Source organism: Ornithodoros turicata, chromosome 1 (genome assembly GCF_037126465.1).
Source record: "Ornithodoros turicata isolate Travis chromosome 1, ASM3712646v1, whole genome shotgun sequence".
NCBI classification, from domain to species: domain Eukaryota; kingdom Metazoa; phylum Arthropoda; class Arachnida; order Ixodida; family Argasidae; genus Ornithodoros; species Ornithodoros turicata.
The window spans coordinates 190,615,029-190,687,117 of record NC_088201.1 but is presented as its reverse complement, the minus strand read 5'-3'; the positions used below and the strand labels follow the sequence as shown (position 1 = coordinate 190,687,117).

The following is a 72,089-nucleotide window of genomic DNA, read 5'->3' as shown; positions in this document are numbered from 1 at the left end:
GCATTCACTATCGTCAATGAGAAAAGCAAGAGCCACACATTTTCGCTTTCTTTCGTCCATTATGTACCAAGCGCCGTGCGCATAAAATTAATGCTGCAACGTTCAACCGCAGCGCGAACGTTATCGCCATGTTCCCCAGCATCTGAGCCGACAGCACATTGGAACACTATCTGTGTAGGCATTCCAAAAGGGAGTAGCCTCAGCGCCTTATCATTTACCCCTCTCGCTCCTTCAGTCGCTGCGCCGTCAGAAAACACGCTCGTGTGGATACACGGTCACTGACGGTGCAACGCGTCGGAGGCAGGCTCATTTTCGTTTAATGTACACAACTTCAGTCGTGAAGCACGAGGTCATAAATGGCGGTATAACGTGGTGTCGCTTTTTTGGGACACTTTTCACTAGACCGCCCCTCCCATAAGACGAACTCTACGCTCTAAAAAGAAGCGCGAGTGTGATTTGCAGGAGCTGAAGGCCTTTCTAACACCACCCGCAGGATGTGTGTAAGGATTGTCGATATTCATTCTCGTCTCACATATTTTAGACGTCCTAAACAGTAACAGTTTAGGTTCAGACAGTTACGCTCAATCATGGGTGAATATTCGCTGGCGCTGGTGTACACAGCCGCCGAAAGTAGTTTAAACAGTGGCTATCAATCAATTAATCAAGCCTTTATTTTCTTATTATATAGCCTGATTTATTTTTAGTGTCACTGCGGATTATGTCTGAACCTCGTTCAATCAAGAGAACTGAGACGCTGACATCTGAATCAGCTGTTTGCCTTTTTGCGGTCTTGTGGCAGCAAGCCAGCAAAATGTTGACTGACAGGGAATTGATCATTGACCTCCATGGATATTCGCACATACGTTCGCCCGTCCACCGAAATAATAATCCTAAATCTGGCGGTGTCCCTGCTGATGTAACTGATATCCTGAGCTTCTGTGAAATTCCATGAATACTTAAAGATTCCGCGCAGTTGTTTGTCGAAATTTAACAGCAGAATCGCATTGAGTTCCGTGTTTTTTATTCCGTGTTAGTGCCGCGCAGCAACTGTGGCTATGAGCGGTGTACAGACGTGGACAGATGCAGAGAGGACAGCAGGAAGGAGTGGGGGATAGATTGAGTTTCGTTGTCATGGACAGAGATAATACCAAAGTATCCTTACGTTTCATGCCAAGAAAAAACTCACGCATGTTTTTAATTTGCATCCCATAACAATCTCTTGTTGTGAAACGCAGCACACATTACCAGTGTCTACCGGCCACCGTTTAACGCAACCAAGTGGTCTGATACTGCACCGCGACTCGAACCGGCAGTTGGCCCGCAGTGAGTTCGCAGGCTGCGCCGCGCATACCCTTCTTGTGGTGTGGTACACGTGGCACGATCAATCGCCGCTCAGCGCCACTAATAAGTTGTGGCTCACATTGCACACAAAATTTAGCAGGGTGCCACAATACTGTTATCGAGTAATATACTATCCAGAGCTGATATGAGATGTGTGCCGTTCCTTCAACAGTAAAAAAGAAAAAGAGAGAGATATTATTATTTAGGTTATTATTTAACTTCGATCATGCGTAGATGCAATATAAACAGTCGGTCGATATTAGTACCTTCCCTTACGTGCTTCTATCTCTTGTTCTTTTCTTTAATCTTTTTTACTGGTTATCACGTACCGTTTCTTGGTGCTGTATGTGAATCAGTAGCAAACATTCATTTCGAGATAGGACAATGACAATAATAACGAGAACAAGGAGAAAAAGACGCTCATCGATATCTTCTGATGTCTGTGCAAAAAGAAAAAAAAAGAGGAGAAGGTATGGAAGGACGCTTACATATGACCTTCCTAGCGGAACGTCTAGGTACACTCTAAAAAAAAACAGAACTTCACTGTATAGCAACTTCTTAGCCACCAACATCCCGAACGACACCGTTCTCCAGAATTTTTGAAAACGGGCGGCGTACACCCTTTTGTGACACTTGCTCACTCGTGTTCATTAACATGAAAAGGCGTACACCTCGCGGTTTCCACAAATCAGGAGTGCAATGGTTGGCTTTCACCGTGTTATGTGGTCAAGCTCGTTTTTAAGAATATAAAGTCTTGCGAGCATGTGAGGACATTCTTCTGCTTGCTCCTCCTCGTGGGTTCTGGCCCACTGCTGGCTGCCTAGGCAAAATAATGCTAACTGTAGACCTTTGTTGATTTCGAGAGAAAAGGCTGGCATGACAGATCTTTGTTTGGCGTAAGATAATCCTTCCGGACATGTTTCTTTTTATTACAGTTGGGAACGAACTTGTCCTTCAAGGGAGCCAGAATCTCCCGTCCTTACAGTCAATCTGAATCGAATCAAAATTGAGCTTCAGTTAACCGGTCGAAATCTGATTGAGCCGATTCGAACATGTATTTGGTGTGCACCGGAAACGAAGCGAAAGCACACCGATGCCCATCAGCTCGAAGAGAACCCAAAAAATTGGCGATGGCGAAGTCGTGTCCGAGCCAGAGTATTTTACGTGAAAACGTCACGATCTCCAATTCTTTTGCTCCATTGCGCAATTTTAGTGAAAGAAGCCTCCATCGGCTCATGCAGCTTGTAACCGAATTAACCACGCTGGTCGCTTCTACAACCGCGCGACCACATCGATCCCCTTCACCGCACTACCGGGATGATCGTCGCCGACGCACTCGCTCGCCCCGACGATACCGATCTCCATCCCCAGTGCAGTCTTCACCTTACTGTTGGTACCATGCAACGTTCGGTCCCCGGGCTCGTGACTGTCAACAACCATGTACGTGGCCGGGAAACCACAGCCCCGGCAAACGAACGCGGCCGAAGTCGCTAGGCCTGATAAGAGTCGCCTCTTTTACGTCAACGACACCATCAGCCATCTTCGTTTTCTCATCGACACTGGTACTGTAGTCAATAGAGGGTTTTAGTAGACCGTTACGCAGCGAACGGAAGGAACGCTATTCTCCACGTGAGCAAGAGCGCGTGCGCGGGAACGGAAACGTGGCTTCCGCGTTTCACGTTGGAACGATCGGCTCATCTTTTTGCGTTCCGTCCTCTACGTTGTTTTCGTTGCACAAAACTAAATGGCTGCCTGCAACACCTCGTCGACTGTGTCCGAAGTGAAGGCTACCCCAACAACACACTGTTGTCCCAGGGACATCCGACGATTGTCTCACTGGGACGACGAGGATAGCCCGAGGATGGCGAAATCCATCCCCAAGGTGTCTCTGAAATGTCAAAGTGGGACTCTGAAGCGTCCCCACAGGAACCCTAAGAACGTTCTGCGGGCGTCCCAAAGGACAGGTTTGGGAGGCTGCGAGGATGAACCCAGGGTGATCCTTCTCTGTCCCAAATGGGTCCTGAAGGACAGGTCTGGGAGGTCATAGGGCTGACTATAGGACGGTCGTCTCACTTTTACTGTTACATGTTTACCATGTGGAATCATCTGACTTCAGTATCATAAGGCTTGAATGACCACAACATAAATCTGAAGGCGCATGTGGAATCTTTATTGCATGAGCACCGCACAGTTTTATTGCATGTACACTGCATGGCTTTGGTTATGCATGAAAATGACTTATCAAAAGAAATTTTAGCAAAAACTCAAAATGCCTGTACAGAGGATGCCTGAGTATAGAGGAATACAGTAAAGATAGCACCATAGTGTCCCAGGTAAAAGATACAGTACATGCTGTCTGTAACATTTACATATTCTTGATGACAATGTGTAATAATATGTAATAACATATAATAATGAATATATATCGTGTTGCTAGCACGCTTTAACCCTTACTAATGCTTAGTGTGCGAGAAGTCTTGGGCACAGTTTGAGAAAGTTATAAAAATTATATGGAATACGAACAAAACTTGGGCATGAAAATTTGAGCAAACATCTTTTGGTGTGCGAGACTCGTTTCGATGACGTAAACTGCTGTGACTGGGGTATAACATGATGCCGTGTCATGCTCTGCCATGCTTCAAAAATACTGCAACTTTTAATGCAGCCCGTGGTAACACATAATGGAGCGTGAAGAAGCGTGCTCAGTCTCGTCCCATCAAATGCCTTTTCCCTGACCTTCTCCAACCTGCAGCTTCAAGGTTGTGTGCCGAAACATGGTGCCATTAATAAAGACACTATACATATGACTAGAATCATCCAGCAAACAGTGCTCTGCATTGTCATCCATTGCACTTAGAGTCAGTGTTCGCCTTCTCTTTCTTATCCTCCCGCTCTTGTGCGTGCCGGAGCCAAGTTTGAATTGTCTTTTCAGTGTCTGCATCTGTGCCACTAGAAGTTTGGCGAATAGCGCCTGTGTGAATGCATAAAGAGCCGATTAACTGCAAGCACATGAACAGTGGGGGTTACTTTAAAGAAATTCTCCGATATACATTAGATTGTAAATGAGTGCAACGCGTAGTGCTGAACACCTCTGCACAGAATATTACAAGATGCTAGAACATTGCAGGAGCTTGACCCCTATGCAAATTTGAAATTACACCATCAAAATGAAAACAGCTATGTAAAAGATAACTAGAAAACCATTCATATAGAACTGTTGATTGCATGTGAATACTACAAAAGTAGTGTTGACCAACAGGCAGGTCTGTGTCTTCTCATTTTTTGACGAACGCTCTGTAAGATCGATCTAATCAAACCTTACCACCAAATTCCCATGTAGCCGAGTGACATTCTGAAGACCGCAATAACGAACCCCGTTCGGCGTCTTCGAATACGTTCGAATGCCCTTCGGCCTCCGCAACGCCGCTCAAACTTTCCAGCAATTCATTGACGAAGTCCTTCGAGGTCTGCCTTATTGTTTCGCCTACCTCGACGACCCCCGATGCCTGCTTCCGTCATGTCCACTTGGATCTGGATGGACCTGTTCCTCCGTCTACAGGCCACGCTTACCTCTTCACCTGCATTGACAGGCACGCCCACTGGCTGGAAGCGGTACCTATCAAGGACATCACGGCTGAGACAACCGCTCTCGCGTTCCAGTCCTCGTGGGTGGCGCGTTTGGGAGCCCTCGCCGTTATTACAGCCGATCGCGGACGGAAATTCACGTCCCGCCTCTTCGCTGACGTCTGCAGATTCCTTGGCGCTCGCCACTATACTTCACCACGGCCTACCACCCAAGCGCGAACGGGCTAGTTGAGAGGTTCCATCGCACGCTGAAGACCGCTTAACGCGCCACTGAACACTCGACCCATTGGGTTGAGCGCTTACCATTAACGCTCCTCGGTATTCGTGCAACCTCCAAGGCAGACTGTGGCGTGGCACCGTCCACCCTCGTCTTCGGGTCCGCCTTGCGTCTCCCAGGCCAGTTCTTCGACGCCGCGACTCTAGCCCGGCCCGCGCAGGACCTTCCTCACTTCGCCACACGTCTCCAAGAACATGTGGCTGAGTTTCGCTCACCAACCCCACGCCATTCATATTCTCGACCGATTTTTGTGCATCCAGACTTTTCCACCACCACCCACGTCTTTCTTCAGCCACGACGCCATCCGCCGGACACTACAGCCTCCTAACGACGGCCCCTTCCTGGCACAAGGCAAGAGAAGACAATTACCGTCAAGTTCCCAGATCACCTCGAGGTTGTATCCATCGACCGCGTCAAGCCGGCGTTCCTCGACTGTTCCCCAGCACTGCGCCCTCAGCAAATGTCTCCTGGCCTTTCACTCCCGCAAACTGTACTACCAGCTCCGCGATGCGTACGTTGGGCTACCGGCTTTCCGCAAGTTCGCACCTGCCCCGCTTCCTACCTATCCGGGTGTCCGCGGTGGCTACCCCACATTTTTCGCAGCCGTGCCGACTTCGACAACGTCCTCCAGCCCTGCCTTCGTCAATCTCCGGTCTGGGAGGGGGGCACTTGTAGCGGCACCTGCCGACTACGACGAGCCCTGCATGACTGCCCTGCTCGTGCTGACTGTTCGTGCAGTAGTTCGCACAGTTCGCATCCGGCCCACACGAAGTAAAGACGTTGTTTCAACCCGTCTCGCTTATTGCCGAGACCTGACTTCGCGAAAATACACCTCTATATTCATTTATTCATTCCATCCATTAGTCATTTACGATTAGGGGATAAGGCTTTCGCCGCTAATGTTCCAAGGTGCTCCCGTAGCTCTCTCGATGGCTCGGTGCTGGACTTTGGATGCTTTTTGGGGTCCCCTCGAGTCGCCCTTCCTTCTGATTGCTGTTTCCTTCGATTCTGATAATATTCTAGTTTCATATATGCCGATATTCCTGCAATATTTTGATATCTCAAATTAGCAGCTTTATAAAATTGTGGTTATTGTTGTTGAAGCCAATGTCGCTTAAGGTCCTGTTAGAACCTCTTAAGCGCTTTCAAATGACACCTTGAGGTTGACTGCAGCAAGGAACGCGTACCCCTATATATCCGTCTATTTCGCACGCGCCTGACACACCCAGACCACAATGACCAATACTCTTGTCAGCTGGAATCTTACATGTCTGGATATAGCCGTTGGTTGCTATCGTTTTTTTACTGACCGAGTTATCGCGCCCTGAAATACGGCATAATTTCGAGGCATCCTAAATTTTGACCTGGCTGCCAAACCGAACTTAGAGGTTTTCACGTCAAAAACTAACAGTTCTCATCCCACATATGAGAAGCCATTGGATACCTGATTTTCATATCATGTTGAGCGTGAAGACACATTCACATTTGATGCATTGCCGTCAATCTCAGCACGAAAGCGTGCGTTCAACAGAGGCCTGGTAGACACATTGGAGTCGTCTTTTCATAGGATTTACATGCCAGATATCGTAAAGATAGCGTTTTTCACAGAGATACGCTTCCTAGACTTCGTTGCAACGCTTCTGTGAAATCATATTTTGCACTCTTTTCCTTTTCACAGTGGGCGTACTAAGCCACGCTCACGTCGACATGGCAGAATACGTCGACGAAGACCTAGACATGGTGGAATGCTGCACTGAAAAATCTGCTGCACTGCACGATGAGTTAGATTCCTGGGAATGTTGCTACGACCCAACAACCACAGAATGCTGTCTTCTCTACACCCTACTTGACTGCAACAAAGTGCTATGGTACAGTGGCTTTACTTTAACTGAAAGTGATCCTGGTGTGCTGACGCTCTCCTCAAATGATGGTTCCCCCGTCAGAGAGCCTGACACTGTATCTTTGGATGTGATCTTTAGGCTCATATGCGAACACAAGAGCATACAATATGTTTGCCTCCATTGGATAGATGCCCGTATCCTGCACCACATTCTAAGATACCTGACATCACGGCCAAATGTGCGCGGATTCGTCCTCGGCGCCACACGTGGGGACGCTAGACCTTTTTCTTCCTTCGGAGTGTATGACTACACCATGATGATCCCTGAAAGCTCGACACAGGCCACGATGATGTTAGATATGGTGCGCCAGGCAATATGGCTCGAGGTGTTTCAGATCGAAGAGGTGTCTATTGAGAACGACGCGGCAGGTGAGCTGGGCAGAGAATTGGCGAAGAAACGAACTCTTAGGAAACTTGTTCTAAATAAATCCTGTACTGATGTTTCGAAATCATATATTGCCACTCTCCACGCTGTGCAGCCAGCCAATAGGGTTCAAGTATGGAACGTGAGCTCTCTCACACTTGCCGTATGCAGCGCTACAGAGTGGGAACAGCTTTGTGATATCTTGGCCTCGAACACAACAATCACCTACTTGAACCTGTCTGATAGCGATTGGTATTCATTGGAAGATGGCGAGAAGTATGACTCTGACTATGGCAATCGACAAGAGGACCATCCTCGTGACGGAGGAGTAGTAATGGTTGCAGACACCCTGTCTCGCCGTAGCAGCATTGAGGTCCTCATTCTGAGAAATATGGGATTCGGCCAGAAAGGGGCTGCGGCACTCGGCCGGCTAATGGTCGCGAACATGGTAATACGAACACTTGACATTGGCGATAACAAACTTGGGTCGGACGCATGCATAGCATTAGCAAGGGGACTGCGACATGCAAAGGGACTCACGGAATTGATTATGGAAGGCTGTTACGTCACACCTGCTACAGCAATGTGTATCTCGGAAGCCTTGCGAGCAAACGAATCGTGCGTAAGAGTCACCTTCGGTGTTACGCCGTTTGAATCTGAAATGGATTTCGTGGGACTTGCTCTGAGCAGCGTCCCAGGGAGAATCGACTTTCCATGGGAGACTCATCATGTGGTGACAGGCCAGGCACTCTTGACGCATCCGCAGCACGTGAAGAAGATAACACTAAATTGTGACAGCGAGATTGATTTTCCAGCGGACCGATTTTGTGATTTCCTTGTACAAAACGGAACAGTGGTCGAGGAAATGCACCTCATTTTATGCAAGCCGCCTTACAGCTTAGTGCAACAGTTGGCTGTGTGCCTTCAACGCAAAAATGGTCTTCGGAGTCTGTCTATATCCAGGGGCGGAGGAACAGATGAAGCTGTTCGGAATGCGTTGGAATTACTGGCCCGGAGTTTGGAAAAGAACACGACGCTCTCTGCTTTACAGCTTAACACACCAATTGAAGACGTTGTTAACACTTTTGCAAGCGTGTTGAGTAAAAACAAGGGTTTAAGTTCGGTGTTCATGTCCCACCAATTGACAGCAAGGGCGATGCACAAGCTGACACAACGCATGATATGTAATTACGCGATTACTGAGTTCCAGTTTGATGATGGAAACTCACGTTGGAAATCGCAGGGCATCATGAATCTCACTGCGCGGAACCGAGTATTCCAAGATCGGTCCCTATGTTTCATGTTAGAAGATAAGCCTGTGAAGAAGCGCTGGATTGAAGCATTTGAACTGACACGTGACACGGGGACTCTTAGGAGGGCTGTCATGTCCAGGTTGGTGAAATCAGAAGAAGAAGCGCAATCTCTTATCGAGCGAAAACTGCGATACCTCCGCGACCATTACTTCATAATCACCGGAATCAGCAAGGGTAGGATTATCTGCAATGCATCGCCTACAGGAGCTACTCAGCTAGAGGACATCAACGCGGAATGTCTGTTTCATATTACGGGCTACCTGAGTGTGACTGATGTACGGGGATGCACTCTGTACGACTAATGCCATCCGCGTATCGGGGCCCCAGTGTTGTGATGTGACATGAGATGCTGTCACGTGCGGTACAGTAATCCGATATTTTCCCGGTGTTTTTCTTGTCTTGGTAAGTGTTGCAAAGAACCAGGCCAGCACGTTTTACTCTCGCTGTTATAAATATAGCATAACAATAATTCGTTTGTGCAAACTGTAGGACAACACACGTGTGTACATTCATTATTCGATCCCCAACACAAGACCCGCGTCCTCTGTAATATTTCACTTTCTTCCGTAGAAGTCTTGCGCTTTCTGGACCATGTGCCTCCTGGACCTGTGAGAGCAGCAAACGCTATTCGCAAACTGTCATCATCAAGAATACAAGGCTACTCTCCCTCTGTTCGTTTATTTTTTCTGCGTTTGCCTTTCTACATAGCTTTATCAGGGACTAAGAAACAAATAAACAATGTTGACTTCCAGTGGCTTTCAGTGGTGGTGTCCGAACGTGTGATTCACTGATAGTGTAACTTCACTATCTGGAAAATCGCCAGGGGGTGTTCCCTAATTCCGTGGAAACGGTGTACATAGTCTGTCCTCAGAGAGGTCGTTATCTTTGGAGTTTAACCGTTTGTTAATTGAAGCCATTGCAAAAGTGAACCTACACAAGTTCAGCTTCCTTTCTTGCATGCTCATACTGTGCAGGAACAGCAACTGTGCTCGACATTTTGGAAACATTCACGTAGTGGTTCTCGTAGAGTAGATATGTTTTACTCATTACAAGGTAACTCGTTACTGTATCTAAGTTTGGTGACTTGCGCTCCGGTAACTTCTTGAGGGGCTCGTTCATTTTTTAGGTAACTTTGTCAAAGCAACCTGGAGAAATTCCATGTGTCTTTTGTTCGATTCTCGTCTACAAATATCACGAGCTGTGTCCCCCTCCCTATCATCGGAGACGACAGCAACAATCACGCGCGTCTGACCTCCTTGTTGTTATGTGGTGAACGTTACAAATTATGTTTTCGCCGTACATTAGGAGGCTCAGGTGTCGCTCACTTTAGCGACGAGCAGTGTTTGTTGTAATGACAGCGGGCGCTGTGTATTACGGTTAAAAATGGGCGCGGTTCTACGATATGTGCGTCGAGGACAACCCATAGAACATGAACTGCCATTGTGCTATGTTCAAGAACCTTATTACGAAATGAAAACCATCAAATCTCTCCCTAAAGAAGCACATATGTAGGCTTCTTTCGTCGTATCACATATTGATATAGTTATTGCATATCAAATTTATATAGTTATTGTATATCAAAACTATTTTGAAACGTCTTGCATCGCCCATTGGGAGATCAAGATCTGAATTAACTATGGAAAGGTCAATTAAAAATACATATTGGGTAACAAGTAACCTGAAAGTAACTCGTGACTTTTTCTAAGGTAGGTTAGCAACTTAAAGTTTATTTCCATTATGTGTAACTTCGTTGGTAACTTAGTTACATTTTTGCACAGTATTGGTAACGAGTTCCCTTCGTCGAGTAACTTCCCCATTTCCGTTCCATATAACCTCTGTGAAGTAAATATTTGTGAAGTAAACGGTACATAAGCAGGACAGATGACAGTCTATATAACATCAATTTTTTCATTGCTGGTAAAGTGATGCCACGAAGAACCCATGCAGCTGATGACTATGATGTAATAATGTGTTTTATACAATGACATATTGTTTTCATTGTTAAAAATCGTTCAATTAACACTCGTGTGGGGAAAGGAGGCACCCGTGAGGGTGCATTGGCAGCATCTTGGGAAAGCGTTGGGGTACGATACGTGCTGCCGACAACGGACCATTGAAATCCCCGTGTTGCAAACCGTATGCCGGTCCATCATTGGGAGCCCACCCGATCGGGTCGGGTGGGCACCGACGTGGGGCCATCGCCCTGTGCTTGACAGGCAGCTTGCTGAATTCCATTGTTTGGTCGTGTCGCTGAGCAAAATGTAGCTTTCCAATTTTTGCGAGCTGACGAAGTTCTTACGCACCGAGGAGAACTGCCCTCTATTGACGATGAAAGAAGTTTTCCCTCGCATTCATCAACTCTTCCTGAAACACTTTGAGGAATAGTTTGAGAAACGCGCTCGAAGGGACTGCCGTATTCACTTTGAGTCAAAGTCAATACGGCTGTCCCTTCGAGCGAGTCAGTGGAGCGCCTCTACGGCTGCGGCCCTACTGGAAATTTTTGATATCGAATCGGCATGTATGATATTTGTCATACCGTAAAGTGGGGCAGATATGCATACTTGGAATACATGCATAACTGTGGTACCACTGGCTGGGTTGGTTACCGAAAATATTGTTTCCGGTTCCGCTTCCGGTAACGGAAAAACTCGGCTTTTCGTTTCCGTTTCTGGACGATTTTCGGTATCGGTTTCTGTTTCCGTTTCCTTTTAAGAATTTCGTTTCCGTTTCCGAGGTAATTTCGGTACTGGTTTCAGTTTCTCATCCGGAACTCGTACTGTCTGGTCGTACTGTCGCACTGCCTGGTTTTGCTTTTTCATGTCAGGTATTCTAGCTACATAATGGATACAAAAGGACAGCTACACCAAACACAAACACTAAAGACTTTAATGCAAAGTTCGTCACGAATCTTATACACCGCAAGTAGATGCCTGTCTAGGTTGCGGAAATACATGCCTTTAAGTTTCACAAGTCTCCGCTCGTGCGCGAAAATAACACGTCATCCAAAACTTTCGCGTCCATCTTGCTGCGCAGTGGGCTCAACACGAAAGAAAGTCCCGAAAATAAACGAACGAATGAATGAATGAATTACGACTCAAGAATAGTGTGGATATATGCAGGGTGTTTGCTCTAACATGTCCAAAATTTTATTTAAAGCGAGCGATAAAAGAGAAACGAGCGCTACTTTTCAGCTACTTGACTAAGAAACAGGCGCTACTAGTGAAGCAGTACCTGTTTCTTACTCAAGTAGCAGAAAAGTACCACTTGCTTTTCTTTTATCGCTCGCTTTAAATATAATTTCTGGACACGTAAGAGCAAACACCCTTGTATAATTTTCATATCAACGCCAAAACACTGAGGAAAACGTCCTCCGAATTTGGTTTCTGTTAACGTTACCACTCTTGAATTTCGTTTCGGTTTCTGCTAGTGGAAACAAACAATTTTGTTTCCGTTTCCATTTTCATTTCCTGCTGAATTTCGGTAATTACCGTTTCTCGTTTCCGATAGCCAACCCTGGGTACCAGCAATACATGCATACCTGTAGTACCAGTAATGGAGGCATATCTGTGATACCAGCAGTACGGTCATACCTACAAGCTATAGGATCCTTGCATTGATGATCCTTGATTCTCATGCAAGGTATCCTCAAAAGAAAACACCAATTGTGATTTTCATAGTTCGTACAATACAACCATGGAAGCTCCATAACTAAAATGTACATTGAAAAAATATCCGTCCATTTTTACAGAGAAAGCTCTGGAAAGAAACGCCCAGAGCGATCTGTTGTATATTACAGAATGTCTGTTGAGACTCTTTACAGAAACCTTGTGAAAATTACAGAAAACTTGGTAAAAATACAGTATATCGGTAGTTTTTGATAACAGAGCAATGTGTTGTATTTTACAGATGCTCAGTTCGGAGAATTTACAGAAGCATTGTGAAAATCACAAGACAGTAAAAGTACAGAATATCTGTACTTTTTTGATAACAGAGCGTTTCCGCGTGGTCAGAGTATTACGAGGTTTTTGGTTCTGGTGAAATCTCCGTATTAAATGGCCATGGAGGATGGCTTTTCCTTTTCAAATATATGGACACATGTTGCAATGTACCATAAGTCTGAGTTCCTTTCGCAGGATTACTTTTCGGCCTGTCCTTAAGGGAACTATTTTATCTTTCTTTCAAGACAGGTCTGAGAAGTAATACTGTGAAATGGTCTCACATTTATGATACGTTGCAATATGTGTACATGTATTTGAGAAAGAAAAGCAATCCTCCATGGGCATTTAATACGGAGGTTTCACCAGAACTGGAAAGCTTTATAATATTCTGGCCACGCGGAAACTCCCATCTGGCATCTGATCAGTAGGGTGTTCAAAGATTTCAAGAAACCGGTTTTGTACTTAGCCAACTCTACATGCCTGCGATGGGATTCAACGCAGGCGGGCAAAGGGAAGTGTTGAAAGATGAAAGTCACTGAAAAGGTTAGCCAGCTGTAGGACTAGAACCCACATATTCTGGATTGCCGGTCCAGGGCTCTACCTACAGGCCTTTGTATGTATTTGTCCCTTCTATGTTGTTCCAGCCTCAGAACATCGGTTCTTCCATGTTTAAAGGAAAGTGTGTCGATTGAACAGGGGACACTAATAACTGCACAGCCGTCCGTATTCCAATCAACGCTAGTGTGGAAAAAACGGAGCTCCCGAGGTGGTGAGAACGGGGTTGCGGTGGGTGTAAGGTCATAAGTCCATACTGGGGGTGCCTGAGCAATGGGTGGGAGACCGAAGACACAATACGGAAACACACTCTAGATGCCTTTGGGAAAAAAATTTGGGTGGGTGGGGAGATCCCTAGTTACACTGGTGCCAGGAAGTTTTTGGAACCGGAACTAGAGCACTACAGGCCGGGGTCGGAAACGTAGTATGTCCTCCTGGTGGGCCTATTCTAGGATGGGCGTGGCCCAGTACATTATATGGGCCTGGATTGGGCTGGAGCCTCTGCAGCGAAAGTTCACTCGAACATTGTGCGTGTTTCATTGTTCCGAGCTATTTCATATTTAATCTCCTTCACAAGCTCTGAGCTGTGAAGCCGGTGCCGTACACCAAAAGTCAACGACACACAGCCCGGTCCTGATCCAAAGATACACCGTTTTGTTGCATGCTTTGACACAAAACATGTTATATGGTATGCATTAGAGCGGGCTATGAGATTACGCGCACTATTAAATAAGGACAGAACACTTCACTCCAGAACATTGAGAAGATTATACCAGTTTGAGCTAGGGCGAAACTCAGATTGGGAAGATCACAGTTTTTGCGGGCACAGGCCAGGCACGAGCCGTGCACAAAGCACCCAGGCTAGGCCCAAAAGCCGGACTGGGCCGGGCCACACATTCGCATAGCGTGCAGGGCTCGGGTAGGTAACTCACAGAAAATGCGCGTGCACCAGGCCTGGGCCTGAAAATCCGGTGTTGTCAGTAGTCTAACAGCAACTTCGAAAACGAAGTTTGAGCTGCAATTTGTAAAGTAAGAGAAATTCCTTTGTTGGTGTGCTGATAGAGCCATATAGCTGTGATGTAAAAGACAAAGTCCAGATAGCTTTATTGTCCTCCTCGTGTGGAGACTGAGAAGACTCAAGCTCAGTTGATCACAGTCGTGGCCCGGTAAGTGCGTTATAGCACAAAGGAACTGAGTAGGCATAATGGCACTTGAGAGCGCCGACGCTAGTGTATCAAAAACGGTTAAGTTTAAACACATTTTCTAACAAATAATGCGGCTTCTACACTTGCGTAAACAAGACATAAAACAGTGAAGAGAAAATAAGGGAATGTTACACTCTGAAGTTCCGCGACTATATGGCACATAACCTGTACCATGAAATGAATAAAACTGGTTACTGGACTAGCATTCTTCCACTGATCTATTGTGGACCTCAGCACTGTCTGGTGCGGGGGAGTGAGAACGAAGATTAGAACTTGAGCTGTTGAAACAGTTAGTTGCACTAAAGGACTGACTTTCAAGGGCAGTGTATAAACAAGGGTTAAGTTTTAACATATTTTCTAGCACAATAAAATACTTTGATAAAGTGGCTTTAACACTTGCACAAGGAAGACATTATAACAAAGTGCGCGTGGCGTGTCCTCTGTGCCACGCGATGGAAATCACTTTCAGGACGGTATCAAATTTTCCTGAGGAATGGGTGACGGGCAACGTTCGCACGCAAACGTAGGAAGTGTCGAGCCGTTTCCCGCTCACGGAGGACCTCCACGGGAGTTCTCCAGCTACAGCTAGGACTTGCCGTGTTTCAGACATTCTTAGAACGCTAAGGCGGCGACGAAGGATTCGGGCGAACAGGGACCGAAGAGTATTTAACGATGTTGTAGAAACCCTATGCAAGACTGGAAGGCTGTAAAGCACAGTCGCCCTCACCAAAGCCGCGTGAACGGCTAAGAGGGAGCGTTGATCACAGCCCCAGCCGAAGCCAGAAAGATGTTGGAAGCCATCGCTGAACTTTGGTTTCTGGTATGTCTTTTTGTATGTCTTTGGTTTTCTTTTGGTATGCCTTATAGACATACAAAAAGGTATTTCTATAAGAAAGGTGCCTAATGAGGCGAGCCCAGCGCAGGTGGTAGTCCAGGAGCACACCAAGGAAGCGATGGGGACGCACAGGCTGGAGCTTCCGTGCACCATCCCAAAGAGGGAAATTACTCATTGCCTTGCGGGTGAAAGGGAGCTTGACGCACTTTTCGGGCGAAAGGTCCATTCCAAGTCGCGTGAGGTAGAGATGAACATTGTTTAAGGCTTGTTGTAAACGGCGCTGGATGGCTGGTCGTGACTTGCCTACTGTCCAAAGGGCAACGCCATCTGCATACACGGAGAATGCAATCTTGCGTGGAACTATCGATTTTAGTCCTGCAATGAGCACATTAACAAGTGCAGGACTGAGAATGCTTCCTTGGGGTACGCCTTGATGAACAGGGTGCTTGGGGTTTTGGCCGTGGGATGTGCGGACAGCAACAGTTCGGTCCGTAAGAAAATCGTGAAATTAGGATAAGGCAATTGGGGGTTTGCCTGGTTTCAGGATTGGAACAACAAAAGCCTCCTTCCAAGTAGATGGTACGGATTCCTGTCGCCAACACGTATTATAAACATGAAGGAGGGCTAGGAGTGACGGCTCGTCAAGGTTTCGCAGTGCGGCGTAAGTGATTTTATCTGGTCCTGGGGACGATCGCACATTCACAGGTTTCAACGCAGTCTGCAGCTCAATTAGAGTAAAGTCGCGGTCCATAACCGCCGGTGGACGGGACGAGGCTTGGTGGATTTCTATCTGCAGGCTCTGGACGAAACTGCGGTGTACTGCAGACGTTGAGGCAGCCGCTGGTGTCGTTAGGACGACGGATAAACCTGTCGCGAACGTGGTTTCGTCTACACCCTTAACGATAGCCAATGCGGCGAGAGGATTATTTTCTGGGGGCGCATCCTTCAGAGCTCGAATTGTCTTCCAGATCTTTGTGGTGGGGTCAAATGGTGAAAGGTGGTGACAAAACATACTGTTGAATGCAGCAAGAAACACACAAGGAAGAACGAAGTTGACACCACGGCTGCTTACTCACAACTGACAGAAAATTTATTTCGAGACGGACAAGGAAAATAAAGCATTTACGATAAACAGGTTTGAAGCACGAATAAGATCCACTGTCGCCCCCCCCCCCCCCCCCTGTTAACACACATGCTTAAAGGTAACCCTGGACTGTAAGTCCAACACACGTGTGCGCTGTTCGGTGTGTTGGACTTACAGTCCGAGGTCTAAAAAAGAAGTCGTACCGTTTGATTCATGTCACACCAAATTGGTTAAAAGGGGAATTGCGTCAACGGCTCTTTGGTCTTCTTTGAGTAAATCATGTGAACACCAAATACAAAGCAGCTTCGCCTCTCAGGTCCAGAGGTTGATGGAGGGAGGCTACCCACTTTCACTTTTGCAGAACGTTGCTGAGATCGTATTGCGGAAGGTAAAGGGCAAGGCGAGAAGGCTGCGCAGCGAGTTGAGGGGCAGCCCTATAATAATGCCATACATTCATACCTTGTCTCACAATTTCAAAAATCTGGCTAAAAGGCACGGGGTTCCAGTAGTTTTGGCTGCTCCTATGAAGCTCCAGGTTTTGTGTTCTAGAGTCAACAACCCTAAGCCCACAGGTAATTGTAAAGTGCAGCACAAAAAAGAAGCTTTTGTGAGTTGCCGACAGCAAGTAGTTTACAGCATACCGCTCTCATGTGAACAACGATATATTGGACAAACGGGGCGCTGCCTCAACACACGGCTGCGTGAGCATAGGGCAGCGGTGTCCAATTCAACTCCCTCAGGACACCTTGCCGTCCACTGTCGAACATGCGGGTGCAAGCCACTTTTTTGGACACACAGAAGTAAAAGCTATGCTCAAACAAAAGATAGCAAGGGAGGTAGCTGAAGCATCTTTAATAATACAGAACGGCGATATGTGTGTAAGCCAGCCAGCCATTTACTTGACTTTGGAAGAGATAGCATATATGCATACGATGTAATCTTTGATGTGGAATAATATGCTCGGTACTTTGTCAGCCATGCGTGACATGTGTGAAATTGTTAGATAGTGAAGGGTTATCTTTAAGCATGTGTGTTAACAGGGGGGGGGGGGGGGCAGTGGATCTTATTCGTGCTTCAGACCTGCTCATCGTAAACGCTTTATTTTCCTTGTCCGTCTCGAAATAAATTTTCTGTCAGTTGTGAGTGAGCAGCCGTGGTGTCAACTTCGTGTCTTCCCTGTGTTGCTTATTGCTGCATTCAACAGTATGTCAATTACCAACTACCCCAACTTTGTACACTTGTGGTGACAAAACTTACGCCAACGCTTCCGGTCCTTTTCCTTAAGTTCACGTGTTACCTTCGCTTTCATCCGGCGGTACGCTACAACGTCAGGAAGTTGCCCAGTTCGGCGACGTAATGCTCTGAGGTGATTATTTGCGGGAGAATGACCGACGTGACCTGTGACCCGTTTAGACATGACTACCGCGTCCTGCATGGCGGAGCGAATGACTTGTGAGAAGGCCTCTGAGGACATGCCGGTGTGCATAGGTAAGGACACATTTTCATGGCACCAGGGAGAAGTCCCCCATACAAAAAATATTCTGCCCTTCCTATAGAAAGTATACGGACTCCAAGCGACTTCGTACTCAGAAAGAATCCAGTAGACCGTCTGTTACCCCTGTCACCTTTCTAATCCCAATTGGAACACATTTTCCTATAGAAAGTCTGCGTACTATAAGCTCTGCTGTCTTCCTACAGAATACAGAATGACTAAACAGATCACGTTTTCAGGAAGGCTTAAACCTTCGAGCAGGCTTTTTCGTCTTTCTTGGTCCAGCGGATCAAGTCTTCGTCTGGAAAGTCTATGTACCATAAATTTCCCCGCTTTCGATACCGTATACACTGCAAGTGACCTGGTACGCGGAAAGGCTTCACGCATACAGCAGACTAGCTGCCACCCGTCGAAGAAATGGAGCGTACATTGCAACAAAAAGCCTGCAGAACTCAATGCACGCTTACAGCAGAAAATATGCAGTCTCTAAAGCGCCCCAGAACTCACACTGACTCGAAGCATTCAGCATACATTTTTGGTCATCCATGCCTCCAGCAAGCACCCTCCTACGGAGAGTGCATGTTATTTTGCTAAAAACAACGCAGTGGCCTTGCTATATTTTCAGCACTGCGTCCGAGAAGCTGTTGGTGCGAACTTCCACCCAAAGTATTTATTTGCACATTGTACACAGCAGCATCATGGGGTGCCATTGTTGAGTTTCTGAAGCATGGCACCGAGGCTTCTTTTCACCAGGTAGTCCGCGCACTTGAATGTAACGCAGGTGTGCTCTGCAATAGAAACAGCGAATGAAGATTAATGCCAGTGATCCACGGAAAGGAAATCACATCTTTTAAGCACGTATTCATGCCTACGTAACGGTTTAAACGACATGAATCGTGAACAGCTGTTCTACTGTTTACACGTTGTACGTCCCTGGTTAATATCCATATCGCACGTATGGTGCGGATAAAGTGATGTATAGGGGTAATAGGGAGGACGCTGGACAAAAAGGCTTGCGGTGCCTAAGGACTGATTTGTAATAATTTCAGCGACCCTGTTTTTCTCCTTTTGCTTCCCGGACTCCTTTCCATGACACATTGCAGTTTTTGTACATCTGCAGGTAAGAGGTGGGTCTCAGTGGGAGGGGTGCAACGGCCTTGGCAAAAACTAGGTGAAAGTCGTCCTGAGCACAGTCAGCGTCCAAGATATACCAAACACAGCCTCCGTCTTGAATTGGCTGTAGCGGTTAACTATTCATTAACAAAAGTCTTATGTCGCGGGACACTTCCATGCGTCGTCATAGCATCTCGTGCTCTGTGGAGAATAATCATTGACGCCATCATGGGTTTAGGATTGAGGTATTTCAGAAGTCTCTTCCCCTTACCATAAGTGCCACTGCTATACGAACACCTCGGTGCTCCTTTTGAATGCCGACTGCCACTTTGGACAGTATACGACGGTACGCTTTTGCTGGGAAGTGTGATGCACGAGCAAAGAAGCGCATACCCAAGATAGCTGTCACACGGTTCTCGTCGAAGGAGGCCTTGGGTCCTTGTTATTGTGGCTGTTGGACTGTTTACCAAAAAGGGATCGGTTTTTTAGCTCTTCATCTGTAAAGAGTACACGAGTGAGAGCACAGGAAAACTTGCTGGGAGAATCCTTGTAGGATTCCTGTAGCCTTGTAAGCGTCGCGCTGGATACGGACACGCCGCTTCCCAGGTCCACCTGTCGTCAAGAGAATTCAAAGAAAATTAAACTGCATGTTCACACAGCTGTTACAGAAAGATACTGAATAACAGGCAGACACCGCACGCGTGTTTGACGTGGATTGTGCCACATCCAGTACGTCCCTAATAATTGGGCACGCACGGTCACTCCGCTTTGTGAACGACTAAGCATTTTGTCGACATTAGCAGCTTCTAATGCCCTGCCTGCGTGCCCGAAGCAGAGTCGTCTTACCCGACTCAGTTAGAAAAAAAAAAAAAAGAAACCAGCCCGACCGTGCCCGATGAAGACTGGGCCTTACCCGACCAGGACCCCGCACGTCTGCAAAAAATGCGTACTGTAAATAAAAATGCACAAATACAACACCGCAATGATTGCAATGTTTCAAGTGACTTAAGCGCTAGCTGTCGGCTAGGACATTCCCTGACACTCTCGAATCCTGGTACAATGAAGCGCGGTGGCAACAACGCCGACCTGACAGCCATGTTACGCCTAGCCGGACATTCAACTCGTGCCGATTCCGTGACCGCAAAGAATTCTTGATTCCAGCCTGCATGGGAAGGTATAGTGCTCGAATAGTTTCGGCGTGCGCTTCACTGGTGCTCGACCTGGGGTACCAACGCCGCTATAACGAAAACACATTTCGTCGAGATATGATACGTTCAGTTCGTTCCGCTCATTCATATAGAGGGTGCCCACGCTAAACGTGAACATAATTTCTAATAAAAATCGTTGTCATAGGCAAACTGATAAGTTCCCTGTGATGCTTGTGCAAGAAACGCGTGGATCTTGCAAGGCGTCACATGTTTGCAACACAAGTCTTCAAGCAAGGACACCAGCTTCCCGCGACAGGTCGCTTAATGAGAAATGTTGTGCACATTTAGTTTCGACACCGTGCGTATGCGAAACATAGTAGGTGTCACTGCTATATTGTAGCAGGAAGGACACAGTGAAGAAAACAAAAACAGTACGTATGCTTGTGAGCGGATATGACTAGGGCGCCCAGCTACGAATCCGTCAACGCTCACCTGGTTCGGCGCGAGCACAGGACGTTCCTCCTGAGAAACCTTCATGTTTCTGACAATTCGCTTGAGTGTTTGCACGGTCTTCTGAATGTCTGGGGAGTCAGAAATATGTAAAACAGTCAGCGAAAACCAGCAGATCGCGATACACTCTTGTATACCCGTCATGTTTTCCAGATCCTCTATTTTACGTTTCAGATCATCATTCGCCTGCTGCAGTTGCTTTATTTGTTCTTCATGACCACAGCAGCCACTCGCCTGTGACAGGGCAGAATAGGTTTTAAAGCTAGGGCCAAGCGACGACGCAATGATTGGGATGACTGACGGAATTACGGATAGTCACATATTCACTGCCATGCAATCAGCTAATTTGTAATGCACCCATCACGATTTGATGTTCTAAAAAAAATACATGCTTTCAGTCAGTCACCTGTGACATGTTCTTGCATGCTCGTGCGGCGAGGCGGTTCCGTCTTCTCTCAAGCTTGGCTGGGTCTCCTGAAACATTGTGTGTATATGACGATGTTCAGAATCCTACACGTTTTTTCAAGGTTGGAAGTTTTGCATTTTACCGAAACAAATCGGAGCGCATGCGCCGGCAAACATGTTTGCCTTCGTCTTAGCGATATTGCTGAACTTGATGAAGCGCGTGCGAATCTAAATTAAATTCAAGCAGGCGATTGACAACGGTAGCTGACCGCAAAGCTATTAGATAACATGCGAAATAAGAAAACAGACATTACCCGCAGCAACCAAATGTGCCTCTGACGGCGATTCCCCGATCTTCCAAGCAATTTCGAAGGTGCGTCCGACGAGTGACTCCACGATTGATGGGTCATTCATTATTTCAGTTGCTGTCTGAATATCAGTCATCTGGCGCGTCGGGTAGACATCTCATGCTTCAGCTGTTGTCCATTTTACCAATATGTGCGTCATTTTAAAAACCAAAGCGATCAACACTGTTTCAACGTTTTGACGAAGTGGGAGCAACAAGGAGAGTACAGTTTCTTCAGCTTTCGGCGCCAGGGCTGCGCACAAAAGGAAAGGCAGGCGGATGATAAGTGTGATAGCGACGGGATAAGCACATGCCGGAAGACGTGATGAAAAAAAAATTCTGAGAAAAAGAGATATGCTAGGACTAAGGCTGCGCTGGGTTGACTGACGAAGCAGTCGCATTGACCTTGACCGCTGTTCCTCACACCCTTGTGCGCGAAGCAGTATACTTCTTTTATTATAGCGGATTGACATTGGTTTATGCTGTGCGTCGGCTACCTCTTTTGCTGTCGGAATAATCACGGACGGGTTCAGAGATATTTCGCGTGGTGTGTTAAACCCTAAAGAAAGGACACACACCCAGGATCTTGTCTGGGGGTGTTTGACACACCCTAGAGGTAGGGTTGCCACCTTTCGTAGTGAAAAATACCGGCTGAGGGAGAGGAGGTGGTATAGAGGGAAAGGGGAAATGCTCGCGGGAAAGGGAAAGTGGGTGAGGGGTGAATGAGGACACACAGAGACAGAGAGATAATACGAGGAAACATAAGTTCCTGTGTGTGGCTGGATCATTGATGTTAGAAATTGCTATAAACAGGCATGAACGGTACACTGGGTCGTATTGGAGCAACCGGATTGTTATTTACTATGAAAAACGCATCGTTGCACACAAACCCTTCTTTGCAGGAGGAGATCTCATGATGGTTGTATACGGCCTAAGTTCTATCTGGCTCGACACAACCACCAATAGCTTTGCACAACCACTGATCTTGTCCCCTCCGAACACAAGACTTGATGAATAACAATGATAATAATAATAATAATAATAATAATAATAATAATGAATAAATAAGAAAACGACTGGTGACTGCGGAGTTAGGACTTTGCTACAGATTTATGCAAGCTGTCGTGGAATGTTGAAGCGAAAACCTCGCAAAAGCCCTTGTGAAAAGGTATTGAGCAACAAATACCGCCAAAACGCTGCCGGTATCACCTTCCTACCGGCAGAGCGAGCAAATAACCGGCCTGGTGGCAACCCTACCTAGGGGTGTGAGATATGTGACATCTCAAGACACCCCAAATACACCCTTATTTTTTCAGAGTGAGCCATTTTGTCTGTCGCGTTGGTCGTCGCCGGCCACTACAACCTGTTTGTGATCTTTTTCTTTTTTTGAGACGCGAAAGACTTCAGAAACGTTGATGGATGCCCAAGAACAACCTCTGCTGCTTCCATACAGGAAGTACGCTCATGTTGCATAGGAATTGACTATATTCATGCAACAGAAAAGGGTACGGGGAGACCACACGGCGTCCGCGAAATGGCTATGCACATGGTCTGCAGACGAGTCCGAAGTCACACAAGGAAGGAAATCCATCACGTCTACGCAGGAAGTATGCACGTAGTGTGGAGGAAACCTGCGCACCTCTGCCAGAAAGACGCATACGGGGAGACCACAAGATGTGTTCGGATTGGCTATGCGCACGGTCTGAAGACAGGCTGAATGCACGGAAAGCAGTAAGTCTGCCGCTAATAGATCTAAATTTTGTAGACAGCCAATAGGAAACTTGCGTGCTTTCGCCACAGAAAGGTATGCTGGAAGACTGCAAAGTCTATGCAGAACGGCTAACGCATGAGCTCTGTGGAAAGGCTATAAGTACATACATAAGAAACTTTGCAGCTTGTTGACAGGAAGCTTGTACGTAGTCCGCTCGGAGTGTGCCTAATCTTGCTGATGAAAGGAGGGCACTTGGGACACAGGGCATGCGCGGAATGGCTGCGTACTAAGTATGCAAAAAGGAGAAGTGGATAGAAAGTAAGCAGATTATGCAGGAAGTGCACTAAATGTCTATAGGAAGGTGAAAATTGTTTTTGTAAGGGCCATACAAACATTAATCCATTCTGCCACGTAGCTGATCAAAATCGTTACAGATTCCTATGTAACTTCTACAGCAAGAGTTACATTTTTGAGAGGTACCCTTAAGAAAAACAGAAATCCTGCTATAGAGGTTGCATGGGAATCGGTAACGAGTTTTCAAGAAACTCTCTGGTGGTCAGAAGTTACAGGCAGCGTCATGATCATCCCCAATAGTTACACGATCGATCACAATGCGCTCGATGTAGCCTGTAAAAAAATTGTTACTCGTAAATAGGTATAAACAGGCAACGCTTATGACTGTTTTATGTGTACTGTGTCAGCGGAATGCTCTCAGATTTCCCCCTCGAGACGAAGTAGTCACACTCTATTTCATAAATATCTGTGCACAAACATTACCGAGGTTTAAGAGCAGATTTGAGAATTAATTTCAGCGTATTTTCGGCATACTTTGGATCTTGACAGCCAACCAGATCCTGGTATTACGCGGCGTCGTGCAATGACATGTCAATGCTCAGTTACGATAGTTAGAGGTTATCCTATAACCTTACTCTTAGAGGTAAAAACGCATATACATTTTAGAATTTAGTCTATTCGAAGTGACCGTTTTAAGAGTGTAGGAGCAAATATCTTGCGTTGATCATTTGTCGCTATCTATCTGTGTGCTCCTGCACTCCTTCACGATGTTGAGCGCAAATACAACCTAGGTAAGAACCCCCCCCTTTTTTTTTGCTTCGAAGTCCTTCAGTTTTGTAAACAAAGAGAACACCCTTGCTGTTGCTTCACCCATGTTGCTCCTCTTCCGCTTTCCTCTACATTGTATTGGTGGGTTGATGCCCAGGAAACATTTGCAGTGTGCAAAGGTGCTGTTAAGGCCCTTCTACAGAAGAATGGCAGAGTTACATTCAAACCATCTCAGTCCCAGTTAGTCTCTCTCACCCCTTGAAAAAGCAATATAATCTAAAAATATAGCTATCCCAATGTCTACCAATACATATAGAACATCTAACCGAAGAGTGTCCTTAGTTCGTACAGATAGACTGCGAATTCTTATACGTGAGGTCTTAATTTGAGGTCTGGTCCTCCCTAGGACAGTGGTACCCCGCAAATCCGAGGTACCACTGTCCTAGGGAGGGCCAGACCTCAAATTACCCGGGAGATAATAGAAGCGCATCACATACTTTCGGCGGGGGAAGGCAAGTGTGTCAGTCAACCATCTCTAACACTTTCTGATAAAGAACTTGCCTTCCTAAGTACCTAATTACGTCCTTACTATCTACTGGCAGCCGTGCGTCTATCAGCATGTTTTGAGGCTTATAACTCGGCACGTGTCGCCTACCGGTTGTGTTTTAAAGCATTGTTTTCCTGCAATACATACTAGTTGCGAGTGACGCTTGTGTTTGTGTGCTTCCTTCTGTCCCTGTCTTCCGCGTCCCAACATCTGCAGTATGCTGTCGCACCAACTAGCCCAACTTTCTGCGCTTGTCCATTTTAGAATCCTGGTCACGGCACTTGGATCTGTTTTTCCTCTTATCACCTTCCTATTCCTTTCCAAACAGAAGATGAAATAATTTTGTTACGCGGCAGAATAGTGCGTCATCATTATTACGTCTTACTCGTCAAGCACTCGTCCCGACAGCCGTGATCGTATAGTGGTTAGTACTTTTGCGTTGTGGCCGTAACAACCCAGGTTCGAATCCTGGTCACGTCACTTGGATCTGTTTTTCCTCTTATCGCGTTCACATTCCTTTCCAAACAGAACATGAAATAATTTTGTGATGCGTCAGAGTAGTCCGTCATCATTACTACATCTTACTCGTCAAGCACTCGTCCCGACAGCCGTGATCGTATAGTGGTTAGTACTTTTGCGTTGTGGCCGTAACAACCCAGGTTCGAATCCTGGTCACGTCACTTGGATCTGTTTTTCCTCTTATCGCGTTCACATTCCTTTCCAAACAGAACATGAAATAATTTTGTGATGCGTCAGAGTAGTCCGTCATCATTACTACATCTTACTCGTCAAGCACTCGTCCCGACAGCCGTGATCGTATAGTGGTTAGTACTTTGCGTTGTGGCCGTAACAACCCAGGTTCGAATCCTGGTCACGTCACTTGGATCTGTTTTTCCTCTTATAGCGTTCACATTCCTTTCCAAACAGAACATGAAATAATTTTGTGACGCGTCAGAGTAGTCCGTCATCATTACTACATCTTACTCATCAAGCACTCGTCCCGACAGCCGTGATCGTATAGTGGTTAGTACTTTGCGTTGTGGCCGTAACAACCCAGGTTCGAATCCTGGTCACGTCACTTGGATCTGTTTTTCCTCTTATCGCGTTCACATTCCTTTCCAAACAGAACATGAAATAATTTTGTGACGCGTCAGAGTAGTCCGTCATCATTACTACATCTTACTCGTCAAGCACTCGTCCCGACAGCCGTGATCGTATAGTGGTTAGTACTTTGCGTTGTGGCCGCAACAACCCCTGTTCGAATCCTGGTCACGGCACTGGGATCTGTTTTTTCCTCTTATCGCGTTCCTATTCCTTTCCAAACAGAACATGAAATAATTTTGTTACGCGTCAGGGTAGTCCGTCATCATTACTACATCCTACTCGTCAAGCACTCGTCCCGGCAGCCGTGATCGTATAGTGGTTAGTACTTTGCGTTGTGGCCGTAACAACCCAGGTTCGAATCCTGGTCACGTCACTTGGATCTGTTTTTCCTCTTATCGCGTTCACATTCCTTTCCAAACAGAACATGAAATAATTTTGTGACGCGTCAGAGTAGTCCGTCATCATTACTACATCTTACTCATCAAGCACTCGTCCCGACAGCCCTGATCGTATAGTGGTTAGTACTTTGCGTTGTGGCCGTAACAACCCAGGTTCGAATCCTGGTCACGTCACTTGGATCTGTTTTTCCTCTTATCGCGTTCACATTCCTTTCCAAACAGAACATGAAATAATTTTGTGACGCGTCAGAGTAGTCCGTCATCATTACTACATCTTACTCGTCAAGCACTCGTCCCGACAGCCGTGATCGTATAGTGGTTAGTACTTTGCGTTGTGGCCGCAACAACCCCTGTTCGAATCCTGGTCACGTCACTTGGATCTGTTTTTCCTCTTATCGCGTTCCTATTCCTTTCCAAACAGAACATGAAATAATTTTGTTACGCGTCAGGGTAGTCCGTCATCATTACTACATCTTACTCATCAAGCACTCGTCCCGACAGCCGTGATCGTATAGTGGTTAGTACTTTGCGTTGCGGCCGTAACAACCCAGGTTCGAATCCTGGTCACGCCACTTGCATCTGTTTTTACTCTTATCGCGTTCACACTCCTTTCCAAACAGAACATGAAATAATTTTGTTACGCGTCAGAGTAGTCCGTCATCATTACTACATCTTACTCGTCAAGCACTCGTCCCGACAGCCGTGATCGTATAGTGGTTAGTACTTTGCGTTGTGGCCGCAACAACCCCTGTTCGAATCCTGGTCACGGCACTGGGATCTGTTTTTTCCTCTTATCGCGTTCCTATTCCTTTCCAAACAGAACATGAAATAATTTTGTTACGCGTCAGGGTAGTCCGTCATCATTACTACATCTTACTCGTCAAGCACTCGTCCCGGCAGCCGTGATCGTATAGTGGTTAGTACTTTGCGTTGTGGCCGTAACAACCCAGGTTCGAATCCTGGTCACGTCACTTGGATCTGTTTTTCCTCTTATCGCGTTCACATTCCTTTCCAAACAGAACATGAAATAATTTTGTGACGCGTCAGAGTAGTTCGTCATCATTACTACATCTTACTCATCAAGCACTCGTCCCGACAGCCGTGATCGTATAGTGGTTAGTACTTTGCGTTGTGGCCGTAACAACCCAGGTTCGAATCCTGGTCACGTCACTTGGATCTGTTTTTCCTCTTATCGCGTTCACATTCCTTTCCAAACAGAACATGAAATAATTTTGTGACGCGTCAGAGTAGTCCGTCATCATTACTACATCTTACTCGTCAAGCACTCGTCCCGACAGCCGTGATCGTATAGTGGTTAGTACTTTGCGTTGTGGCCGCAACAACCCCTGTTCGAATCCTGGTCACGTCACTTGGATCTGTTTTTCCTCTTATCGCGTTCCTATTCCTTTCCAAACAGAACATGAAATAATTTTGTTACGCGTCAGGGTAGTCCGTCATCATTACTACATCTTACTCATCAAGCACTCGTCCCGACAGCCGTGATCGTATAGTGGTTAGTACTTTGCGTTGTGGCCGTAACAACCCAGGTTCGAATCCTGGTCACGCCACTTGCATCTGTTTTTACTCTTATCGCGTTCACACTCCTTTCCAAACAGAACATGAAATAATTTTGTTACGCGTCAGAGTAGTCCGTCATCATTACTACATCTTACTCATCAAGCACTCGTCCCGACAGCCGTGATCGTATAGTGGTTAGTACTTTGCGTTGTGGCCGTAACAACCCAGGTTCGAATCCTGGTCACGCCACTTGCATCTGTTTTTACTCTTATCGCGTTCACACTCCTTTCCAAACAGAACATGAAATAATTTTGTGACGCGTCAGAGTAGTCCGTCATCATTACTACATCTTACTCGTCAAGCACTCGTCCCGACAGCCGTGATCGTATAGTGGTTAGTTCTTTGCGTTGTGGCCGCAACAACCCCTGTTCGAATCCTGGTCACGGCACTGGGATCTGTTTTTTCCTCTTATTGCGTTCCCATTCCTTTCCAAACAGAACTTGTTCCAAACTTTCTTACTCGTCTAGCAGAAACATACATCTACAGGAACATAAAACAATGAATAAAGCTAAGCGAACCTGCAGGAGAAGCAACATACAAATGCAATTGTCCTTGCTACAGGCTGCCATTCCTTCGAATGGACGCGCTGTTCCCCCTTTACCTAAAAATATATACTGCTGCGGTGGAGGTGAAGAAGGATTAAAAGATGCTCGGAGTAGCATTTTCTCTTGACGTGTATGTGACTTCTCTCCCGCCTTTTGTGTGATAGGATGGTTACCGGTACGAACATCACATGTCAGGAGTGTCAGTTAGTGCTCGTCTGACATGTGTCTACCTGGGAGAGGGTCGCCGCGTGGGGAATCTGCGATCGAACAGGCATTCTAGTAATCATAGAGGAAGGAAACGCAGGAGCGGCCCTATGCGGCCCTACCAACTTTTTGCCATTGGGACGGGCGTGCCAGCTTCGCATTGCATTCTGGGATGCTCCTATCTACCATGCTGGTCTTCCACGATGACGCCGATACATATATATATATGTATATATTTGTATATGTACTTGCTAGCTTGCACTGCGGCCTCCACAGGTGGAGCTGTCACCGTGGAACATTGACGTCTCGCCGAGATGCACTGTTAGCGCCGACCCAAGATCGTGTCACTTCCCTACGCCAGGCTGACGAGTCCCAAGTAGGACGAAACAGCTGTACTTGGCTGGGAGTGCACGATCAAATTGTAAACATATGCTCAACGTGCAGCCACAGAGCTTCGGCTATTTACCCTTTGTGTATATATATATATATATATATATATATATATGTGTGTGTGTGTGTGTGTGTGTGTGTGTGTGACCGCTCACGTGACCCCAAGAGCATGCGCAGGCAAGCTCCCAAAGCAGACGACGGTAGTCGTGATTGTCTTGCAGTTCAGATATCTGCATTGTGATGAACGCGGGCCGCGCGTCCAGTTTTATTTGTGTGTGTTCGGAAGTTTACTCTCGGTTTACCCTTCTGCTACAAGACCGGTCACGGTGAGCAGGACAAGCACGTAGGGCCAGAAACATCATTCGTGGCAGCGACCTTTGTGTGACGATGTGGCCACGTTTTGTATGTTTGTTGCTGATGTGGTAAAGCATGCCAGTAATCAAACTTGTACAACAGTGGAGGAAATCAAATGAATCTGCAACTGTAGCACAGCGCCCGCTTGTAAAGGAACGATTCAAGATGACTCTGACAGACAGGAGTACGAAACAACCGGCCCAGTACGTACTTACGAATGAAACATGTTATTCCCGAGACAGAGCTGATTTCTGTTGAACGGCAGCCGCAACCGCGGTAAGAACAAGACGTTGTTCCCGCACTGGTGCTCACATTTAGTGAAGTAAAAAAAAGTAAATGACTTTGGAAAAGCATAAAGCAGGTGCCCTATCCGCGTCAAAAGAAACTAATCGAGGTCGATTACTTTAAATATCTTGTCATTGGTGGACAATCTAAAAACGTGTGAATATTGAAAGTGGTTGACACCTTTTATCAACCAACGACACAACGTATTATCTTGGGATGCAACCCGCCTTATCGATCTGATCGATATATGCAACCCGCCTTATCTCGCCTCCTGAGAGCCCGAAGGCCACACCTGTGAACTGCTCGCCTTGCCTTGTTGCTTCTGTTGTTTGGTGTCCGAAACGGAAAGCTCTTCTGGCGTAAAACTGAATTTCGTGGGATATGTGCGAAAAAGCACGCTCGTAATTTCCTTTTTTGATTTTATTATTTTTGATGGCGTACAGATGTGCAAGGCAGCAATGTATCAGTGACACCGTGATTGTACTTGGCGTTTATAATAGCGGTACGTGGCCGTGAGATGGCGCCGATGGCACACGCGGCTCTGACGGCAGGCAGAGCCTTCGGCAGGCGACAAAACAAAACCAAGAAAGGATCGAACGGATAGTGTGGCACGAACCGTGAACGCGACTATAAGAAATCGGTTTGTGCTTTAAATCATGAGCTTCAGCTGATTTTTGTTAATTTTTGTGTGTGTTCGTGTGCTGACATGCGATGACGTTAATTATGGAAGTCGCCTTTCAAATGCTTCCTCCTCGTGAGTTGTGGGGGCGGTAATGGTACTCAAATTATGGTTGATACTCTTTTCCACAAGCAGTGAATTTTGATCGATGAGTATTTTGTGTGCGCACTTCTATTGCAAGAACATCGATTGCACGACGCCTCGAAAAGCGCGTCACTCTCGCACATACGATCGGCGCAGAGAAACTGTGACGGTGAAGCGCGTTGTGCATCGATGCTTTCTGCATTATTAAACCATTAAACGAAGAAAGATATGATTTTTTTGTTGTCACGAGCACATACAGACTTCATACAACACCATAATAAAAGTATGCATGCGGACACATCACTAGAGCCGCGCCGCGCCGCTGAAAGTAATCGACCCTCTTTCGGGTACATTACTTTTAATCTTTGAAACTAATCTTTTACATCATGATTACGTCAAAATGACGCGGGGCCACGGTCAGGGATTAGCATGAAGTCATGAGCTAGGGAGAAATGCAGGGACAACTAAGACGGCAATATTCATTCATAGAGGCTAGACTCTACATTGGAAGAGTTTGGCCATTGGGAGGAACCTCACCAACGCTGCGTCAAACGACGTCATACACGCGTCCCTTGCCAGACGCGTCGTCTGCTCCAAACCGGATGTTCCGCCATTATGCGACTACTGTGATTCGGCGCTTCGTAGCCGATTGCTATAAACGTTCAAAAATGGTTTGTGAAGCGTTTTTCCGATCAAAAGTATCGATGGATCTCTATGGATAAAAGATGTGCTGATTAACTACGTGAGATAACATTCGAGTTCAGTAAAGCAGGAAACACTGGGCACGCGTGAAGCAGCGATTTGGAGTCGGCGAAAAGTGCCGTCACGGTTCCCAGTAAAGCAGCGCCGTAAAAGGATTTTCAACGGCGTGTGCCTCTCAAATTGTATGAATCCGTGCCAAAACAATGGATCGAGCACCGACAGAACTCACCAAGGACGGAATGCAACTTTGACCCAAAGTGGGACAGTTGTTGTGAGAGCGGCAGTGCCGTGACGATAGTTGACTGGCGCGGGTGTGATTAAGCGCGTTGCGCGTTTCTTATTTCGTTCCAGCGCCGTAAAAGAAATATAGTAGGGAGGCCTCCTACACTATAGCACCACTCTACCCCAGGAGGCAAATCCTATGGAATAATATCGCGTATGCGTTACAACGAGCCAGTGAGTTATGCACATGTTGCAAGTGCGCGTACCGCCCAAGCACTGAGCAACAATGAATGCTACTGTAAATTACACACGTAATTGTGCATACTGTAACTGCTGAAGTAAGCAACTACTGTAATATGCAATAGCTGAAAATTAGACTTTATCGCCTATAGTCTTTATTTTTATTCTATGCTGGCTTCTTTCATATTCAACGTGCTGGACATGTTCGTTTACAACCGCTGCCATCGAATCAAAATGAGGCGCACAGCATACTAACATGTTGCAAACCACCTGCCAGAAGAACACAAACGGCTGTTCTATTTTGCACATGTGTCGTGCACATCTAGGTATTTCTGATATTTTTTAAAAACATTTCCAGATCTTTCATATTCAACGTGCTGGACATGTTAGCTTGCAACTGTTAACACCGAACCAAAATGGGTGCCAGTAGGGGCTTAGGATCAAAAATAAGGCGCACGACATATCAACAAGTTGCAAACCATCTGCTAGAGGAACACAGACCACTGTTCTATTTTGCACATTTGTCATGCACATCTAAGTATTTTTGATGTTTTTTTAATTTTTTAAACGTTTCCAGATCTTTCATATTCAACGCGCTGGACATGTTAGCTTGCAATATTAAAGTAATTGCTTATTTCAGCAGTTACAGTGTGGTTCCTGTATAATTACAGTAGCCTTCATTGTTGGTCAGTGATTGGGCGATACCTCAGTTGCAATCGCTTAACTCGCTTAACCCATAAACGGTATCTTCGATAGGATTTGCCTCTGGAGGTATGGCGGTGCTAAAGTGTAGGAGGGTTCCCTACTATACTTCTCTTACGGCGCGGGAAGGAAATAGGAAACACGCAACACGTCGCTTGCTCCACTATCAACATATTTTTTAATGGCAGAAATCCTTAAATAGGAGTTGCCGAGGGGAAAGGGGGAAACCAAACAAGTCAGTTTTCATGTCCTACATCAGCCTTCTAGATACTTAAATTCTTCACGTGTCAGTGCCGCAAACGGTTCGCTAACACAGTTACCTTTGCACAATATCTTGATTAAAAAGGCTTCAAACAATTCCCTTTCAGTTTTTGTTTTAAACCTACCCTTTATCTGTGTTTTTGTAAAATCGGGTGTGCCGTAGTTGTGCCATATATACACAAAACATCTCACCATATAAAAAAAAAATGGCATGCAGGTTCGGCGTACCAGTAGTTTTCAGTTCATTTCCCAAGTTGTCATCATTGATTCCAATGACCAATGCAAAACCATTGCAGCTGTGTGATGTGAATCACAGGAACCAGTATGTAAAATGTGACTCTTCAGTGGTGTATGAAATTCCCGTATCGTGTAAAAAGGTGGTGGTGGTGGTGGTGTTGAAAGGGCTTGCCGTTGTCGGCCTCACGTATGTGGGCAACGTCACGACGTCACAACGTCACGGACGCCCTGGGGAAATGTGCGTCCTGGGCCGACTTCTAGGGGAACTGTGCCGACATATGCCGACACATAAAAAAGTGTATATAGGACAATCGGGAAGATGTATCAATCAACGTCTTCAAGGGACTATCGCATCCGTCCCGGTTGATTCCGAAACTATAGCGCCGTTTTACTCGTCGTTCGTCACCAACAATTACGCAAAAAGTCCGACACGAAGAAGTGTAGTAGTTTCTGTGCAGTTTGATGGAAAACATAGCCGTAGCAGACGACGGACGTTGAGGGTTTTCTGGTATTCCCTCTCCGCAAACGTCACGCAGCCGCACCAATCAGGGAGCGACTGTCGGGACGTCGTCTGCCTGGGAAACCGCGTAGAGCCTAGCTGTGATCATGTCGGACGTCGAAAGCGAAAGTTTTTCCTCGTCGCTGCTGGATGGATTCAGTGAGGACAGCTCGGACGACGTGGTGTCAGACGATGATCCGTATTCAACGGACCCCCTTCCGTTTCATCCTCCGATCAACTGAGATGCAGTTGTTCGCGAAGTCACGCAAAACGATGACTTTCGGTAAGTCAGATTATCACATTGTACGCATCGCACCCACTGCAATTACGCTATCAACCGATTGTTGGACTGGTACTTGAAAAACGACAGGTGTCTGTGCGGCCTCTGCAGTCCGGAGCAACCAGACGAATACTTGTGCTGCACCTCAGTGAGCCAGATTGCAGCTCTGTGTGACAGTGCTGGCGTGCAGTGCATCACCGAGCACCGTCTGCTCCACGACTTCCGTCTCCGGAGGGAACTGCTGGCGGTGAATGCACGCCAGTACTGCCGCTACGACTATCGGCTGCAGCTGTTGGATCCGAAAGACAACAGGTATGTCGTTTCCTAGGGCGCGGCGGGTACGGTAATAGTCCCTTACAGCAACCACAGCTGTATTTTAACCGATAAGTAGGAGTTTCATCTTTTAATGCAACCTTCTAATGCAACCTTTTAAAGCAACCTCTTAATGCAATCTTCTATAGATATGTTGGAATATACTAGGATATTTGCAATTGTCTTTTGGTCACCTCTGATGTATGTGAGTTGGTCATCCTTTTTTGCTGCAGTATCTCTGAAATTGACTGACCTTATCTTTACATAGGTGTCTGAGGTTCACAGCCTATTCTATATTTGCCAGTTGGGTCTGGGGCTACCTCGGACCTAGAAAATAGGCGACAAATTCCAGGCTGCGCAGTGCGGGCGATTCGAAGAGAGCACCCGTCGCCTTCATACAAAGGGTTTTTTTCTTAAGAATGGTATGTTTTCAGTATACATATATTATATGCATCTGCTGGCTGATTCCTTTTTCATGGTTATACCTTCATATTAACAAGGCTGTATACTTCAGTGAACATAAAAGGAGTAGATAAGCTAGATGGTGTCGACCTGATATTATTGTCGTGAGTGTACATTCCTGTACATTTATCACACTGTAAGGCTTCAAAGCCACATACCTCACTTCCTTTTTTTAAAACATCTAACGCATTAAGCTAATGCTCATAAAAAGATCATGTACCTTTTTTCAAATGTGATGAAAATCAAGAGCCACAAGCTGCCGTGTCGAAAGCAGTACATGCACCACACATACCGAAAAACCTCCAGGATAGCACGAATACAAATTCTTTCGTGTTTTTCGTTTTAATATTTCTTTTGCATAACAAAATGCTACAGTGGCATTTAATATCTATGCACAGATGGTGATGATACTGTTGTTCACAATTTCAGTAGAATCCAGGCTGCTGTCTTCTCAGAACTGCCCATGTGCTGGAATGAAAAAAATGTTAACTTGGTTATAATAAAATATAGTTTTGCAATTCAGCATATCCATAAGACTTCTTTTCGTACAATAGGTACTGCTTAAAGGGGCTGCCGCATCCGTCCCAATTGATTGTGCCACTGCAGTGACATTTTTTTCTACGTTGCCCACTGACAATCACGTGGGCAAGAGCGGATGACGAATATTAGAGTATTTCAAAATTCCTTCTCTGAAAATTGAAGCAAACGTCACACACACAAGGCTCATAGCTGCTGAGAGTGACAAATTTGTCTTCAGCTGTTTATGGAAGTGAATTTTGGCCAAGTTGACTGTTAAGCGACGACTAACGTACACACATGGATGCGATAGTCCCTTTAATGATTTTAGTTATGCAGTTATCAAAATGGGTTTGAGAATTAATATGCAATGTCATATGAGGTGGGTTAATCTACAAGCAACGCTTGTCTTTGCGTAAAGCATTGGATGGCCCTGAAAAGGGCCGTTTGTGATGTCATATTGCAAGATGGCCAGCTGTCCGTGGTCCTCAGCCGGTGTGGACATGGCCCACTTTCCCTTCTGGAACCTACATGTAAAATCCAGAATAGAGTTAAGTCATCAGGAGCAAGCAGGTTGGGTGCAACTTGGAAGAACCAATATTTTGCGTACCGTGTTTGGTGTTGTTCCACAGCTTGCCTAAGAGTAGGCCTCTCGCCATATGTTGCTGAACGAGCTGGCCGAGTTTCTGCAGCTGCTGACTGCGTTTGGTGTTCTTGAATGCGAGTCAGAACCTCTGCAATCAGTGTTGACGCATAATCTGTTGATGGATAGGCATAGGTTGATGATAAATGTGTTAGGTGAACTTGAAGAACTATGTTTAATACTGGGTGTTTTTATGAAAAAGCTATGGGAGCAGCACAGACATCACTTTTCCAATTGAGTTATACTGCAAGGCGGACATCATTTGGAAGGGGGTATATGTGACGTTTGAGCAAAAGCGAGCAGAACAGCAGAAAATCCACCTGAAAGACATTCTATCTTTTAAAAATCCTGAAAAGCATGCCGTGAAACATCTATTGCTGAATTTTGGTATGCAGATGATGAGAGACTGAAAAAGCGCTCCTCAAGAGCCATCTACGGCAACAGAAGTGGATTATTTAGCCAGTAGATCAGCACCTACTCTGATGATTTCCATTACTTCAAATTATGTCTAGCTCTTGCATGAAGTGAGCGCTGTGCTTCCTGCATTCCCCGCCAGCGTGGTTTCAGCTCATTTTCATATCAATATTCAAGGATGGATATTTTAAGGCACATGTGTATTTTAGGATTTGTTAGACCTGAAATAGCTCTAAACAAGGATAGCCTCATTCTGCTTGCTTTTGTCTGAAATCACCTGATTAAATTTTTTTAAGTAATCAGGCAAAAATGAGATCTATATATGCTGCTCTCATAGCTTTTCAATAAAAAAATTCTGCAAAGGATAAAACACTCTATAACTAGCGCTACCTTCAAACTAGCCACAATAACTACATCCATGTATTGACACAGAACATGATGCACGCAGTGGTGAAAATATACCATAGGTAGCATTTTCTTTGAGGGGTACGGCCACCCACGTCTTTTTCAGTTTGGATCGCTTCAGTCGGAACTGCTTGGAGCCCTCTCTTTCCACTTCCACACGGTCAGCATTCTCATTGTAATGGAGTATTGCCAACTGTGTCCTAAAAGCCAGTTTTGTAATGCAGATGGTACAAGTTCTGTATGTGTGACATGATTTTATGAAGGTTTAATACCTGGCCACCATCCCCTTGTCAGAAAATGAATAGGATTTCGGAACGAAGTGGTTCAGGACACTGTGGTATGACTCCAGGCCATATGTCTGTTGTTTTGTAGAAAGCATAGGGGCATCCCTGAGCAGTGCGGGTGCTGTCAAGATATCCCTGAGCTTTGTGTACGTCTCACTATCTGTAATTGTAAATGATAAGCTTGATTCTAGCTCTGTCAACAAAGTTAACAAAACTACTACTCCATTTTGAGAAAGCGTGAGCAACCGACAACAGAAAAAAAACACAGACACAACAAGACACTTGTGTTGTGCTTGCTTTCCCTTGTCACTCGCTGGTCAGGCTTCCTGACAGTGGAGTTCATCCACCAGCTCGACCACTTATTATGTAAAATTACCTATAAGCTCGATGCTTGGAGATGCAACCACGACATAGCATACGACTGAACTCGTGGGTGTAAGAAGGGGATAAATCAACTTGTCCACTCTTTAGTATTTTTGTTGCTATGTCTACGTACTAGTACATGCCTACCAAAGAAAATTTAGGACCATAGTGCTATTTATTGGGTCCTCTACAGGAGGGCGAGCAATGAAAAATCCATGTGTGTCAATTGGATGAACAGTGCAATAAGGCTCCTTTCCTACACACACATAAAAATAGTGTAGCTTAAACTTTGATACAACGCGGAAATTAACTTCAGCTTCCACTCAAAAAACAAGTTCTTCCTACCTCACGTGATTGTGTCAGCAGTGCTAATAAGCACTGTATATAATTTGAAAAAAAAATGCATTCATAAACAGGCACACTCTTGAAAATGGTGTCCTAAGATTAACTGCACAGTGTGACTTATTAAAGTCATACTGTACAGTTAATCTCAGGACACCATTTTCAAGAGTGTGCTGGTTTAATGCCACAATCAGCCTCGTCGGGTCACTTCACCCTGCCTGTCATCACCATCGTTCAGCCACTGAGATCTGAGTTGTGAGAACTGTATTTTTTAAGCACCAAAACCATTTACATGCAGTGCTATATTTAAGAGAGGGTTAAGCAGTTTTCCTGAATTTTGTTCAGTTCCAGCTAAATCGCACTTCCCAAAACAATGATAACAGGGCATGCATGTAGAATAGACACACGCATATATGTCACACGTTTTGCATTTGTGTTACTCCAGAAAACCCAGCTGCAATTACTTTACCAAATATTCATTTAAAGATTTCTCAGAGATTTCTTGACTTATCGCCTGACTGCACCCATTGGTTCATTTATTTGTACTTACCTTCTTTGAGCCGTTCTCATGGTTCTGAAACTGGGCCACGATAACAAACTTGGTACAGTGGGTTGTCATGCTCATGGACATCGACAATGTGGTTCACTGCCAATACCCACTTCGCCAGACAAAGGTCACCACTTTCCCCACTGTACTTTGGACACCAGTATATGTGTCGGATAAGGCTCTCTATCCAGAACTTCACAACGTGGTGCTTTGTGGAGCGGCTGAGAGACACAAGCTTTTTCTTGATCCCTGTTTAATGTTACCACATGAGTTTGAATATCGAAAGCAACTTTCCATGCTTGTTGAGAGTGCTCACCTTTCGCAACGTGCCACACGTCAAAACGTTGTTTGATGTGTGGACACAATTCGCTTAACATGGACTTTATTGCAGTGTGGCGGTCAGTCACTATGGTGTCCACAACCATGTCATGTGCTTCAAGGTAGGCCAGGCAGTTCTTTAGACTATGTACCTCCATGGCATTGCTGCTTGAGCCTTCTGTTGACTGTTACATAAAACACCAAGATCGACGTATTAGACATGTTATACCCATATACAGGGTAGTGTTGCCCCCTAGAGGTATGATGATTTGACAACAGAAACAACAGAGCTATGTTTTGATGTGCTCAATTAGGCTGTGGAACTTCAATACTTGTAGGCCTGTATAGCGTCAACACTTCTTCCACTGTCTGTATAGCAGCAATTACTCCTGAGCTCGTAGTGTTAAGGATTTTAGTACAACATTGTGAGTAAACTCTGCCAGTTCTGCAATGACAAAACCACGTACGGAGAAACTGAATTAAGGCCGAAAATTGGAAGCTTGGGGGTATAATCGTGTATTACCCGAAAAAGTATGAATTGCATGATGCAATGTTTACGATACTGTTACAGAAAGATTTGGTATGAGATACCTTGACCAATTCAAAGTGGATGATCCTATTGGCAACTGTCTCAAGGAGTGTGTAAGTGCCATAGAGGGCTGTGTGGCCTGGCAAATCACATCTGCCATCTCCCGCAAGGGTCAGGGGCACTGGGCGGAGCCGGTCCAGTAGCTCAGCTTGTCTGCTCAGGACGACCTACAACAGTTGTAGATAAGAGACGATCACATACTAAGAGGAACATTGGGTGAACACATTCTGTGACTTTCGAGCTACCGCTAGGATATGTTACTTGTTTTCTTGAATGATAATAGGCACATACTTTATAAATGTACTCACATCATTCACGGCAGGAAAGAGGTGTTGTTTCTGTGTTCTGAAGTACTGCGACAAAGTCAGTGTTGGCACCTGCATCGTACAGGTACAAAATGCCTTGGCTACATTAACACTAGAAAAGTGCCAGTATTTGTACCTTCATCATGGCAAACATACGAAATGCCTTGGTTATGTTCACGCCAGAAAACAGAATCGCACTACAGTACAGCACTACACTACGTTTGCGAAACGTATATGTGTAATACAATGCTGTGTGTGAAGTAGAAAGCCTTTGCTATTCATTCTAGGAAGGCATCTATGTCTTGGAATGCACGGCCTATTCGTCAGGGCAGCACACTTTGTGGTGCTGTTTCTAGGATGACTTTTTCATAAAATCCCTGTACATCCTTCCCTGTAGGTCTGTTTCACCAAGGTTAAAATGACCTGTTCCCTAGCGTGGTCATGGTGGCCTAGTTTGTTGGCCACAGCTTCCTTCTGTCATGTCTGTGTTACGTGTTATATTTGCTGCTATGAGCTATTCGTGTGTATGTCTGTTGTTCTTCCTAAGCTTTTTTATCTTCAAGCTTTATCCACCACCTTGCCTGCTGTTGTAACATATGCTGTTAGCATCTGTGGTATTCATTTCAACGTGGCCCCTATTAGTTGATTGGTATCATGTCCACCTACTGACCCAATTATCATGGGTTCAGACCCGATCACAGATAGCAGCAACTTCATGATAGGGTACAAGCTGTTTAGGCTCACCACCTTCCACATGGATAGTAAAACACATCAAGAGGCAATATTAATCTGTGGGTAGACAAATATGCTGTAACTCTGCCACACTTGCCTCACAACGGTCAGAATGTAATTCATATTAACTTAAATGGACGTCATAGCTTTCCTTTTTGTAATCACTAGATCGCCAGAGCTATTAACAATTTTGTGTAAATATAATACACTTCTACTACGGCATACCATGTAGATCCCAAGGTTGTATCAAGTTCTTCTCTAGCTGGGGTGGAGCAGTGGACGGGCGAAAGAGGCATGTAAAGCATATCTGTTGGCATCAGTTCCTCAAATGCTGGTGCACCTATATGCTGCATGGAAGCCTGTCCTGCAGAGACCTCCACGCTTTCAATGTTGCTGTCTTCTGGACACCAAGTTGCTAGTTCGGATGATGTCAACAGAAGGGAGCTGGAAGGGGGAAGGCTCATGCCTGTCTGGCTTTCCCTACTTTGCATGTGGAACCCAGTTTGAGTGCCTGCAAACCAAATTGGTAGTAGGCTACGTGTGCAAAAGGTTTGTACCCTGTAAATGATATTACAATATTACCAAGCGTGGATGTCGGAATAGCTGTTTGTGTTTGCTTGTCCTGAACCCTTTGCGCTACGGATTCTGGCTTGTGCGGTACTAATGTGTAATGGAACCCATATTGGCTGACTATCTGGTAGGGTACAAATGGTTCAAGGGGCAGTCCATCCAGCACCAGCACTGAAGAAATAGAGCAATACCAACATGACACATACAAAAAATGCAGAAAGGCAATTATGCAATACAGCTATGAAAAAACAATATGGGATATAAGGTGAATACTGCTCTCCTGTGTTTACAAGGAGGAGCTATGAATCTCAAGAGTAATTGCCTATGCATTCATTTTAACCACCATGGATTTTATCAAGAGTGAGCATAAATGGATTGGGCACGTACCATTTTCCGGACCCGCTGATGACATGGATTGTTGTAGGCTGAAACATTCACCCGCATCGCTTGCTGATTCCATCCTTTCCATGTCTACAATACAAACACAGTATCACACCTATCACTGTAACAGGCTGGTATAGGACAAGTACGACAAAAACATCTTAAACTGGAACAGATAGGCGGGAGCATGAGTGTGCAGCAATGCCTAATAAGAGCTTTCTACGGAACGTACCACGTGCACTGGCTTCAGTGAAGCTGGTGGACTGGACCTGTAAACGAAACTATTTACTTGTGGTTCCAATTCATAAGTCAACATCTCATAAGATATGTAATAGATTGGTTTTCACAAATCTTTTGTCTAGAAAAACCATTCCTTGTACAGATACCTCTTATGAAAATGGACTCATATTGTTCCATACCCTACATTACCAGAAGCAATGGGGTAGAGTATCGCCCATGGCGACAAACTCCCCATTCATAATCTCAAAATAAAGTTGTCACTTGTTTTTCGAACATGCAACCTGTATTTCCAGCATGCATTAATGCAGTAGAGAAAATGAAACCTCACGCGCAAATTTGCTCGCTGAATGGGAGCCCACAAAAGACAAAGCACCGTTCGTGTTCGTATATCACGCGCGGCTAAATGATAACGCGCATACGCCCCTTCATTATATATGTTCTCATAATAATCCATCCCATCGGTAAGCGACATTTCCAGCAAGCACTACGAGAATGGCAATCTCAGCCCATGGGTTTCCCTTGCAAAACCCACATTGCTTAGTTTTATGGTTCGAACTTCGCCGGCTGTGCCAATGCCGAGAAAAGCGTGTAAACTGCGTTGCAGGCACGCTTTTCAGGGCTAGATCCTATCAATTATTATGTCCTTTTGCGGGGTCCCATTTGACATATAGAGAACTGTGACCCACCTCAGCAGACCGCGGCCGAGTTGGTTCCGGAAATATTGTGGGCACGGCGTCAGCCTTCAGCCGCTTTCGTTTCGGAACTCCAAGTCGGATTTGTAGAACATCCGTTTCCATGTACGCATCCTCCGCAAAGTGTGAAGAACAAACGCGGGACACATGTATTTCTCCTTGTACGTCAGGATGTCTGCTGGCGACTACTGTCTCCCATTTTCGCTTCGTGTCACTGTCCTTCGGCTTGTGGAATATCACTTCTGTGTTAGAGTCCGAAGTGTTCGTACACCCAGGAACGTAACACCGTGTTTCACGCGACATGGTCGCGTCGCAACTCGCAATCACAAGCGGAAGTCGGCGTATTTATCGATGACTTTTCGCGAGGTAAATGGCGACCATGGCGACTCAAACCCGAAGCAGACGAGCTCGGAGGCTGTCGTCTGCGCAGCCCTCCCATTCGTGCGGCTGGGTTACGTCATCATGATGTTACTATCGCTGGGCTTCCTTAGCTTCAGAGGCGGTTGGAATATTTAAAATTCGTTTACTCAATATGTAAGGCGTTCTCGAAAGAGAAATTTGGCCAAGTTGATTGTGAAATGATACCGAACATTATGGTATGGGTCTCATATACACGTTCCCGGATGCGATAGTCCCTTTAAAGAAACTCGTAAAACAACGGTAGCGCAGCACACCACCCCGTCATGCGCAGTCGCATTTCTCGTATCGCGACAAACGAAAAAACGAGAAAAGAGATTATTTCCGCTGTCTTTATGTGATGACCGTCATCGTGCCTTGTAACAAGGTTAAAAAAAGAAACAGACGGGAAGCCGACAGTAGCCAACGTCTGGCAGGTTGAGGTCACAAACCAATCCGTCGCTGGCGCCATCTACCGAACTCTCTCACAGGCTTGAAGTTGAAACTATCAATATCTTTGCACCAACGAATATTTAACCCGTAAGACTTTTTGTGTACGTAAATTTGTTTAATCTCGAAATACAAAATAGCAATGTGAATCGTCACACTACACATCGTGTTGCATTATATACCGCGGATCCAGTACTAGAGGCACCGCCGCCGTGGCCTTGTGGTAGCGCATCCGCCTGCGCGCGGGAGGTGGTTGGTTCGAAACCCAGCGGTAAAATGGGTACAGACTGTCGCCCTACTTGGCGCTCGGTTCTTCAGGGATAACGTCTGGGGGAAGCCTCGTAAACCCCACAAGCATGGTTTCGAACAAAAACTGAGCAACACGTTGTAGTCTGACTTCTGTGGTTGTATTATACGTACGTACTGTATTATTATACGTACTGGTCGTCCATATCGTGTCGAAATGACAGTTCACAAGCAAAGAAAACTGGTTAACAGTGAAAAGTGGGCGTGATCGCGGATCTGTGGGGGCCGTGGTGAGTAGCTCGCGGAACTTCCTTTTGTATTTAAACTTCAAAAATTAACATATCTCAAATCTATCTATGATAGCGTTTCTTGTCGTCGTTAGTGTTGTTGTCCACTGATTTTACTGCAATATAATAGTATTAATTGGGAGTAGCTTCTAGTACTTTTTGGACACCGTAGGACTTCGGTCCTCACTCTGGGACGACTCATTATTCAATTTCACCAGATTACCGCGGGTAACGGGGGTAGACTATCGCCCCTGACGATGAAATTCCCCACTCGTCGTCATTCTAATTACGTTGTTGTTGTTAATTCGGAGTAGATTTGCACAACAATTTCTAGAGGTGCAATATAGCTTCTCCATCATCTGTGTGGCACTGCAGCAGTCTCCGCTGTCTCCGCACGCTCTGTCTCCGCAGGGCGGTAGTACACAAAGCCGGTAAGCTCTTTACCTGTGACCACGTTTCTTGTATATTGTGTGATATATCAATAGTAAGTAAGAAACACGTGCATAATATTGTCCTTTGAATATACGTTTGAATATAAACGCACAGCACAATTCTAGTAACTATTTGTCGCGTGAGGTTGTAGGCTAAGGACTGATCGACAAAACACCCTTGCAACGACAACCTATCTAGGGAAGGGGCCGCGTAGCGACAGCAATAAAGGCATTCTTACCTGATGCCGGGGTAGCCTTGATCAATGAGGGGGCTCTCCCAGGACGAGGGCTAACATTGCACTACGTTCGGGTTGACTCCTGCCACTACCCCAAGCAGGGGCAGATGGGGCATGCAATTTTGGTACTGGGAGACTGCATATGCGCTGTCCCCCTTAGATTGAATTTGAAAAGTAGGGTGTTTGAGTTGCGAGAATGTGATAGAAGTGCCACTGGTCTGGATTTGATGCTGTTTTTATTAAATGCGACGCACTTCTGGGCCTCGGAAGTGTAGCAAGAAAATAAAAAAATAAAATAAAATAGAAAAAAGTTTGAGAACATGGGCATGGCGTGTATGTACTAATAGGTTATTCATTATTTCAATGTAGACAAAACTATCTGTTGCTCCACTCGTGCACATATACGAAATCATCTAACAACAGAGTACCTTTCTATATCATGTTCCCCTGCGCATGTGTCACAGTGGGCTTGTTATCCGTGCACCTCTGTATCCGAACGATGTCATGTTTTTTCTGTTTTGCAATGGACCTATTATGGCCACTCATTGAAGAAATGCAAACGTCTAATCACTACGTGTACGTATGGCTCTAGGTGAGAAATGGACCTTAGAGGGACTATCGCATCCGTCCCGGTCGATTCCGAAACTGTAGTGCTTTTTTACTCCGCGTTCATCACTGATAATAACGCCGAAAACCCGACGCGAATTGGCAGCGTTGTTCCTGTGTAGTTTGATATAAAACTTGGCAAGAGCAGACGACGCATTCCTGGATTCCTCTCTGTAGAAACGTCACACGGACAAGGCCAATCACTGCACGCCCTTTGACATGGGGAATACCAATCACGGAGCGGCCGGAGGGACCTTGGTAGCCTCGGCAACCGACGGACAGGCGGGCGGGCGAGGCGGAATGCTAGGGGACGGCGTCTTCTCTGTTACCGGCTCGCTGAATGTTGTTTCTGGTTAACGTTGAACGTGTTCGTACAGCCAGGAGCGTAACGCCGTGTTTCACGTAACATGGTTACGTCTGCACTGACACTGGTAAGTGAAAGTCAGCGTATTTACCGAGCACTTTTCACTTAGTATAGTGCGATGCGAACGCCTAGCAGACGATCTCGGAGACAATCGCCTGCGAAGCGCTCCGATTCGTGCGCCTGGCTTACGTCGTCATCCTGTTGGCTGCTGGAATGCGGACGTTTAAAGCTCAGCTACGCCGATTTTCGAGTGTTACAGAATGGAATGGTACTCACACGATGTGTTCATAAGGCAACACTGATTATGTATGCAAAATAGTTATCCCAAACTCCTCGCGGTTTTCCGAAAAAGTGAATTTTTAGCTTTACTGACATCCCGTCTTGTTGCCCGCAAGCCCTGTGTCGACGACACATTCGTGGTCTGCCCGCGCTCCGGCTTAGCATAACTTTTGACTTGGTTTCTTCCGCCAAGCCGGCCAGTTTCTTCTGCCGAGCCGTCTGCTGCGCAGATTCACATTGGGGAAGTGATAAACAGTTCGCTATTAGGGAGCCAGTATATATTTCTGGACTTCACTAAACCCACGAGGAACGTGAGTTTTGCTTCCTTCGACTGCAAAGCATTTGCTAGGCCAGTACAGACTTCCTGGTGTGATTCGTGTTCTGTGCTGCGTGCCGAGAATGCGTGAGCGTTTTGCTCCCGTCTGCAAGAACACTTCAGCATGCAGTTCCAATCTTTCAAACTACAACTTTCCGAAAGGCGAAAGAAAAAGCATTTGACTGCAACAATCGGTTACAACTCCGACTGGGTGCCACCTTCGAAAGCAGCGATTTGATCTGTTCATCTGGCTCGTACGAATGTTACGGAAGCAATGCGCAACTTGTTTCACAAGAAGCCGAAGATGTCTCGTCCGGGATGCTGTGCCAACCTTATCTGCAGCAGGAGATTGCAGGGGCAGGACTAGGCAGCAGATAAAGGTAAGACGCGTAATGTTAGACAAGTCAGTCATGCGGTGCAAATTGCATCACGTAGAAGAGAAAAATACGCTATCTGTCAGTTACTGCTTCATCCTTTAGAGATTACGCCCCAGCGGGTGTATTCTCAGTACAGATTTGGAATTGCCTTATTTGTTAAACGATTTCGCAGGCATTCTGGCACCACCGAAAAGCTTGCACTCCACGTCTCAACTATCACCGTCTCGGTTTCAAGCTGAAGGCTGTCACCAGTGCCAACCAGACGCCCCTTCAAAATTCATCTGTTTCTCTTGACGGAACAGTGACACCTGGTACTGAGACATTTCATTTTCTGATTAATCAAGTGCATTCCATCACTTGTGCTCGACTTCCTGTGTTCGTATACCCTTGCTGTTGCTCAGTAGCTTAGAGCAACCATGCCTGAGGTGCCAGCGCTTTCAGAGTACATTTAAGCAGTATCATCGTATGATATGCACGGCAGCACGTCTCATGTATTTTGAGTAAGGTATAAAGTCAATGTTGGCTCAGCTGTTGTATTTTGGTCACAAATAAGGTGTTCTTCCAGAGCGCTCAAGGGCAGCAGTTTCATGTGTGCAACAGCACATAATTTTTCTCAGTTCTGACTAAGGTAAATCGAAATCGTCCAGTTGATGTCTTTCGGTCATAAATTATGTGTTTCGAGACATTCAAAAAGCATCATGTGTGCAACAGTACATACTTTTTCTCAGGTGAAGTAAGGTAAATCTGTCCGCCGTGGTGTTCTGGCAGTGCAGCAGAAGCTTTTGTTGCATTCAAGTGGTATCATGTATCCAAAAACTTGTTTTATGCCTTTCTGTAGCTGCTGTACTAATATTGTGAGTACAGAGACATTCCTGCAAAACATATCGGAGCATCTTGTGTGCTATTAGTTGTATCATCTGCAGCAGTATATTGATAATGTTAATTATTCAATGACTTCAGCTAACATTTACATTCTTACTTCCAGGTAAACCGGTCACGCAGATGCCCTACCCCTTGGTATGCATAGTTCAAGATTGTACCGAAACAATCCACCTGGAGCATTATTCTTCAATTGGCAGTGGCATTACTATCACAACACACCACATACTGCATGTCTATGGTGCGTGTACAATGCATCAAACCTATTCTCAGGTACAGGCCAGCTGGTACGCAATTACAACATGAAACAACTGACACAGAGACCGTAAAGTTATGCCTTTTCCTTCGCGCCTCGGGTTTCATGTTATTATCCTCACAAGCAGCTCAATTCGCCTGTGCTGTGCAGTATGAGCAAAAGCATATATTGTTTGTGGTCACATCACACAGAACATAAATACAGTGAACCTTCCTATGTTGGACACCCGCGGTGCAGCCGAAGCGTCTCCTACTTATAGAGGTGTCCGAGTTACAGAATATGACGGCAACAAAAAATGGAAGAGATCACAGCTGTGAGAAATGTCCCCCTTCTTCAATTTAAGGTCCTTAGTGGTACCTGGTGGTGGTGCCTGGTAGTGGTACCTCTACCCACTCTTCACTGATAATTATTACTGATTTTAGTATATTCAATTCCGTTCAGATTCTATTCAATGGCATTACCTCTGGAACTTTTCGAGCAGCAAGGACTTGTCTCTGAAGTGTCAGCCCACTTCTCATAGCTTTGGTGCAGTGCTCGTTCAAAGGCTCTAGACAAACTGAAGACAAGTGCTCACATAAAGAATTACAATGTAGACTGACAGCACTTGTTTTTGGACTCTAAAAACTAAAGCAACAAAATGCTGAGACCAGTATAGGGGAAAAAAGGGGCAAAAGTCGAGGCTACTGGCTCATTTTTGGTCGTTTTGGTGCAAAGATACTGTACTATAGAGCATTCTACATCATGTAATCTAACAGCTGTTCATGTTTGCATATTTTAACCATGGAATTTAGCCTGCATACACCATACCATGTCCAAGCACGAACAACTGCTAGAGAGCAGCATGTACTGTTTCCGTATAGCACTTATGGCTTGCGTCCTGTGATCGGAAACAGTGGTGTCTTTTTTCTGCTACAACCAGTAAACTACAGTAAAGATTTAGAAATACTGTGTCATACCATAAAGCACAGGTAAATGGCAGTTTCAAAAACTGGAGAAGACTGTCATTAGAATGGGGGACATGTTCTACGGTGAAATTTTTTACTGTGTGTGCTGTACCACGTAATGCACTGCAGGCCTACCACAGCATGGTAACGCTCTGAATACTGATTTGCTCAAAAAAGGAATGTGTGCGTTTCTTGTACTAACTTCGCCTTATGCAAGGGTGTAGAAAAATGTTTTCAGCTAATGGGGAGGGAGAGGACATCATTCAGGAGTCTCTTTGACCTACACTGTGTCGTGTGTGAATGTCATTTTGAAGGGTGTAGGTGGTACAAGACTGTGTTCCCACATTCTTGGGAGTGTTGACTAATAACCATAATAAAGTGGAGGGTACATTTGTTGCTTCATATATTTCTGTCACGGCAAAGTATGTAGAGATACATCTGTCTCAACATGCAGGTGACAAAACTGCTTTTTATGCCTAAACTATGACAAATAGTTGTCTGTTCAGCACCACTAATCATGTGCCAGCCTCCATGACATGTCTGTGACATTCCAAAGTGATTAACATGTCCCATAGATGTGTGCAGTGCTGAAGATGACTGTGTACCTTCTATGGATTCTTGATTCAAGAAAAGTACTGTGTGATTTGCTAACAGCACCTGGCTGTACCTTCACAATTCTACATAAAAATATGTAAAGTTTGCCGAAGGAAACATCGTGAAGGTCCATAGCGAAAAACCCTGAGACGAGGGATAGGTAGGGACATACACAATGTCTCAACATAGCGTGTTTATGTCCCTTCTTGTATCTCCTCATCAGGTCTCGCCATCATGGACACTATCACCAGCTCGCTTGCTGTTGAACCGTTCTTTCAACGATAAGGGTCAGTTTCATGGACTGGATGGCAGCCAACATGTTGTCAATAAAAAGAATAATGGAAGGAGCTCAATATGATCCTTAGGCTGTGAGTGGTCATTTCTTTCTGACAAATGGTGACTTAGAATTTCAGGACAGTGCCTGCAGTGGTAGTATTCTTGTGTTCTTACCCTTGACGCCCATTATGTGTCATCGGTCACCCGTAATCTGCTAATATGCACATAGCTAAAACAAAGTATATTTGTATTTCTTTGAATACAGTTGGTACAGCACATTGTTTTTTACATGTTCTTTGGAAAATATAAATAAAAAATTCTCTACTCTGCAAGTCTCCTGTCAGCTCTACAGAGCACCTTGGAATTTCACTAGAAGCCACTTGTGAAACATAGACCAAACTAGTGGTGAAGGTCCATATAGGTCATAGATAGATACTATTATTATTATTAGATCATAGGTCAGGCTTAGGTCCTGATTGGTAGCAACGCATTTGAATCTTATTAAAAATTGGTGCAGGAGGTGACCAACATAACTATAAATACACCAACTCACTCTCACAAATTTTGTGGTGTTATACTTTTGAAACAACATTAATATGCCGCAGTGGTCTTTTCTCCTTTGTTCCTTTTAGCCTAGAAATATTAGGTCTTTGGCATCACCAGCCTTAGTTGCTGAGCATGCAGTTATTTACGTTGAGCACTGCAGTTTCATATTTGTTTCTCTGGACAAGCAAGCCCGCTTCCCCATTTTAATAAGAGTCTTTCAGCTTTGACAGGACATTTGTGGACAAGGAAAACATTTGGACTATTGTGTATTTTGCTATGAAGTGCACCGTACAAGGCAGAGGACACCATCAACCATTTCCACCAAGGTTATTAAATTTGTGATAAAGTACATATACATTTTGTCACTGACTAATTTGGTGGCAAAGTTACTTGAGTGGCATTTGTGCAATTTTAAGCACATGTTAAAAAAATAGGATATGGGAAGTGCTGACTGGTTGAACATGTGGAGTACCCAATATAATAATTGGGGGTTTACGTCGCGAGACAACTGAGTGTGCAATACACAGCACAGTGTAATGTCCCTTATTCTGGCAATGTTAGCATGGTTCAAGAAGTGAGAAATGTTGCACTACCCTTAATAACATCTATTGGGCCCAGCAAGCAGGATACACATACCCTGATCTGAAGACACTATGCCTAACTCAAAAGCAATATGAGATCGACCCGTACGTGTTTATTTGCGAAACTATTATGAATGAAATATGGCCTGTGTGGTATAGAACAATGCGCACACTCAAGTAAACATGAAAAAAATACGTATAAGGTCTCTCGACCTACATGCCGCGATGCGCTCTACGAGATAAACAACACACTACAAAACTACATCCAACACTTTTTGTGCGGGGCAACTCTAATGAGCACTTTCATATAACCGACGAATGGTTCAACGAATGCAGTTCGAGTGGTCACGATACATTCCTACGTCGTTCATTGCAGTCGCGCTATGATGCTGCACAATATATGTATCTCGTGTAACAAGCCTGGCAATCGCACGATGTGCATGGGCAGAAATACGGCCTTCTTTCTTTGAAGACCAGTCCTCTGCAGGTATATGCTCAAACGATCAGCAAGTCTCACGTTGTTGCTCAATCGCTCCCATTCCTGCACTTGTAGTAAAAGCAGCAAACGGGTTGACGTGAATGGCAGCTGAACGGTTGAACTGCGAAGTTCTCGAGCACATCACAATTTCACGCCGAAAATGATGTTGAGGTGAGTTCGCGGTTGTTGCATCCATCGTTCAATAGTTCTCGGGATTACCTCGGACGAAACGCTCATCGAAGCCGGCGGCCATAACTGGATTTCCTCGCAAACGGGAGAAGACGCCTGGGAAGTCAGAGAAAGCCTCAGCTTTCATCCAGTCAGACGCACGATTTTCTATCTACGTAGATGGAGCAGGTTTATCCCATCTACGTCACAAAAATGGCTGCGCCCATGGCTTGTTTTGGTTTCTTTGATGAATTAATTTTCGTAATGGGAAGACAAAATTGAGAAACGAAGGTGCGTTTCGGAGGCAGTTGGATGTGCTCGTTCTGAATATCACAACCGTTTTAACACATCGGGAAATCGGCGTAGCTGACCTTTAAAACTCGTTTACTTAATATGTAAGCTGTTTTCGGAAGAGAAATTTGGCAAAGTTGACTCCGAAGCGGTGGGGAACATTACCCTATCGGTATCATACATACGTTCCCGGATGCGATAGTCCCTTTCAGTGAACATTCCTAATTTCTGTGTGGTCATCACGATGCTCTTCTGTTTGGAGTTGTCACAATCTGTGACAACTGTATGTATTTCGAATTAATATGCGTCGTTAAACCTGATATGATGTATGTTTCTCGTGATGACGTTGTGACGAGATGACCGTCGTGGTATATTTATTATACAAGTATATGTATATCCAGACAATTGGACAGGGATAATACAGTCGTAACCACCGACATACTTCGTTGCACAATATTTATTGGCAAGTAGTGCACCGCGGGTAGCTACTGCATAATATCTAAGAACTGTTTGCGGTCATTGCAGAGAATTACCCTTAGGCCTTAAAGTTGTCTCTTCGTATAGGAAGCGTATCTTTATTATTAAAGCAATTCACGCAAGAAGAGCTCGCCAAGCGTGTTCCGGAAAAAAATGGTTCCAGTTGACATGGGACGAAGAAATGGTACCGTACCCCTGATGGAGCCTCCATATTCTACAGATGTCGAAATGCATGAAGAGAAAGAAAAAACGGAAGGGAAACACAGATAGTCCTGGCCAATCGCCCTGTGTGGCTGGCGGCCACTGTTCCTAGTGGTGGAAGAAGAAGAAGAAGATAGTTCACTGCTTCCTTCTTGGAGCCCCCCTATGGTCCAGAGGGGATCGTTTCAGAGAAGTTGGCTCGGTTTAGAGATTTTAGATTTAGCGACTGATTTTCCAAAAAGCTGGTTTTAGTGAAGGTTTCGGTTTTCGGTGTCAGTGGGACTGCTGGGCCAACATCCAGTATAAATCGGCAATGTGAGCCATTTCTTGTCCAAACCACCTTCTATTATTCGGCAAAGTTTCATGACCTGAAGATATTTTGCATTGTTAACTGTGCTGCGTATGAATCCACGCCATAGGAAAGCGGAGAGAAAACCTATTACGTTTTATAGTCTGGTCCCTGCTTGCGAGAAGAGGTGGCTTTAAGCAAGCGCGCGACAGAGAACGCGAGAAGAACGCTCTGTGATTGCAAGACAGAAGCCAAAGCCCCTTTGTTGACACGGCATCAATTGTGACATTTTAGACATTCACTTACTATATCGAACCATTCTATGGGCATCATCACATGAGGTGGGTGCGTCAGCCATGAGGTCGAGCCATTTTGGTGAATGGGATGCCGCATTACAGATTCCAAGAGAGAAGCGAGCACCGATACGAAGTTACCTTCCTCTTGCTGCTCTTATCGGTCCCATGCGGAGAGTCTTCAATTGACGACGCCTTCATGGACTTCTCAAGTATCAACTTCAAGTATCTTCTGAAGGGGACGCCTCTCGACGTGCGGCTTGTACACTTCACGGAGCGTCGTCCACCAGGAAGACAGGGCAAGCTTCGTCTGTATGGCGCTCTTGGCCGACGAAGACGTCTCTTTCCAATGGCTTGTCAACCAAGAGGAGGTGGCTTCTGGAGACTGGTACGAAGTTATTGAAGACGCTAACCGGAATGTCATCCTCATCAAATCGAGAAATTACAAGGTAAGCCAGGCTGTGTTCCATCGGACTGTTTGCTGTTCTACTGACAGTCTTACTAGAGAATGAATGTTTGTTAGTAGCCAGCACTTTGATGTAACCTACTCTCCCATGACGCTGCCGTCAGTCATCAGTATGCCTTCGCGTTCGCGGAACTCTTTATTACTCAATCTTTCGTAAACGTTCACCTATGGAACTCAGTGCTACCCTACGGCTTTGTTGTGCGTAAGATGCTAAGATGCCACTAACGACTAAAAAGTTGCTCGACGGTTCAATGCACAAAATACAAATGCCGTAAGTGAATATTACGCGGTTTCACTAATTGGTGGAATAGTCCTCAAAACTCCATAGTTTCGAATTCTCCAAGAGCAAGTGATGTCACCAAAAACTCGGCCGTCTCTCGCATAACAGCAGCGCCCGTCTCCCTCTTCTCCCAGCGTGACACGATTGCCAACAACTGTGGAGAGGGGATAGGAATCGACCTCAGAGAAGCAATGTTGCCGCACGCGGATGTCATATTTCTACAGCGCATGACGTCATATTTCTGCAAACAAAAAAGTAATTTTATGATACTCCTGCGTCGCATTGAGAAAGCATATCTTGAAGAATGCAGTACAACATGCGTGCATTGTAATTGGATATATTTGGTAGTGTCGTGGCGACACGGAGTTCCGCAGTCTGTAGTGGCGCTTGAAGCAAAAATAAAAATAAAAAATCGAGTACAAACGACTCAAAAAAACGACAAAAAAAAAAGACAAACGACTCAAATTTTCCGCAGATGCGCTACAGCGCACTCCGCATCCTGGTCGCTTCTCTTGGGTCGCACACTGTCAGCTGCCGTGTGACCACGAGGAAGGAGACCCGAAGTGTCTACCGGCTGAGCAGCGCCTTCGAAGTTCAGAGCCACACAAAGCCCGACGGGATAACAAATGCCACCTTTCCCGGTCATTCAAACATGGGCTCACTGTGTGGTCACTCTGCGCGCTACGTTGGCCAGGACGTCAATGGCGTGTTTGGCCTCGAAGACCTACCAAGATGCGAATGTGCTACCAACGCCAACCTTCATGATGTGTGTTCGGCGGTCTCAAACAAGCCTGATCATAAAAACAGTTCCCTAGAATGTATCGTTAAAGGGGCAGTTTAATAAAAAATGTATCCTCCTGGAATGAAAGATTCCGTTGTGTTTACAGCGACACAAGGGAAGCGGGATTCATTCCTTGCGCTGTTCATTATTTAAGCGTAAAAAAACTGCAAGTTTCGCCTTCGCTCTTCTCTCCTCCTCAAGAGGCGCTAGAATGCTGGGCGACCACCCATTGGTTACCGAAAAACAAATCCCAGCAATAATTGTCGACACTATTGCACTCCAGCAATAATTGTCGACAGAACCGCGGCTTCGCACATATTGGGGTGGAGAAGAGAGGGAAAACGTAAATTGCGGTTTCTCTTGCACTTAAACCAAGGGCCCGAAACTCGCCAGTTCCTTTGCGGGATAAAGTGAGGCGCTTCATGCGTTTCACGTCATCGGACGTCAGAAAACGTCATAAATTGAACGTCAAGGAGACATCCGGTGGCTAGTGATTACTGATTGGTTCCCATGAGGATGAATTCGTTTTCTGAGCGATGATTGGCCGTTTTCAAATTTATTCGCGACCAGGGTGTCGAACCGAAACGTTTTTCGTTCCGGTTTTCGTTCCGGTTACATCATAAACGATCCGGTACCGGTTCTGCTCCGGAGCAAAAAAATAACGGTTCATACCGGTTTTTAACCGGTTCCGCTTCTGCTGGGAATATTCATCCCCACAACAAAAAATCAAGGTTACAAAATGTAAACCCGTTTATTCCGCATACATGGTATTTAATATTAATAGACAGCTGTGAAATTGGTAGCTCCTGGTTCCTGTAGGTTACTCTCTGTTCAAATGGGCTTTCTCCTTTCTTGAAGCGCATGCTACAAACGGACTTGTTTGTCGTGATGTCATACGTAAAGTACTTTCTTGCTGGGTTGCAGCGATCGCGTCCCATCCGAACGTCTGTTGCTACTGTCTAGCCAGCAAGCACCACCGCACGAGTACGACGCAAATCGAGGAACACCTTCACTCACAAACGCGCTCGACGGCTCCGTTTAATTTTCTTCGTGTCCTGTCCACAAAGAGTTGCCCCTTCGCACGGGCTTGCCCTCGCGTATACGTAAATGTATTCAACTTAGCTGCTCTCAAACAAGGGACGCGTTGCGCGACATTACCGATAAAGAAGCCGTTATGCAGCCCTCTTGGGTCGCTGTTGACTTGAGGAGAGTTTGGGGAGATCAAATTAAAACGAACACTACGGCACATTGCTAGAGAGTCACATGTACCTCTAAGTCTGTGTGCGAACGATAAAGCATTACAAAGGGAGCCTAATTGTCATAGTATACCGACATACATTCCACCGTAACCGTAACCCTCGTATAGTATCCATGACATGACTTCAGAGTACACGACGTCTGTTTCATTCGGCTATCCGTAGTTCAAACTGGCGAAGTTTTTTCTTTGACCGAAAACCGTTAAATATAGTTTTCGGTTTCCCTCCTGAGCGAAAAAAACGTATACGGTTTCGATTCCGTTCCGGTTCGCACCAAAATAGCGTTTTTTTTCGGTTTTCGGTTCCGGTTTTCGGTTCGCTCCGACACCCTGTTCGCGACCGCTCAAACAGGCGACAGCGCGGCGGCTGCGCCGGTTGGAACCGGCGTCCACAGAGTCGCCGGCGTCCGTTTCGGACGGCTCGTGTTGTGGAGCGGTTGGACTATGAGTTGTGATTTTTCCTGTTTAAAAACGCAAGCTGTATCATGTGAGTGTCCTCGAACAGTCACAGCTGACAGGGAAGATGCCTGCGCAACTTTTCTGCTCTGCTTCTTAGTGTACAAACGATTCCAGAGTCCAAACGCCTCGTGCCCGATGCCCGGTCAAGGACTGCCGACAGGTAAGTCATTTGTCATTGCTTGTTGCCTTACAAGACCGCATTCACTTCGTGTACTGTAAATAAGTTGCTTAACAGTTACCGTAAATCGGGACCGGAATACGCTGTGACCAAGGCAGACAGCGTAGCTTTGCAGATACGATGGTACACTATATTTCATTTCGTGAAACAATATCATCTAAATGTTATGATTAAACACCCGGTCACGCCGTACTGTATAAAGGTGTGACGCTACTGTAAGTCTGATTCTGGGTGATTTCGCTCGACAAGTTTCGTCTGACGTTGACTTAGTAGCTGTTTTGTACGTAGCGCTTCCAAGTCAGCTGTCAGGCTATTCGGCCTGAATATATCGTTGTGAAGTAGAGCAATAAAAAGATATTTTTTGTACTAAGGTCGCTGATCACACCCCATGGTTGCGAACTTCTCACAACCGTACCACCGTTCTTATTTCTCGCGTTAAATAGCACCTTTATTCTTTCTATTTACATTGCAACTTTCACATGCATAGCTGTATATCTAACACAATTTTTTTTCATCTTGCAGCCACTGAGCTCCAGTCCCCAGTAGCAGCCCTTGCCTGAGGCAGTCCGACATTATCAGGCTTCTTCAAGCAAATTCCGGAGCAATATTAATGTCATGTTGTTTTCGTTACCGTAGTCATGCTGTGTACGTCATGCTTGCATAACCGTATGTCGCACAATAAAATACTTCATGTGAGAAAAACAACCAAGGCTCCGTCGTATTCCTGTAACTGCCACTGCATTCCGACAAACGTGAACCAAAAAAACATTGAGTGGAATAAAAAATGAACAACAAAAGAAGACGGGAAGCAGAGCAGAGAGGATGAAAATAGTGAGAGAGAAACGGATGCAACGTCATTTACGTCATTCGCGACATAATCAAAAAAGAAAAAAAAATAGGGTGGCTAGTCCTCAGTCATTGGTCCAGCTCCGGAGGTCACGTGAGTTTTCAGCTACAATAGATTTGTACTACAGCTTCGCGCCCCTGCTTAAACTATGACCGACGCAATGGACTACGGATCAACACAGTTCCTTTTATATTGAACGCAATTTTTCATGAAAAAGAACTTCCAAAAGCCGGATGAAGTCATGCCATGAAGGGTTCCTTTTACTCGGGCGTAATAAAGCAACAAAAAAAAAAAAAAAGAAAGAAAGGAGGAAAACGTGAACGTTTCGCTATCTGTAGTCTCTACAAGTGGCATCGTCACTTCACAGCAATCTCTCGTTCTGGGAGGAGAAAGTATTGCACTGTAGTGTTACCTGTCGTTACCACGGCCAAGTGCTGTCCCAGATATGACGATTCAGCTGAAACATTCTGGCGAATATCGCTGATATGCGCGAAAGTGGCGTAGCTTCGTTTAGGAATGCATCAGAGTCAAAACCTTCTTACGGATTCCGCTCGAAATACCCATTTATTCGCTAGTGACGCTCAAGATGCCGCTGTCGAAACAAGACGGCTCCCACCGGGATAGCTGGGAATCTCTAATTTTGGAGCCCAATCTTTTCAGCCCGCCATATGCCTGAACAGATGCGCACCTGCGCTCCAGGCTTCTACAGTTACGGAAGCCGCTGTAGGAAGACAGGCCTTAATCGGCAAACTTCGTTCTTCGGATCGCGGTCATCGCTTGCAGCTTCGTCTTTATTGTCGTCCTTTGTTGCATGGGAGAATATTTCAAGCTGAATACGCACAAGCCCACCGTGCTCTACCCTCCGGATCAAAGGGTTCCAGGCTCTATCAGCCAAATAAGCTTACGATCTTCTGCCTCCGACATTCCGTCTCGACAGTACCTTCATTCACGGGCACGATCCCTCACCTCTCGAAGTTCCCTCCCAGATGTCAGCGTAGATGACGACAGGCCTTTATGATGATGTTAATAATGGACAGAAGTGTTAATGCTCCTAGTATGTACGCTCTGACTATTCCGTGTAGTGGCGTATGAAGTGGTCTGTGAAACCCCGACAGCCTTACAAATCATATTGCACTCTTCGAACAATGAGGACCCTTTCTTAAGATCAAGGAGTGGGACGTGGGCAGGAAGACTTCATCTAGTGATTGTAGTTCATCGAAGCCCAATTGTGTTTGGAAGAATCATGTTATACCGTAATGACAGAATGCTAGCTACATTTCGAAATGTTCGCCCTTTTTTTCGATAAATCTTGATATGGTTCGTAGGTGTGACATGCAGTCTATAGAGAAGTGATTTATTGCTATGCTTCGGCAAACTTTAAAAAGCCGTAACCATTTCTGGTCTCTCGTCTTTTTCTACCAAAGTATACATATAATGGGAGTGAGTCTCAAAGTGTTCACACACCTAGCTAATTTAAATACATTTACCTGTAACTTGTTGGCAAGGTGTAGGTGTAGGTATTTTCCTCTGGGGTGGGGGTGGGGGGTTCACGATTGTTATCAATACCTGTCTGTAGCATTTCCTGTTCCGAAAAGCTGCGGTTTCCACTTTCGATCCTTTTTTTTTTTTCGTATAGCCGGTGTTGCGCAGATTTTGTACTGATCTAAAGGGATCGCAAAGTGATATATAAGAACCCATTTTTAAAGGATATCATGCATAACTGATTTTGTGATGCACACACAAGTCACCTCTCAGTTCTTCGTACTAATTTGGACCCTTTTTGAGACTTAGCGGTGGCGACCTTCTACGTTCGCCGAGGACAAGAGTGGGCGCTAGTCCCAGATTAGCAGTCATACCTCTTTTGAAGAATAACATGAACTGGAGAAGTTAGGTTAAAACTGTTGTAGCCTGTAAAAATGTCTGCGTGAATTGCGCCATCTGTTCGCCTTTCTCTCTCTCTCCGCGTTGTCTCTTCCCCTGCCGTTACCCAGGGTCCCGGCGTAACTAGTCGCTCCGTACCGTGTGCAAAACCTCGCATACAGGAGATTTCTACGGATGTCTGGTTTACGTTCGCGTGTTCCAGGGTGCACCTGCTGGGCACCTTCCACGACGAAGCACACATTGCAGCTATCTACGACTCGCGAGATGGCTAGCCTAGATGCTCGCGTTCTCAATACATCATAGAAATCTTGCGCGGAAAGGCTAGAAGGGAGGAGGATCTGGGGAGAGCAAAGGACTTGTACGCGACTATTTCCTCTCTCAATGTAGGCGGCCAGAGGCAACCATATTGAATCACACGAGGGAGAGTCGCGTATTTTTAGCCCCAGATAACGGGCGCAATAGGCCATTTGAATAAGTTGCAGGGAGCTGCGCGCGCTCTGGCAGGGCGTGCCGGGAAATGCTGTGCAAAACGACAACGATTTGCTATCGTCTACTATCATCGTCGTCGTCGTACTGGTGTATGCACCGTCGCTATCGTTTTGCACAGCATTTCCTGGCATGCGCGCTGCTCCCTAGAACTTTTGCAAATGGCCTAGCTATTCAGAAAACTGTTGGCAAGGCTTGCTCCGCTGCTTCCGTTAGCTACGGATTTTGCCGCCGTCCGCTCCTATCTAGGTTTGTAGCCCAGGCTAGTCGTGACAGGTGTACGGCAGTGTGGAGTGGTGTAGGCACATTGTGGGCGAAGGTGGTGATGGCGTCCGTGTCGTGTCTGTGTTTCTCGCCAGTCTCAGGGTTTTGGTAATGGATTACGGTTGTGTGTTACTGTAGACGTGTGAGCCGGTAGAACTTCGACCTGCGGCAGCATTATGCCCATTTTACCATCGGCGGCTGCGCCCATCGCGCGAACAAACACAAATCAAAACGGCACAAAACTGCTACCCATACCGTCACCGGCATCAACAAAAAGAAATTCGACTTCGCGAGAGGGCTGCAAAACGCGTTTTCACGTCCGAAGACAGGTGCTAAAGAGGCCCGTCCGTTTAGAAACGGCGTCAGCGTATCGTAAATTACTGACGGCGTCGGCTACATATCTTGTCTTACTACTTCAAAAACTTTTTTGCGTTGTGGTTGGTGTATGCTTACCGGTTCATTTGTTTACATGCGGTACGTATACCTTCTCAATTCCCATTACAACTGCTTTGCGTAATCTAAGGGAACGTGAGTCACGGTGAGACGAAACAGTTTATCGACTTTTTTGTATTTTTGTACAGGAACGGAAACTTTTCACTTTTAACTAAATTGGCTAGAATAAACCTTGTTTTATACTAGTCATGAAAAATAAACGATATATTTCAAGAGATACTATGACAAACTGCGAAAATATAAACAGCTAGCTCTTGTAACGGTACGCCCAAGGGTCTGTCAGGTTGACAACCAGTGGTGGAGTATGATACCAAGAGCATACAGCAACGTAATTGATACAAAGTCAACTTCGAACGTGTAGAAGGGCTCGAGGAGTCTACTTGTGGGAGCTCACAGTCGATAGGCAACCACGTCAACAATATCGCTCCCATTTAGTAGTTACGTATCAGGAACGTCGGGATCGACAAACGAATTCCGTCCTTTCTTGCTCTGCCTCAGAAAATTTAATTCGAGTTCCCCGCAGCATTCTCTCCTGTCAGAAACCCGATTTTATGTAGAGGTCGTACTATTCACCATCCTCGAGTACACTGCCTCAGTGTGCCCCCTGTGCTCTCATAACACCGTGCCCCACCACATAGCTATTGAGATACGCGTATCAGGACGTGGATGTGTGCGAGCAAACCAAAAAAATCCTGAGCGATTTCGCTGACATCTACTACTGTTATAACGCTTACGATTCAAGTTACTACCCTTGTATGCCAAAGAAATGCATTCAAAATATTTTTTCCTCGTCGAGATACATCTGTCAAAACGATTTGCCTACCGATTGCCGATCGTTTGTCGATTTGCGTGGACTGATGACCATGTCGCACTGCTTGACGGACACAGTCACTGTGTCGCTTTTCTAAGGTTCCCGAATGAGGAAGCATCAGCAATGTAACACTCTTCCCCATGCCTCACTCAACCTCACGTTCCCCTACATGGACGTTTGCAGTGTGTACCTTTATGAGTTTCATTTTTGAACACGGGCCTTGTTTTCTAACAATTAGTGTGTATATACGTTGTGTTATCTGCTAAGTTTAGCGGCAGAGCAGAGTGCTGCCGCGGCGACGCTGTCTGATTCAAGATGGTGCTCCCCTCGTCCCTACTTCCCCATTTCGGAGGTCTCCTTCTTTCATACTTCTTAACACATCTACGATAGAGCACGACTCTCCTCAGAGTTGTCGCGTCTTGGACTTCGCAGGTTTGGCTTGGCGCAGCAATATTTAATTTTGATTGCTACCAAAATCCTAAGTGTATACAGCAGAGCAACTAGGTATCTGAAGAATCAGAGAGCAGGTATAAGCAAGTATCAAGCAGGTATCAGAAACGCAGACAGTTTCTGTAGGTTTACCATTGACTTTACAGTCTGCAAGGGACTACACAGGATGGGTCTGGTTGAGTCTCCGTTGTGCCCCGAGTGTGATGTGGTGGACGACAGCGGTCACGTCTTGCTGGAGCGCCGCCAATTCAGGTCAGAGAGACAGTCAGTCCTTGCCGGCATTTTACGCATGACGAGTCGCACAGTGGAGCTGACTCATTTATTGGGTCCTTGGGATACTCCGCGAAATCAACGGAAGCCAATCCGTCTGCTCGTAGCCTTCTTGAGTGAGACTGGTCTCACAACCCTATTGTGAACACTAATTGCTAACTTCATTTTAGTGTGAGCTGCTGACACCGTATTTTGTAGATCTGCAGTATGCTATATTGTTTTTCCGTTCTATTGATTGAGTGTCTGTGAGTATGTGAGGGATCCCGCTGTGATTTGTTTTGACTGCTGTGAGTATTTTGAATCAGAGTGTGTAATAGCAATACAGCTATTGCGATGGAGCAGGTAGCACCCACGGTGGGTTGCTGAAAGCTCCAAGGTTTACTTTATTCACTGATTTAGTACCTAACTAAATAACTAACTAACTTAAAGCAGACATACTCAAACACGGTTGTAAAACTGTTCGTCAGGATCATTGTACTTCGTCACAAAAGGCCATAATAAGTACTACGACTGTCTACAGGGACTACAGGGCATTTTTTCATCCTGTGATGTGTTTTCTAAAACCAGGGGCAGGCAGTAATAAGAATACTTCGTATTATAATGCTGTTACTGTAATACTTCTGAGTATTTGTTAGTAATTTTTGTTTTGTTTGTAATTTTTGTTGTTTTATAGGTTGTAGTTCGTAATTTTTGAAATATATTGGTATCTGTGTGATAATACAGAAAGTCCAGGTATTCCATGTATTATAATACTTTTGAAGGTGTAATACTTTCCCAGCGGTCGTGGGTCCGACCTGCTAAGTGTCACACGTGCATTTTATCAGTTTCGTGTCCTGCAAACATTTGGACGCAAACAAGGTCCCTATTATTCCCCTGCCCCAAATTATCCCAAAGGGAGTGACCTCGGGGCCAGAGAGTACTGCAGGCTTCCTCGCATTCCTTTCAGTTCAGCGTCTATAAGGATGAGTCATCAAATTGCAAGCCCTTTGTGGAATGAAAGAGTGCGTCCAGTCCAGTCACCCCTGTACGTGGTTGTATATGGACGGTCACACACTTTTGAACGGCCCATATTTTATCGTACGGACTGGACGAAATCACGACTCTGCCCACTGAGAGCAAGCTGTTCACTGTGATGGAACTGGTCAGCGCTATCTCATCATATTCGGAAAGGCCATGCCAGCCATGCCCTATAGAGGGCTACCCCTTTGAAAATGGTTAAAAATTGGGCTGTTCGGTGCAGCATACTTTAAAAGCTTGTAACATGCCCTTGTAACGTGCCCTTTGAAAACATGTTAAAAATGTAAGTATGTGAAATAAAACGTCGTTGGAGAATGACTGTATCGATGAGTAATGCGCAAATTGTATATATTTCTTGTATCCTTTCCTTTCTTTCTCCCCAAATTACGTACCAGCATTACTCGTGTAATACACAGAAGTATTAGTATTATGTATTATAATACCTCAAAATCGAAGTATTACGTATTAGTATTATAATACCGATTTTTATGAAGTATCATGTATTAGTATTATAATACAAAATATGAGTATTACTGCCCATCCCTGTCTAAAACTATGAGAGCAGCACAGATGTCGTTTTTGCAGCTGAGTTATACGGCCAGGCGCACGTGCTTTCGAATATAGAATGTGTCCACTACTGCATATTTTCCGAAAATATATTGATTAACCCTTTAAATAAAAGAGTCTTTACCCTCTAGTAATTTATTGGAGCATTAGTATAATGATGTGTTTCCTAGGAGCTAGTCGTTGCCTGTCATACGTGGGAACGGCGAGCTCGTCTGGTCATTCGGTGACTTTTTGTTCGCTTTTCCCTCCACAATTTTATTATTCTTGTTGTTATTGTTGTTGCAGTAAGTAAAAATTCGGGAATTCATGCAAAAGCGAGACAGTAGAATGGGAGACGATTCCCGTTGAATGTCATTCTAGAACGACCGCGTGTCGTGAAATATTCATAGCCGAATTTCGTTATGCTTTTCCGTGTTAGCGACGGGAAGCAACTGTGACTATGAGCGGTGGACAGATGGAGAGAGGACAACAGGAAAGAGTATAGGGCAGAGAGTCAATCTGCGTGCTGGACCGACTTCAGATGGAATTGTGCCGACATACGTCTGAACACTCTTCGAAAACCCAGGGAGAACCTCAGACAGCACAGCCGGTGGTAGGATTCGAACCCACCACCTCCCAGTCTTCAACACGACCTTGGCACGGCCATGCCGCTGGTATCCGTTATGCAAATGAGGCGAAATCAAAAATTCGAAAATGCACGCTTCAGCGGCGCATGACCTTCGCCGACGGATGCTTATCTGGGGCGGAAAGCTGTTAATCTGATGGTCAGTAGATAAGAACCTACTCCAGTCACTTCCATCATATCAAAGCACGCGGTCCTATGACGTTTTCGAGTATTCTGTACAAGCCTGCTGACGACACCCTTGCGTCGTCAAAACCGTTTTCAAGATTCCTGATTTCTTTTATTAGCGTCATGCGACTAATACAGCATACAATTGGATGGTGAGATCGAGTCATGTGGAGAGTTTGGAAGACTCCCAATCTCCAGACCTATATCATCTCCTCATACAACATTTCAATGTTTTTTTGTAATGCAAGTGAGGATCGTTTGATCCATGCTCATCAACAGACATCAACGCTCGACAGAAAATACGGCAAAGAAATCCTCACAACACGCGTTACGATAAAGCTGCTAGTCGGCGGGAAATGCATCCCATCGCCCACTATAAAGCTACGTTCCCAGTATCAGGCGGGCGCCCTCGGAGCGGAGAACGGTGAAGGGAGAACGGCGAAAGTGTTCCACACCGACGGTGGCTGTACTCTCAATATATACGGACGATGGGGGGGGGGGGGGGGATTTATTAAGGCTGAGGCCAACTTAAATGGCAATCGTTTGTTTACTTCCTCCACAGACCCTCGTCTTATTCTCTACTTTCATTGTTTGGTCGCTGCCACCCGCATTCGTCAGCCGCCCAAGGGGCGAAGTGAAGTCCGCCCAGCAGAAGTCCACAACTACGATAGTCATGGCGTTGCCCGCCTCAGCGTGGCCAACTACAGGAATCAATTCTATCGCTAGTACCACCATTGCTCAGAAGGACCACCTCCCGTGGCCAAATGGATACGGTGATGGCAATCCACCACAGCACTGGGACGCGTCCGGGCTTCGATCCGGGCTGCGGCTGTGCGTCTTGGTGTTTTTCCTGAGTTTTCCCGAGACGGGGGGGGGGGGGGGGGCTGAGACAAATGTCGGCACAGTTCCCAGTGAAGTCGGCCGAGAACGCATGGTCTCCTCCAGCGATGGTCGTGATGTTGCCAGCCTAAAGCGGGACCCGCATGCGACGTTTTCTCGATGCAGAAACGCCGCGCATTGAGGTCGTGACGCCATCAACGGCGGAGGAACTTCGAGCATCCTAGCAACCAGGACTGTGCAGCGTCAACCATTCTTTCCGATCCTGCGGACCACAGGCCTGATCAAGTGCGGAATCCCAGAGCGACAACAGGGAGAGCACCTTGCTAGACTGGGAGGCGACCCGGGTTCGAATCCAGGCGTCAGCTGTGCTCTCTGTGTGTTTTTTCTGAGTTTCCTCACACGCTTTAGCAAATGCCGGCACCGTTCCCTGTGAAGTTGGCCCAGGGCGCAAAATATCATCGAGCAACATGCCGGCACAGAGGCAGGCAGATCCTCAGAAATAGCAAGCCCCCACCACCAACAGTTCATACGGAAAGCACAGAGCAAACTGAATAAGCAGGATGATTGAGATATATTCATTGTGGGTCTCGGTCATGACATAGACCTGAAAATGACCTCAGGTCGAATGAGGAGGAGGAGATAAAGACAACGGTTCACCACTAGACCTCTATGGCGACTGCGAAGACGTGGGTGAGGTGTGTGCGGTGCATTTTGAGAGTGGCCTCATCGTAGTGGCCGCCTACTTTGCCCCCACCACAACCCATATAACTGACATACGTACCCCTTAGCAGTTCTAATGCTATCCCCGATACTGGAGGACGCTTGGGGACTTTAACATGGACGCAAACACCATCAACTTCATGACCGGTCCACAAGAAGCGTCGATGTTGGAACTGGCCATCAGAAAATGGGCCGTAACAACCTGGAGAGAGACCGGCATTGATTTGGCGCGCGAAAAGAGAGACATCATCAAGAATACCGACCGCATCATGACTCATTTCACAGATCACGAGGCAGTAGTCATCATTCTAAAATAGTTGTGCCAACAGTTATCAGTAATACATCGGTGTCAAAATTCACCCACAACAGACCTAATGAAAAAACTTATACGTATAGCTCTATACATGTTATTAGATAAAGGACCTGTAAGTGATATAGCTACTACAGGAGTTATGAATCTTACAGGGGAACACCTGTACCTCCTATATTACATGTACAGCGGGTGCGCATTGGGGGAAGGGCCCTGACACTGTGCTCCGGAGGCTCCGCCATCTCCCCCCGAACTTTCTCTCAGAGTGTCCCGTAACCAAATCTTTCATCCATGAGTTTCGTCCGAGATAGATTCGTTTTTCTGTTTGTTACTGCAACAACAACAAAAAAAAAAGAACGAAAAAAACGAGCACCGGTTTAAAAAGTAGAAGACGAAGTTTCCCAGAGCAGGTATACTACCTCCTCAATTGAGCCTCTCTATGCAACAAGGGGATAAGTTGAAGAATCCCAAAACGAGAAAACTGCAAGTGAATATTTGGTAAAGTAATTGCAGATGAGTTTCCTCGAATAACGCAAATACAAAATGTGTAACATATATGCATGCCCAGACAGAACACCATCTCCTACGGACGTCCGAAATAGATCCCAATATCCATATCCGGAAACTGCCCTCCGTGGGACTCTCCTCGGATATTTCTCGAAGGATATCCGTAGCCGTATATCCGCAGGAGGTCCTGTTGAGGCTTTTTCACGGATTGTCCGAATCAGCTCCGTGATGGGATGCTGTACGGATCATGTATTTGAAGGGAGAGAGAAACGCGGGACGATGTAGCACTGCAGAAATTCGGCTTTCCATGAGCCAACTCACTTTCTCAAACTACATGAGTAAGAAACAGAGACATTACCTCTACGCCGACTAAATACGCCAAACAATTTCTCATTTCGCCATTGTTTGTGCACGCAATCGAATTAAACTTAGACAGCTCACCCTTCATTTCGACTCACAGGCTAACAGGGCTTTCGAATGTGTAGGAGCTCGCGAGAACACCAATGTACAGTGTCTGTTCCCTGTTTGGAAGTGAATGCAACTTCCAAAGCATTTCGGCTGAGTGGCCCAATCTCTTGTTGCTGTTTCTTCTTTCTTTTCCTTTTTGTTATATATATATATATATATTTTTTTTTTTTTGAAAAGCCGCGCTGATTTTCCCTCATGGGAAGCAAAGCGGAGCAACAGAAAGTGAAACGAGTGGCGACGGTGGCAGATGTTAAACAAATGGCGGAAACACGCTTTATATTTTACTACAAATCGTATACTGTCTTCTGAAAAATAAAAAAAAGTAACACGTGCTCGAGATACACGCTACATCCCAGAGAGCTCCTGTTTCTGTCCGTATCTCCTGGTTATGTCCACAAAGTGCACGTTCGTAGGAAGTTCGAAGCCCGGCCAAGTGGATCTCCGTAGTATTTCCGCTGGAGGAATTTCATTATTCTGCGGATATCCGTATCTCCGTGAAAGTATATCCGATGGGCATCCGTAGGACAGAATTTTCTGACTGGGTGTGTGTACTCTACATGCTTGTCCCGTTAGCATTGCTTGTGAGTGTATGACTTTGCAGAGACTGAACAAAACCCAGGAGCATGACTTATCCCCTTTTTCAATAGAGCACCACACGCACAGGGTTTTCATGCAGGGAAAAACAGTTTTCACGAGTCAGACATTCATAGTGACGCCTGGACGGCGAAAGTTCCTTTATGCAGTGGAGCAGCATAGATCGTGATTATCGTGTTGCTAAACGAGCACAATCTCGACAATACTGTTCTGTATGGCCAGCAAAATATAACGCATTAGAATAGTGTACACGTTTTTCCGATTACAACGCTCAGTGGCACCGCTGGCACGGACACCTGAGGTAGGAGGAACACGTTTTTCGAGTGGAAGTCGAAGTTCATTTCCGCATCGCAGCAACATTTAAGCAACACCATTTGTATGCGTGTGTAGAAAAGGGTCCTGATCTGCCTGTCCATCCCATTGACACGCATGCATTTCCCGTTTCTTATCCTCCTATAGCGAGTCAATAAATTGCAATACGGTCCTAAATTTTCTTTGGCCGGTAAATACTGGTATGTAGATGTCATTGCAGCAAAAATGCTATAAAGGGGATAATTCGAATTATCCCTTTCTTGCATACAGAGGTTCAATTATCCTACGTGATACTGTATCCGCGGGCCCGCTGGGCGAAGAGTAGCGACACGCCATTCAGTGCGGCACCAAAGGACGTCGTCTTGTTTTTGATCAACACAGGTGAGCATTCATGAACATAAAGGCGAGCTGTCATCCTGCGCCGTGGAGTCTTGAAGCAGTTTGCTAGTACGTTCTGGTGCCTCATATGTGCTGTTTTGCCTGAGTCATGGCCAGAATACTCGACACAAACCTTTTGGTGCAGCAATAATGACACCCTTTGCAGAAGCAACCGTTATGCTTTTGACGAGAACAAAAATAAAAAATAAAGAAAGAGGCCATCACTCGCTTACTTCTGTAGATTCTGTAGATTTGTCTTGCTGGAGTTCATAAAACAGTGAACAAATATTTCAGTTAGTGCAATTCTAACGCCAATTTCTCTTCTGCTTCAAGGTGATCAAGAACAGGAGGTGGCCTTCCCCATATGGGTTACAACCTTCATCACCGTCATCGGATTGCATGAACGACTCAGTTCGAATAAGCGCACCAATAGGGATTTTTAGCAAGACGTTTGTGCCGGAAACTGCCGATTCGAAATGCCAATGGGAAGCGAACTACAGGTACTTTTAGCAGATTGGACGAATCGTTCATCTGTAAATGTATTCCAGATGAATTTGAGTATCAACTGTTCTTGTTGTTAAGCGTTGAGAGAGGTCAGCCAATATTTGCTTGCTACTCATAAAAAAAAAGAAAAAGTTCACCCGGACCAAAAAAAAAAAAAAAATCACAGATACAGGGAAATGAAGGTGCGCCGACGCACATGTGTCACAGGTCCCGCAGGTTTACGACCTTGAGGAATTGTAGCAGGTAGCTTGCCACATTGTGGCATTGGTCGTCTATAGACCACGCACACAGAATCGTTGCAATGGTAAGTGGCCGGCTGTCGAGTGTGGACAGACGCTTTTCGATGATCTTTCTCTCGTCCTCATATTTCGCGCAGTGCAATAGTAGATGGATGTCGTCTTCGCTTGTGTGGCATTGTCTACATGTAGGGTACACAGTAAACTTTTTTACACTTTTTTGGTGTAAATGGCTTGTCCCATGGCGCACACCTTTTTGGTGTTGCCTTTACACTCAAATGATGGGTGTTTTCTAATACACCCAATACTTAAGTGTATTCCTAATAAAACACTGTTGTAACGGGCGTTTAAAAACAAAAAAAAACGCCCTTAAAAGGAGAGTATTCTATTGAAAACACCTTTTATGATGGAATTGTTTGCCGGCAAATATTCCCTCGCAAATAGCTAGTGTAATAGAAGCTTCTGTGGCAGCATGCAGAGTCCAGTGGCCGAGATATACAGTTTGACGTCCTTGCTTCTATGGCAAGCATCACCCTGAACACGGCAGACTTCCAGCCGTAGTTGTATTGCCAGCTTGCCCACATCACGCTTCAAAAATAAAGCCCTTTTTACAAAAGCAAGCGCCACGTGTGGCACGCAAGGGCTCATGAGTGGTTCCATCGTAGAACCTAAACCGGAGTGCAATGCGTCGCAGGCATGCCTCGTTAGCTTGGTAACACTGTGGGACCAACTTGAGTGCCGATGCTTGAAGAGACCTCGGGCGCCCTCAGTAGCCTATATTGGCGTGTCGGATGGATCCTATACTGAAATACAATTTGTTGGGGCACGTTCGTTACATGTGGTGGGGCGGGAAACGTTTGTAACGGTGACGGGAACGCGTTTTTGCAATCAACACCCGCACTTGCAACGAGTCAAAGATATCAGTTAAATACCTAACATCGTTCCCTGTCAAATATTGTGTCTTTAACACAGGTTATCGTCTATAGTGTGATTACTTGCTGAGCGGAGCTGTGAACCCAGCATTTTTCTCTCACGAAATAAAACACCTTTTTTAACACCATATTCACAATTCAAATAGGGTGTAAAAAGGTGTATTAGACGGTAAACACCTGTTTCGGCACCCCACTTTACTCCCTTAATGATCAACAATGGATAAAACATGGTGTATGTCGATATTACACCTTTAGTAATGCTCTTCTTGCACCCTTTGCGGAATACAAAATGGCGTTCTTATAAGAATACTGCTTTTTAGAGCAAATACAGCTGTAAAATTATTTACTGTGCGGATAAGCCGAGCAAGAGCGCACTGGTAAAAATATTTCTGTGGGGGTAGTTAGTAAGTGCAGAAACTGGAATTACAGGACCCACATTTGATCGATTATATTCAGGTCCAGTTGTGTAACGCGTATACGTACGCAAATCGACATTGAAATACAGAGGAACCGGACAAATATATAAAGACCGCCTGAAAGCCAAGCATCATGATACGGTACAGCAAGTAGGAAAGCATGCCTGCTCCTGAAGAGGTTTGTTCCGAAAAGCATGAGGCACTGTCGGCCCTTTCGTTTAATCCGGGGTATGGGGAAAGTACCAGGGAAAACTAGTCACCAGATAAGCCGCAGAGCGTCCGCGAAAAAAAAAAAATCGCGCATAAGCCGCGGCGTGAAAATACGGTAATCGCCACAGGTTATGTGCGCCTCCACGTTACACGCCTCGTGCTCTATGCGCCGCGGGCAGTGATGGGCAAACTCCCTCAAAATTATACTTAAAGTAAAGTACCAAGTACCTGGTGTCATTAGTACTTCAAGAACAGTACAAAGTACCCAATTCCAAATGTACTTCAAGTAAAGTACAAAGTACTAGGCAAAGTGCTTCAAGTACTCATCAAGTACATCGCCAATTTAATTTGTATCACTTTGCATTTCACAGTTTAGTATCTGTCTTGCTTTTTTGGCAAAACTTTAGCGAGCGTTCTTGACAAATGCTCTCAAACCATAAAGTCCTAGGTTAAGTGCTAACCCGTGTATATGAACTTAATCAGATGTTCTAATTTGCAGTTACATGTAGAGAGGTAAACAGTCAGCTGTGCCGTGATTATGCAAAATAGTACGTATTATACCCTGTCTGATCCAAGATCACCCTCCTAGTGTGGTGTTCCGGTACTAATCTTCAGGAGAGATTAGATTAGAGATTAGATAGAAGAGGCTAGATAATTTCAGGGGGGAAAAGTACAAGCCAACAGAGATTATACATTTCTGGGCATTCCTTGCTGCTTTTTGAAATACAACATGTTTAAAAAAATAACAAAGAAAATTAAAAAGGACGAAACACGATGTCAGCCTTCATTTTTATACGACTGTGATATGCAGCAATGTAATCCATGTGGCCAAGTACAAAAACAAAATGTAAGAATGAAAGCATGTGTGTCTTTCAGAGTGTTCATCGTGTAATACAATCACACATTGTGATATAAATTTATTATTAATTGCCAATGAAGGAAACAATATAAAAAAGCATAGAACCTTGCCTTGGGAGAACTGAAATGACAATTGACCAAGTCATTGTGCTGCCGGTTGAAGTGTCAATGTGTGCGTGTCTTTGCATTCCATTCGTTTCACATAATCATAGAAGCGTTGATACTTTTTCAACATTTCAAGCCTCTGAACAATAGATTTGCTTCAACAAATATGCTCTTTAAAAGCACAATAATCCCTTTTGGTAAAATGTCATACTGGGAATCTTGGTACTGCATCCCACTAGAAGCGCTAAAATGACGGCAAGAAGACGAAACCTCAGTGATAGCCCTATCTGTGTTTTCGTCTTCTTGTCATCATTTTAGCGCTTTGAGTGGGGTGCGTTTTTGGTACTCTCTTGTGAGTTTTTGTCTGGAGTCCAAGTTTGGGTACTTGAGTACTTGATGGAAAAGTACTTTAAGTACAGTACAACGTACACGATTAAAGTATAGTACAAGTACACAGAAGTGCAACTTGAGTACTTGGTACTTCAAGTACTGCCCATCACTGGCCGCGGGTCCTATACGCCCCCACTGTTGTGCGTTGCGCGCTTTATTCGCTTCAACCGGTACGCACTACTTTAACTATATGCTATGTTTCCAATCACCACACTTCACACACCTGCGTGGAAAGCAAATTCCGTACATCTTTATTGACACACAACACAAAGATCATGAACAGCGCCAATACTCCTGGTATCTATCGGCCTGCGGCCGTATTTCCAACAAGAGTCGCTTTCTTAATTTACTGGATTTCCACAACAGAACTATATTAGAGCAATGCGAATGGGGTTCTTGCAGGTGGTCTTGTTGAGAACATGTGTAATGCAGAAGAACATTGTTCCTTTTTTTAATGCTTGAATCAAAATGCATTGCCCAGATGGCAACTTATATACAACAGGAACAGACATGAAGGTGAGCAATTTCGTGCCTCAACATGTTGTTCCCTTTCTAATACAACAAAGCAGTTTTAGAGAAGGTAACAGTACTGTACCAGAAGCACCAATATCTGATGAACTTGTAGGGCACTGTAGTGGATAAGACACTTCAACACACAAAGACTTCTTCAGTTGAGTTTGAGGGACCAGAGCCACTATGATAAAAGCAATCTGATGCCTGCCCATTCTCACTTTGGTAGGATGCAGTGAATATGATATCTCTTACATATATTACATTACATTACATTATTACATTATAAGATCACTAAAATAAGAGTGCAGTTATGAACGCTCCTACACTCTAAATCTTTTCACACCTTTAAAGGTGTAATAGCGTGCATGGCGCACGCCTTTTTAGGTGTAATTTTGGTAACATCATAATGGAACACGGTTTCGCACAAATTTTCTTTACTCGGGTGTTGTCTGTCCTCCAAAAATTCAGTCTCGCAACATCTCAACATTGTTCAACAGTATTGTAGACACTTGCGCGTACTCGATTATCGATAGCGGTGCATATATGCATTAGCTCGTACCTACGATATCCGAGACATAATGAACGCAAGATTTGCACTTACACTTGATCTTTAGTAATGCTTTCCGAATTTTGTTAAATATCATCCTGGAGATGCAATGTTACGCAACCA

At 45.4% G+C, this 72,089-nt stretch overlaps 1 protein-coding gene, 2 long non-coding RNA genes and 1 other non-coding gene across 4 annotated transcripts; 3 read left to right on the top strand and 1 right to left on the bottom strand.

Moving 5' to 3' along the window:
* Window positions 1-19,570: 19,570 nt before the first annotated feature.
* LOC135374384 (uncharacterized) lies at window positions 19,571-20,883 on the bottom strand. Its single transcript, XR_010416874.1, has 3 exons — window positions 20,798-20,883; window positions 20,643-20,731; window positions 19,571-19,614 (listed from the first exon to the last, which is right to left on the bottom strand). It is a non-coding gene; the product is annotated as an uncharacterized LOC135374384 (long non-coding RNA).
* A 12,439-nt stretch (window positions 20,884-33,322) lies between these two features.
* On the top strand, window positions 33,323-34,145 carry LOC135392502 (uncharacterized). Its single transcript, XM_064623212.1, has 3 exons — window positions 33,323-33,414; window positions 33,586-33,807; window positions 34,076-34,145. Exons 1-3 carry the CDS (start codon window positions 33,323-33,325, stop codon window positions 34,143-34,145), a joined length of 384 nt encoding a protein of 127 aa, XP_064479282.1.
* Window positions 34,146-43,651: 9,506 nt separating this feature from the next.
* On the top strand, window positions 43,652-43,813 carry LOC135380003 (U1 spliceosomal RNA). Its single transcript, XR_010419445.1, has one exon. It is a non-coding gene; the product is annotated as a U1 spliceosomal RNA (small nuclear RNA).
* Window positions 43,814-51,783: 7,970 nt separating this feature from the next.
* Window positions 51,784-53,385, top strand: LOC135374382 (uncharacterized). Its single transcript, XR_010416873.1, has 3 exons — window positions 51,784-51,919; window positions 51,977-52,320; window positions 53,093-53,385. It is a non-coding gene; the product is annotated as an uncharacterized LOC135374382 (long non-coding RNA).
* Window positions 53,386-72,089: the final 18,704 nt, after the last annotated feature.

Excerpts from the sequence above, each read along its gene's own strand:
- LOC135392502 (XM_064623212.1), top strand. The coding sequence starts at position 33,323 with ATGTCGGACGTCGAAAGCGAAAGTTTTTCCTCGTCGCTGCTGGATGGA. Across the intron at positions 33,415-33,585 it reads GTGGTGTCAGACGATGATCC|GTGTCTGTGCGGCCTCTGCA; the intron begins GTATTCAACGGA and ends GAAAAACGACAG. Across the intron at positions 33,808-34,075 it reads TTGGATCCGAAAGACAACAG|GTGTCTGAGGTTCACAGCCT; the intron begins GTATGTCGTTTC and ends ATCTTTACATAG.